Genomic DNA, 67,102 nt, shown 5'->3' on the forward strand with positions numbered 1-67,102 from the left:
GGAGCAAGCATTCACCCGCTGTCAGCCCTCCGGCTGGCTGCCAGCGACCCTGCGCACCAGTCACTCGACCCGGCTCGGGAGTCACCAGTGTCCCAGCCGTTCCCACGCCAGCTCTGTTCCCCACACGTGCATATTACACCTGCAGTAAGAATTCAGAGCAGCGAAGAGCAATAGGGAAAATGACTCTATTAACACAAAATTGTCGGGGCGCCGAGATTGCTCATCACATCCTCTGGCTTCCGCGCTCTCGTTCCAGCCCATCTAGAGGGTTCCTTCCTTCACTTTCTCATGCTTGGTCCTGCTGGGGTCCCATCAGTTTTTTTTTTTTTTTTAAGATTTTTTTTTTTTTTTTTTTATTCATGAGAGACACACAGAGGCAGAGACACAGGCAGAGGGAGAAGCAGGCCCCATGCAGGGAGCCCGACGTGGGACTCGATCCTGGGACTCCAGGATCACGCCCTGGGCCGAAGGCAGGCACTAAACCGCTGAGCCACCTGGGCTGCCCTACTATTCTTCGTCTTATTATTCCATATTTCCCCATTTGCTTGTTAGTAATACTTTCATTATACTCTTAGTGGTCACCCTAACAATTATAAAATTCATCCTTCAGTTATTATGGTCTAATGTAAATTGTTTTTCCTAATTCCTGGCAATTACAAAATCATTCACAATTCTAAAATTCAATTATAAGGCAGCTCCGGTGGTGCAGCGTTTAGCGCTGCCTGCAGCCCAGGGTGTGATCCTGGAGACCCAGGATCAAGTCTGCATCGGGCTCCCTGCGTGGAGCCTGCTTCTCCCTCTGCCTGTGTCTCTGCCTCTGTGTGTGTGTGTGTGTGTGTGTCTCATGAATAAATAAGTAAAAAAATCTTTAAAAAAAATAAAATTCGGGCAGCCCTGGTGGCTCAGCGGTTTAGTGCCGCCTTCAGCCCAGGGCCTGACCCTGGAGACCCCGGATCAAGTCCCACATCGGGCTCCCTGCATGGAGCCTGCTTCTCCCTGCCTGTGTCTCTGCGTCTCTCTCTCGCTCTGTGTGTCTCTCATGAATAAATAAATAAAGTCTTTAAAAAAAAAAAAGAATGCAATGCATGGGTTCACGGCCAATTGGACAAAGCTGAGGGAGGCCTAGTGAGCTGTAATGTCAGTCACTGGAGAATAAAAGATGGGACACAGGAAGAAAATGCATAGAAAACACAGAAAACAGCATGAGAGACACATGGGACATACACGAAGGTTTAACACATGTATAAATGGAGTCCAAGCACGGAAAAGTTGGGAATGGGACAGAATTGTGTCTGAAGAGCAAGGAGACAAGGCTCTCCCCAAACTCCCAAACTAGTGAAAGCTGGACAACACCACTTTTAGAACAGCTACAAACCTCAACACAGATGAGTACAAAGATGCTCCTTATTATAGTAAAGCCACTGGAAAACTAAAAACAAAGAGAAAATCTAAAACAGTCAGAAAAAAGGACATCATTTAGAAAGGCAACAATAACACGTCTGACTGCTCTGTGGAAGCACTGAGATCCAGGAGACAATGGAACGATATGTTTTAAGTGCCAAAAAACAGTGACTGCCAACTTAGAATACTGTATCAATCTACCAGGTGAAAGGAAAAGGCAAAATAAAAACATTTCCCGACACCCCCTACTCAAGACATTGAGAGGTTTTATTGCAGCAAACCTATACCGAAAATAAACTCAGTGACGATCTGCTGGAAAATGATTCCAGATGGAAACGTAGAAATGCAGAGTGAAAGAAGAGGGTACCAGAGATGAAATATGTCAATACATTTAGGGCATGTTGACAACAGAAAGTAATAAAATAGTTCGTTGTGGGGTTTACAACATTTGCAGAATTAAAATGCCCGATCATGATAGCACAAAGGTGCAAGAGGCAATCAGATTTAAAGTGTTGGCAGGTCTTTACATGGTCTAGGAAGTGGTAAAACTGTAAACTTACATTAGGCCCTAATAAGTGAGAGAGAAATTTTATAATTGGATTTTATTTTTTTATTTTTTAAGATTTTATTTATTTGTGAGAGACACAGAGAGAAAGGCAGAGACATAGAGGGAGAAGCAGGTTCCTCACAGGGAGCCTGATGTGGGACTCAATCCCAGGACCCCAGGATCAGGACCTCAGCCAAAGGCAGATGCTCAACTGCTGAGCCACCCAGGCATCCATATAATTGAATTTTATTTTATTTTTTTTAACATTTTATTTATTTATTCATGAGAGACACATACAGAGAGAGAGAGAGAGAGAGAGAGGCAGAGACACAGGCAGAGGGAGAAGCAGGCTCCACGCAGGGAGCCTGATGTGGGACTTGATCCCGGGTCTCCAGGATCAGACCCTGGGCCGAAGGCAGGTGCTAAACCGCTGTGCCACCCAGGGATCCCCCCATTGCATTCTTTATTGTATTTTTAGTTCCAGAATTTCTTTGACTTAAAAAAATATTTCAGAGACACCTGGGTGGCTCAGTGGTTGAGCATCTGCCTTTGGCTCAGGGCATGATCCTGTGGGATCGAGTCCCACATCAGGCTCCCCGTGGGGAGCCTGCTTCTCCCTCTGCCTGTGTCTCTGCCTCTCTCTCTCTATGTCTCATGAATAAATAAAAATGTTTTTAAAAAACTTCATTTCTCTAAGTGAAAATTTCCATCCTGTCATTTGTTGTTCTGAGCATAGTCATCACAGCCATTTTCAAAGCTTGTTTGAGCCCCAATACCTGGATCCTTGTTTCTGCTCTTGGCTCAATGGTTTGATGTCTGGTGACTCTTGACTTATTTTTCAAAAATTTTTAGAGATTTTATTTGTCTATCTGACAGATCAGTGTAGGAGCAGGGAGAGGGGCAGAAGGAGAAGCAGACTCCCCGCTGAGCAGGGAGCCTGACATGGGGCTCCATCCCAGGACCCTGGGATCATGACCCAAGACGAAGGCAGATTCTTCACCAACTGAGCCACCCAGGTGCCTCTGGTGACTCTTGGTTTAAAGTGACTGACATTGAGAATGGAGAAGAACAGAGCTGGCCTGGATGAAGCCATATTTCAACAGAGAGGATCACCCAGCAGGGATAGGTCCCTTCAATGCAGCCAGGGACTGAGCTTTAGACATGATGGGGCTTGTTCTACCTCTGTGTCTTGTCTGCCCATCCTTGTAGGGCTCTGCTCTCCTGGAGTCCGCAAGAGCCCCACCTGCGAGTCAGGTGGGCTTAACAACACCCTCCTCCTTTGAAAGAGAGTCTGACCTCAATTTTGTGTCCCCAGAACCATATTATGGAGCTTTGTTTAGGTTTTCGGCCACTCTGCTCAGCCTCCTGTTCCTGCACAGCACACAAGTTGGCAAGTGCCCCGCTGTCCGCTCTGCTCTCTTTCTCCACAGCGCCTCGACCCCTCCAGTCCTAGAGGCCCTGGACCACGGGAATGCCCGCGTGTTCCTCTCCGGCTTCGTGAGTCTGCCAAAACTGGCTCTGTCTGCTTGCCTGGCTTCTCAGCCTCTCACACTTCTGCTTCATCTCTGCCAACCGGAACAGCTACAATTGTTGGCTGAAAGTAAAATTGAAACCAGATGCAAATGTGAGATTTTGGTAAAGAAAGGGAAGTGCCCGGTACTAGACGTGCAGCAGGAGCTGGGTCCTGGGAGCCGGAGTATGGAGCCTGCGGGGGCAGCTACAGGCCCAGAAACCTCCTCGTGGCTGAGCACTCGCGGTTTCTGTCCACACTCGCCCAGTAAGAGCGGAGGTGAAATTAGGAATCCTGCTCAGAGCCGAGTGTCCCAAGGCTGGTCGCACAGGGCAAGGGGTCAGAGCACCCCACCCAGGGCCTGGTGACAGGGCAGGGAAGGTCCTCTGCTGCCTGGCTCTGGGCAGGAGAAAAAAATCTGAGGTAAGAAGTGGGAACCTCAGGAATGCAGAGCAGCCGGTAAACCGCCAAAGATGCAGCTGGGTGGCCCGACGTCAGCCCGACCCGAAGGTTGAGGCGAAGACGTGCCACTGTGGAAGGAGTCTGTGGTGTGGGGTGTGGATGTGAAGGCTCCGTGCACACCTAACCCGAGTTCCACACTGAGGGTACGGAAAATAGGCAGGGACCGTCTCCAAAGAGATAATGGCTGAGAATGTTCTAGAAATGATTGCAGGCACAAATCCTCCAATTTAAGAGCTCCGAGCCCCAAGGGGGAGGGCGGTGGATGAGAACCGGCCTCACCTGGGCACAGCCACGCTGAAACACGGAGGACCCAAGATAAAGAGCAAACCTTCAGAGGAGACAGGTAGGAGAGCAGCCTCCAGGGGAGCAGCAGGTGGACGGACGCTCGTCCCCCCGGAGAGCCGTCGGAGGCCGGCCCTTCAGGCGCCAGGAGAGAATCGTCACCCGGCGAAACCGTCGTTCCAGAGTGACGGGGGAGAGACGTTTTCCACCGATGATGCCTGCAGCTTTACTGCTCTTCAGGAAGGAGCGGAGCTCTGCAGACTGCGCGTGCGAGCGGGTGCAGAGGCTGGTAACTATGTGGCAGATCCCCGTGCCCGTGATGGTGGCTGGGACCCGTCACCCCCCAAAAAACGTGGGGCTGGCACCCTGGAGAGGAATAAACGGAATCCCCAAGGCAGTTGGAAGCCAAGTTCCTTTCGTTGTTCAGAAGTGCGGGGAGAGCGGTTAGCGGCGGCCTCTGAAGTGCGGGGGTGCCCTGAGATGCCAGGTGCTGGCCAAGGGCAGGAAGGGGGGGCTCGCTTCCAGCCAGGGGGGATGACGGCTCCGCCGAGCAAGATGTGCCTGAAGGATGAGAGCGCAGGCCAACTCCGCGGAGCACGCCTCGGCTGGGGCTGCGGTGGCTGACGCCGGCTTGGCCGGTCCGCCCGGCGCTGGGGTCTGCCAGATGCTGGGGGGTCTGCCCAACATTGGGGGGTCTGCCTGATGCTGGGGTGTCTCCCCAACGCTGGGGTGTCTCCCCGATGCTGGGGTGTCTCCTGACACTGGGGGGTCCGCCCGACACTGGGGGATCCCCGTTGCTGGGTGTGTGTGAGCCTGTTGAGGGCTATTCTCCCCTCCGGGGCCAAAAGGCAAAAGCCCCACCAGCCCACGAATGAACTCAAAGAAGCCTGTTTGTGTCCACTCATGCTTTGGGTAAGACACCACTCGAAACAAACTGTGTTGTGTGAAGGGGGCAGGTAGACGTGGGTGGAGGCGGGTGACAGCTCCTGGGGCGTCCCCACATGCACCGCAGACTGACCGTTAGCCGCCCCCGGGAGGTGGCCTCCTCGTAGACCCCTGGAGCCCTCAGGGAGTCCCACCGTGGGGGACACGGCCTCAGGCTGCTCCCTCCCAGCTCCCCTTCCCGCAGGCAGCAGAGCCAGGCAGTGCTCCCCGCTGCCCGCTCCGCCCGTGGCCGGGTGCTGTGCTGCCTGGGGGGGTCTGGGGGAACCGTGGGGGTAATGAACCTTCAAACTTCCCCACCTGTGGGGGCTCCCGCCAGCCTCACCCGCAGGAACACGATTAAAGCAGCAAGTCAGACTGCACCCTTGAAGATGTGAGAGGATCAGGGCCCCTGGGTGGCCCTGCCAGTGGGGCCCCAGCCGGGCGACAGCCTCCTCATGAAGGGGACCTTCTGGGCCTTGGGACTCCGTACTCCGCTCCTTTCCTCGGCCTAACTCAGAGGCACTGAGCCAGCATCCTTCTAAGTTCTAGGAAGAAGGGATGAAGAGTCGTCGAGGCCGCCGGGTGTGCCAGGGGCTCAGAGGGACCCCGTGCCCACGCCTGGATTCAGGCCTTCCAGCCTCCAGTCGGTAGAGCAGGAGACTTGTTTTTTTAAGATTTTATTTATTTATTCATGAGAGACCCACAGAGAGAGAGAGGCAGAGACACAGGCGGAGGGAGAAGCAGGCTCAACGCAGGGAGCCCGACGCGGGACCTGATCCCCGGACCTGGGATCACGCCCTGGGCTGAAGGCAGATCCTCGCCGCTGAGTCACCCAGGGGCCCCGAGCATGAGATTCTTGATCTCGGGGTTGTGAGTTCCAGCCCTGCGTTGGGTGTAGAGATGACTTCAACAAGTGAACTTTAAAGGGGATCCCTGGGTGGCTCAGCAGTTCAGCGCCTGCCTTTGGCCCAGGGCGTGATCCTGGAGTCCCGGGATCGAGTCCCGCATCGGGCTCCCTGCATGGAGCCTGCTTCTCCCTCTGCCTGTGTCTCTGCCTCTCTCTCTCTCTCTCTCTCTCTCTCTATCATAAATAAATCTTTAAAAAATAAATAAATAAATAAAAAATAAAAAATAAAAAATAAAAAAGGAAACTGCACCTGGCTACACCCTGTAACACTGAAGAATGCCACGGACAAGTGGAATATTTAAAAACCAGCCACAGAAGAAAGAAATGCCTTAGAAAGGACTGAGGGCAGGTGTCTCAGCAATAACAGAGCCCTAAGGACCTCGGGATTCCAGGGAGAACAACTGTCTATCAAGAATCCTGTGGCTGGAAAGCTGTCCTTCAGTAACGGAGGGAAATTAGAGACATTTGCATGTCGCTAAGGACTGGGCGTCCCTCAGCACATTCCCACTGAAGGAAAATAACTGGCGGCCAAGAATGTTATAACCAGCGGAATTCCTATTAGGTGGGTCGTAGAGGACGTATTCAGGAGGCGGGACGCTGGGGGGGTCTGGAATAAGAGAAGGAAGGCTGAGCAGACAGAGACACAAGCAGATCAGTCTCACACAGCCTGACTGGAAAAACTGATGATAAGATGTGTAATGTATGGGGTTTAAAATCATAACATGACAAGACAGGACAGACGTGAGAGACAACATGCACTGCAGATCATCGGAGGTCGTGCCGATGTACCCCAAGGTCCTTGCGTCACCCAGGAGAGGGAAAGATGTTAAATATGTCCCTGCCTCCTTACGGGTGCAGGGGAGAAAGGCAAAGACAAGCTAGCGACAACGCTGGGGCCGCGGAGGTGAGTGCCTCAACACAACAAAAGAGTATTTATTGTGAAAAAAAAAAAAAAAAGAATATTTACTGTGGAAGTAAAATGTGCCGTGGGTCCGAGTGGCCCTTTGGGGAAACCGTCCTTCAGGTGGGAAGCTGGTGCCCCCCGCTTCTGCGTCCATAGGAGCCCAGGATGCGGCAGGAGGAAGCGATGGAGGCCCCTTGACCAGACGTCTCCACTCGCGGTGCGTGGGTCGGAACGTGCCCTGGGGCCACCACGTGGACCACGGACGGCCAGGAAGGATGACCCTGTCTGCTCACGGAAAGGATAAGGGGGGCGTGGGTGGGCATCGGAACCAGACCACCAAGACAGGGGATAGCTGGACCGGGAGGGGGAAGCCGGAGAAAACTCAGGGGACCCGGGAGAGGCGCACAGAACCAAACGATGTGGGCCAAGCACACAATACAAGGAATGAAAAATAAATAACAATGTAGCTGTTATCACAATAAATGTAAATAGACTAAACTCAGCTGGAACAGGCAGAGATGGTCGGGTTAGATATGTTTTAAATTCCAACTCTGGGGGCGCCGCTCAGGTGGTGAAGCGTCTGCCTTGGGCTCAGGTCACCATCCTGGGGTCCTGGGATCGGGTCCCGCGTCGGGCTCCCTGCTCAGCGGGGGAGTCGGCTTCTCCCTCTGCCCCTGCCCTCACTCGTGCCCTCTCACGCGCGTCCGCTCTCTCTCTCAAATCAATAAATAAGACCTTTAAAAAAAAATAAATTCCAGCTCTGTTACTTACGAGACACAGATCTGAAGAGCAGACACATACCAACCTCAGGGAGAAGGATATTTTTAAAAGTCATGTGAGTGTTCATCGAGGCACAGCTAGCGCAGGGAAATTAAAGTCAGACAACGCAGGTTTTAAGACAGGAGCTGTTATTAGGGAAAGTGAGGGTCGTGCACGGTGGCACGTGGTTTAGTCAGGGGGGTAAAGAGACACCTGGCGTGCGGCCCTCCCTGCAGGAGGCAAGCATCCGCCCACAGACCAGCACAGACCTCCCAGCGACTCCCGGGCCAGGGAGAGAAAATGTTAATAAATGATTTATAAGGGGCATGGGCGTGGCAAGACTTCACGTTCAAGTCATTGCTATTCTGTTGGAGCACCTGAGATTTCTACTAGGAATTATCAACATTCCAATAATTCTTTTCAGATGCCCTTAAGGTCTGGGGATGATTAAGACGCCTGGGTGGAAAAAAAAAAAAAAAAAAAAAAAAAAAGACGCCTGGGTGGGTCAGTGGTTGAGCGCCTGCCTTCAGCCCGGGGCATGACACCGGGATCCGGATCAAGTCCCACATCAATCGGGCTCCCTGCATGGGGCCTGCTTCTCCCTCTGCCTGTGTCTCTGCCTCTCTCTCTCTCACTGTGTGCCTATCATAAATAAATAAATAAAGATTTTATTTATTTATTCATAGAGACAGAGAGAGGCAGAGACACAGGCAGAGGGAGAAGCAGGCTCCATGCACCGGGAGCCCGAAGTGGGACTCGATCCCGGATCTCCAGGATCGTGCCCTGGGCCAAAGGCAGGCGCTAAACCGCTGCGCCACCCAGGGATCCCTAAATAAAATCTTTTAAAAAAAAAAAAAAAAAGAAAGAAAAAAAATAAAAAAAGAAAAAAAAAAGAAAGACTGACTTTAGAACACGGTGCTTGCTGTTTACATCCTTGGTCAGACATAATCGTGAGAAAGACCTTGCAGAGAAATCTTAAATTCCAGTTCGTAGTGTCATTGTTTGTAGTGGCGTTAGGACTGTTACTCTGTGGGACGCCGCTCAACCATGAGATAGAGGGGATCCCGCCCCCGTTGGACCTGGAGGGCGCACTGTGCAGGGAGCTGAGCCCCGCAGACTGGGAGGCGCCCAGGTGTGGAGTCTGTAAAACCCGAGCTCGTGGACAGAGCCGGGCGTGGCGGGCGCAGGGGCGGGGAGCGGGGACACACAGTGGGCGTCCGGGGATCCCCGGGCGGGGGTGGCAGCGCAGGGCCGTGTGCTAGGAGGTGGCCAGGACGGCATGTCTTCCCCGTCCTCGCCACGACGAACAGTACCGGACCTGGAGATGACAGGTGCCACCCGAACCCATCGTGGTGGGCATTTTGCAGCATCTCCAAGTATCAACCGTGATGTCATAGCCGGAAACGGACGTGCACATGGCAGGTGGGTCGCGATAAAACGGTGGGGCTGGGGGCTGGGGGAGTGGATAATAAAATTAAAAGCAAGAGAAGCAAGATAGCCCTTGCCACGTTTCGGCTGAGCTGGAACCTTCTTTCAGAAGGCGTCGGCGGCGCGGGCACCAGCGGGTGCAGGTCGGTAAGGGTCCGGGCGCCGGCAAGGCAGCAAGCGCATTGTACTAACAAGCAGACTTAGCATCACTAGTGGGGGAGCTGAGATCCAGCGGAACCCGTGGCTGTCGGGGCAGCCCCCCCCCCGACCGCACTCCTGCCAGGACGAGCGCCCCCCCCTCACTCGCAGGGCCCAGGTAGCAGGAAGAGGAGCCGAGACTCCGCGGGGAGGGAGGAGGTCAGGCGGGGAGGGTGGAGCCCCTGCCATGGGATTCGTGCCCTTAGGAAGGAGCCTGCAGCCCTTCGCCTCGGGAGGACGGGAACCAGACCATGACTGGCCATATCAAGGCACCACTGACTGTCAGGGCTGGTACTGGTGTTGCGACCCTGTAGGGAAGGTATTTGTTAAGTCCTGATGCCCGAGCGGGAGTGCCCCGTGGGACTTCCGGAATGTCTCCTCCGGGACGTCCCTTATGCTCCTAGGAACACGGAGGTGACGGCTGAACTCCAGCAGCCACTGTGGGCCCTCGAGGCTACAGGCCAACCCTAGGGATTGGGAGCGGGGATTCCCTAGGAGCGGCCTGGAGGACCTGGCACCCCATGGCCGTGGAGCCCACACAGCTCTAGGCCACCAGCCCCTAAACCTGGTTAGTGTGAGAGAGAAATGAACAATCTCGCTCCAGCCGGGCCTCCTTGGCTCTGTGTGGGGGGCACCGGGCCTAACCCACACCCGGGCCTGCGCTGGAGAACGCCTCTGCCTGGGCCATGGGGCCAGGGGAGAGAATCTGGAGGTGAACGTGCCCAGGCCTACGCTCCCGCTGGCCCACCAGGCTCCAGATGTGTGTCGGGGGAGCAGAAGGAGGTGCTCGGGGCCAAGAGGAAGTGGCAGAAGGGGAAGCAGCAGGCTGCAGAGAGGAGGCAGGTGGGCTCGGGCGGAGGCAGCCTGCCCGACCGGAGCTGCAGTCTGCGCTGCAGCGAGATGGACGCCAAGGCACGACCCCCCGAGGTGAGTCCAGGGGGCCCAGCGCAGGGGCAGAGCCAGCCCGAAGGCCGGGGAAGCCGGCTGCCAGCACCCCGGGCCCAGGGGATCACAGAGCCTCTGCGGGGCCTGCCGACCACCGTCCCTCCTCTAGTCTGCGCAGCAGGGACCACCGGGCCGGGAGCCTCCCCTCGAGCTGACAGCCGCACCCCACGCTCTGCAGGCAGGAAGCGCCACACCTGCCATGACCTCTGATGGCCGGGGGCCCCACGGCTGCCCCACCGGGTCCCCCAGCCCGCCACAGCTCTGAGACACGATCCCTAGTGGGCCACCCTCTCCCCACCGCGGGCCCCCCAGCCCAGGGACATGGGCTCCCCAGCGCTGCAGTGAGTGAGCGGGTCTGCAGCCAGGGCGGCCGGCCTCCCGGGCCCCCGTGCTGTTCCCAGAGGCCGAGAGAGGAGAGGATGTGCCCGGGCCTCGGTGGTCGGGGAGGTGCTAGGACAGCTCCAAGTCCCAGTGGGGCCGCAGGGCTCTCACCTGCCCTCTGCAGGGGACGTCTGGGTCTGGGGGACGGGCGCCTTTCCCCTGTGGTGCAGCAGGGGAGCGGCCAGTCCCAGGAGGCCCTGGTGCCCCCGCTTCACACCCACTGTCTCTCTTGAGGGTCAGGGAGGGCCTGATGAACCCGCGGAGGGGGTGGTGAGGCGGGGCGGCCCCCCGAGCCTGGCTCTGCCGGTGCAGGAGCACCTTGAGGCCCTGAGGCCTTGCTCTGGTCCCTGTTCTGGCTTCTGAGGCCCCCACCATCCTATAATGTTCTGGCTGAGGGCAGACACAGCCCCTCCAGCCTCCGTCTCCCACCCCGAGGCAGGCCAGGGTGTCCCACGGGAGGGAGGACAGTCCTAGAGCAAAGCCCAGGGGCCTGGACACTAACCACGGATCCCACGGGGCCGGTGCTGACAGCCTGGGTGCACGTGCCTGGCCTAGCTGCCCACGAGGCCTGCAGCGTGGCCCCGGGCCCCGAGGTCCCCTCCCCACCACGGCCCAGGCCTGTGGACATCTGGACGGTGCGTGGCTAGCCAGGTGACCCAGTCACTGCATAGGGGGGCGTGCTGAACTCGGGGGCGCCCGGCTCGTGGTGGCATCGGAGGTCACGGCGGGGAGGGTCCAGCAGCGGCCCAGCCCAGCTGGCTCCCCAGTCTTTCTGGGAGTAGCTGCCCTGGGGGGACGTGCCCCGGCGGGTGACAGAGTCCTGCTGTGCGGGGGGAGCCCCCACACGGTGCCACGGGGTCCTCACTCAGCTCCCCCGACCCCCCGGGACAGCAGCGAAGGGCCCCAAGTCAGCCGCCCCACGCCCTCCCAGCCATGGGAAGGGTGGGGTGCTACCCGGGTCCCAGGAGGGCCTGCAGAGAGCGGGGCCGGGGCCCGGCCCTGGGAAGGGAAGCCGCGACTTACAGGCCCATCCGCTGAAAGCAGAAATGGCTCCGGGCCTCGCCACACGCGTGGCTGAAAGAAGGAAGCGAGATTCAGACACGCAGACGCCCCCGGGGACGGAGACGGAGAGGGGGGAGCAGCCCGAGGGCCAGGTGGGGTCGCAGGCACAGATGGGGACACACGTACACACGCGTGTGCGCACACGTGCACCCATGCACACACATGTACATGCACATGTACATATGCACACACCTGCATGCACACATGTACACGTGCACGCGCAAGGCACAGGTGGGGTCATACCTACACACATGCATGCACATGCACACATGCACACACCTGCGTGCATGCACACACACGCACACATGCACACACAGGGCACAGGTGGGGTCATATGTACACACGTGTGCGCACATGCACACACATGCACACATATGCACACACAATGTACACATGCACACGCCTGCACACACGCACACATGCACACACGCACACACACCCGTATACCAGCCTCAGGCTGCAGGCAGAGGGCCCCACCCGCAGCCGAGGGAAGCCTGGCACTGGCCTCACAGCCCAGGCACCACCTCGGGCAGCAGGCTCTGCGGGGTCCCGGCCCAGGCGGGGCTGGGCTGCGGGTGACGCCCGGTCGCCCCGTCAGGTGCTGAGGCCTCCACAGAGAGCGCCGGGGCCCCTGCCTGGCCGCTCCACACGCCCCACAGCCCGCAGGACAGAGAGGCCAGCGCGGGGGACCCGGGGGCAGGTGAGCAGAGCGGCCACGACGACAGCAGCCAGACTGGTGGGCTGCCCTCGCCTGTTCACGTCCCTGCTCAGGGGGAGCCGAGGGACGGCCCCAGGCCACCCGAGCCCCCCGACATGGGCAGCTTGGGCCCTGCTCCGTCCACCCTGCCCTCGCCCCGCTGCAGGCCTGGTCCCCTCGGGGAGCCGGGGACAGTCTCTGTCAGCACTGGAGGGGCTGCGTCAGCCCACCCCGAAGTAGGGCGCACCCGCGGCGTCCAGGGGCCCCGTGGTGACACCTTCTCCAGTTGCAGGTGCTGGGAATGCTGGCCTCGCTGTGGCTCGGCGCCATGGCTCTTGCCTACGTCCTGTGGCAGGTGCACCTTCCTCCCACCTGCGGCCAGGTGTGCCCCGAGGAAGGGCCCAGCAGGTCCAGGGGCCACGGGGCCAGCCGGGCCTGGGAGCCCCCGAGAGGGGAGGCCCCAAAGCTGCCGCAGGACTCCTGCCGGTGAGTGAGCCTGCGATGCAAGGATGGGGGGCGGGGGCGGCTCTCAGCGCTGCGCCTCTGGGTGCCTCCCGCTGTCCCTCCGCGGGAGGACACGGGCCTCTGGAAGATGCAGCTGCTGGTCCAGCCCTTCCTCGGGCTCAGCTTGGGCCGCCTCCAAGGGCCTGCCCCCCAGTAAATCTCCGCTCGGAGCCACAGCTCCCCAGGCTCCCAGGCTCTCCAAGGCGGTGCCTGGGATTGGCCCTCACCCGCCCTGCTCCCTCCTGGCTGTTGCCGCCCCCCGCCGGCTTGCTGGGCTCAGGCCTGCCCTGTCCAGTCTATTTGCCCCCCCCCACGCACCCTCGGCCTGGGCTCGGGCCCCATGTTGGCAGTGAGCCCCCCCGGTTTGGCCAGCAGGGACGGAACGGGTGATGCGAGGCAGGTTGGTGGCACCTGGGCTCCGCTCAGGCCCCATGTGCCCCTTCTGCAGGCTTGTCCTCGTGGAAAGCATCCCCCAGGACCTGCCCTCTGCAGCCGGCAGCCCGTCTGCCCAGCCCCTGGCCCAGGCCTGGCTGCAGCTGCTGGACGCCGCCCAGGAGAGCATCCACGTGGCCTCCTTCTACTGGTCCCTCACGGGGGCTGACATCGGGGTCAACGACTCGTCGTCCCAGCTGGTATGCCCGGGCCTCCCCACCCCGCTCGGAGGCTGCAGGCCGTCCCGCCCGGCCGGGTGCCAGGGCACAGCTCCCTGCCTCTGCGTGGGGGGGCAGGGTGGCCTCCCGGGAGAGGTCTGGGCTCTTCCTAGCGGGCAGGGAGTCCGCTCACGGCTGGCCCCGCCTCACAGGGGGAGGCCCTTCTGCAGAAGCTGGAGCAGCTGCTGGACAAGAACATCTCCCTGGTGGTGGCTACCAGCAGCCGGTCGCTGGCCAAGAAGTCCACGGACCTGCAGGTCCTGGCGGCCCGAGGTAGGTGCCCGGCCGTCCTGGGCGCCTCTGCCCCGGGGGTAAGCATGTGCCTCCGGACAGGGACAGGGATGAGCAGAGCAGGGCGGCCTGGGGGAGGTGGGGAAAGGCTCCCCGCGCTTCCCTAGTTCCCCGGGACAGAGGGGACCCAGGGCGGCATGCTTGGGTCAGCTTCCCCCGGGGCCGGGGCTGGTTCCAGGGAGCCCGAGGGCCGTATTCCACGGGGCAGAGCCTGGCGTGGCCTTGGGGCGCCCCTGAGCCCCGCTGCTTAGACCTGCGGGTGGGCTCAGGCTGGAAGCTCAGCCGGGGAGCAGCCCTTGGTGACCCGGGCTCCGGAGCCGGGCTGCCCGGGGGGATCTGGGGCCAGTTGGGGCGTCAGGGCCTGCGTTTCCCCGCCCGTCAAGTGGGGACGATGATGGCATGAGCCCAGCAGCACTGCCGTGAGGGTCGTCGGCGCGAGAGTCGGGCTCGGCCCGTGAAGGCGACCCTGACACGAGCCGGTGGACCACGGGGTCCTGAACTCTCGCCAGGTGCGCAGGTGCGCTACGTGCCCATGGAGAAGCTCACCGGCGGTGTTCTGCACTCCAAATTCTGGGTCGTGGACGGGCGGCACATCTACCTGGGCAGTGCCAACATGGACTGGCGGTCCCTGACGCAGGTGAGTGCCGAGCCCCGGGAAGGGAGGCGCACCTGGCCCCGTCCCCACCCGCGCCCCCGGGGGCTGGGCCTGGCGTCCCGTGCACCTCTGGGGCCTTCACCCCGGTGGCACTGGTTACGGAGTCACGCTCGGCTGTCGCGCCCGCCCCGTGGAACGTCACGTCAACCCCGTAGACGGATGTCCCAGTGTCTTTATCCGGGGAAACCTGCCGACCGCACAGCACCATCCCTTTAGGAGAAGCAACGCGATAAAAACCAGCTCAAGGACGGTGGCGGGAAAGGCAGCCGCGTCTGTCGCCAGACAGGGACGCAAAGAAGGAAATTTCTGGCTTTCTGGGGCTTTTATGCATTTTCTATCTTTTCACAAACACGTGTCTCTGTGCTCATTGGAAGGCAATGTTGAAGGCCGGCGGGGCACCCCGGGCCCCCACCTCCCAGCTCCGCCGAGCACCCTGTCTGCTGGGACTCCTGCGGGCCGGCGCGGTGGGGGGGGGCGGGGGGCTACGCTCTGCCTGGGGGGCGGGGGGGGTCACACAGCCGCTGCCCCGTCCCTGCAGGTGAAGGAGCTCGGCGTCATCATCTACAACTGCAGCCACCTGGCCCTCGACCTGGAGAAGACCTTCCAGACCTACTGGGTGCTGGGGGCGCCAAAGGCTGTCCTCCCCAAAGCCTGGCCTCACAACTTCTGGTCCCACATCAACCGCTTCCAGCCCCTCCGGGGCCGCTTCGACGGGGTGCCCACCACGGCCTACCTCTCCGTAAGAGGGGCTGAGGGGCCGTCATGCCCCTGCTCTCCCGGCTGCCCGGGCCCTCGGGGAACCCGTCCTGCCGTCGTGCCCGCCGGGGCCTCCGGGCAGCGGCTGGGGAGCCAGTGCCCAGGACGGGGCCGTGGTCCCCTGGCGAGCGGCAGGCTGGCGTGGGCAGGCCCAGCTCCAGGGGAGGACGCGGCCATGGCCATCGGGGGGACGGGGCTGGCAGGGCATCCTGCGGCCCGGGGCGGGGAGTCTCCTAGCGCGCTGCCCGGTGGGGCCGAGGTGGCTTCAGCTGGGGGCCAGGAAGTCGGGGAGGGCCGGCTCATCGAGTGGCTCTGTCCCTCCGCGGGGAAGGAAGGGCCAAGCGTCTCCGCGGCTGCCCCGCTGGCTGGTCTGGGCCCGGCACCGAGGGGGGTGCTCCTCCACCAGGCCCCGCTGAGCCCCCTCGTTCCGGGAAGTCCGACCAACCAGGAGTGGGGGTGGGGAGCGGGGGGGGGGCCAGTTTAGGCCCCCTCCTCCCTGCCCTCCTCTCCAGGTGGCGTCTCTTGCCTTCCCCCGGCTCCCAAACGCTGGAGGGTGGGCGCCCGGTAGGGCCGCAGTCGGGGGGCGCTCAGTGCCCTCAGTGACCGCTGCCCGTGCACAGGCGTCGCCGCCGGTGCTGTGCCCGCACGGCCGCACCAGGGACCTGGAAGCGCTGCTGGCAGTGATGGGGGGCGCCCAGGACTTCATCTACGCCTCGGTCATGGAGTACTTCCCCACCACGCGCTTCGTCCACCCCGCCAGGTGCGTGTGGGGCGGCCCGCCCTGCTGCTGGGGCCCGGGGCGTCCCCTGTCCCGCCGAGTCCCCGCCCCCCGCGGCTGCAGCCCCGGGGACCCTGAGCCTCCGTCCCGCAGGTACTGGCCGGTGCTGGACACGGCGCTGCGGGCGGCGGCCTTCAACAGGGGTGTGCGCGTGCGCCTGCTGGTCAGCTGCTGGCCCCACACGGACCCCAGCATGTTCCCCAGCCTGCGGTCCCTGCAGGCCTTCAGCAACCCCGCGGCCGGCGTCTCGGTGGATGTGGTGAGGACCTGCTCCCAGGGCCGGCTGGGGGAGGGCGCGCCCCGCTTTCCCACACGCTCCCCCCTCTCTGTTCCCCCAAGAAAGTCTTCATCGTGCCCGTGAGGAATCACACCAACATCCCGTTCAGCAGAGTGAACCACAGCAAGTTCGTGGTCACAGAGAAGGCGGCCTACGTAGGTGAGCAGCCGCGGGTGGCGGGCTCAGGCCCACGGCCCCGGACCCTGGAGTCTGGGAGGGGGCCCAGCAAGTGCTCACAACCCGAAGCCTCACAAACCCGCAGGACGGGGACGTGAGCCCCGAGTGGAGGCCAGGCCGGGGTGCGGAAGGGGACGCTGCCCTCACAGGCCGCAGGGACCCCTCACGGCCCAGGGCAGCCGAGGGGGATTGGGATCTCCAGCGGGGCTCTAGGGACCAGGCCAGCAGCGCAGCCCCCACCCGGGCCCACGGGGAGGGCGGCAAGGCCTGAGCACTGGGTTTTCAGGCCCTCCGTCCCAGGATGGTGCGGATGGAGCCCCACGCGTGGCGAGCTCAGCGGCCCCCTGAGACCAAGGGGCTGCCCCGGCCGCAGCGTCCGAGCGCCGAGTGGCCGCTGTGCCCCCTCTGTCCCCAGAGGACGACGGGGCCGCACGGCTGCCCTGCAGAGGGGCCGCGTGAGCCCAGTCATCCAGGGACTCTCTCCCATCTCCGCCCCCAGGCACCTCCAACTGGTCGGAAGATTACTTCAGCAGCACCTCGGGGGTGAGCCTGGTGGTCAGCCAGAGGCCGCCCGGCGCCCGGCCAGGGGTGCGCACTGTGCAGGAGCAGCTGCGCCGCCTGTTTGAACGGGACTGGGATTCCCAGTACGCCGTGGGCCTGGACGGGCAAGCCCAGGGCCAGGACTGTGCTTGGCAGGGCTGAGGTCCAGCTCCGCGCGGCGCCCCGGCCCCACGGCTCCCGGTGGACGCTGCTTCCCCCCGCACCTCCGCACCCGTCCTCGTCATGGCTCCGAGCGGCCCATCCTCCCAGCCCTGCTCGGGGCCAGGACTTCCCGACCCCTGGCAGGTGGAGACTGCTTCCTCGCCCTCAGCTCTCCGCACCAGCCTCTCTTAAACCCCACCTCCTCGGAGAGCCCTCCGGGACGCTCCTCCCTGACCCACAGAGCCACCGTCCCCACCCACAAAGGGGGGCCTCAGAATACAGACGCACCTCCCTGCCTCTCTGTGTGAGTCCCGCGTGGGCTGCAGGCCCCCAGCCCCAGCTTGGAGCTCAGCACCCCGACCGTGTGCGGGGCCCGTGTCCGCACGGCTGCCGGGCGCGGCTGCTCTGCCTGTCTGACAGTGCCCAGTGGCCACCCGCAGGAACCGGGGCAGGGGCAGGGGCAGGGGCAGGGACCCAGCCCGGTGGGGACGCGTCCTGGAGAGGGGAGGGTGTGCAGGGCTGCTGCACGGCCCCTGGGACCTCGTGGTGGGCCTGGTGGGTAGTGGCCAGCACTGTGGGCACGGGATACCGCGCCCAGAGGGGAGGCAGCACAGGGGTCCTGATGGGGGCCCACCTCGGGGAGCCTCCTCCTCCTCCTCCTGCGGCAGTGCCGGGGAACAAACCCAGATGGGGCAGCGGAGTGAGGCTCCCGGGTGTCCCACCGCCGCCCAGCTACCCAGCGTCCCTCTCCGCGGCTGGGGCGCTCTCCCGGCAGACCCCAGCGCGGCCTGCCCCACCCCTGCCAGGCCCGGGGCTCCTGCTCACCCGCCCCGAGGAGAATGGCTGCTCCCAGCTGTGGGGCAGCAGCAAGAGCTGGGCAGTGAGCACCCCGCCCGCGGCTGGAGGGGAGGGTCACCCGAGGTAGGGGGTGGGGCAGGGATCCCCTGGAGAACGGGCAGTTCATGAACGAGGGCAGGAAGGAAGCCGCGGGGTTTGTCATGCGAGGCTGTGGGTGTCCTGCGAACACCGGTGGGGGTCAGCCTCCTCCTCCTCCGAAGCTCCAGTCGAGGCCTGAGCTCCCGGGCCTTGGTGCCCGAGGCAGGGGCCATAGTCTTCCCACGCGGCGTCCGTTCCCTGCATGACTTTTCCACACGTGATGGCGTTGCCACACATCGCGGCCGACGACAGCGCACGTTACGACCTCCCGGCCCCTCCGGACCCCTTCTCTGGGGCCTGTGCTCAGCGCCCCGCAGGCTGCAGTGGGGGTGTGAGTGGGGCTGGGGTCTCATCACCTGTCCCACCAGCTCCGTTCGGCCCTCGCAGGCCGGGTGACCCAGGGCTGCTTGTCCTGCTGGGCCCGCCTCTGTGCCCTGGCACAGGGGCTTCTCTGAAGGACCAGCCACGGCCGAGGAGCTTGCTTCATCAGCCAGCGAGGACGCCGCGACAGACATCCGTCACATAATCACAGAAGGACGCATGTCACCTTTGTGCAAGCAAAGACGGGCTGTGCCCGCTCCCGAGGGGACGGGATCACACGGCGTGGGCTCCAGGGGGCAGGGGCAGGAGGGCCACGTTAGAGTCTGTCCACCGCGGCCACAGAAGGAGCCACGTGGAGGCATCCTGGGGGGGTGGGGGGGCTCTTGAGCCTCATCAAGCTAGGTCTCCCGCTGTGGAGCAGGCCTCCCGGGCTGCCGCTGAGGTGTGATGGCCCCTGGGCTGCTGGGTGGCCTCCACACCTGTCGTCGCAGCGTGGCCGGGAGCCCGGAGCCCTGCGAGCTCGGGGCTGACCCGCCCGGGACAAGGCGGCGGTGAGGCCAGGACCAGAGCGCCAACCCCCCAGGCAGCCCTGGAGAGCAGGGGGGGTCTGCGCGTATCTGCTCCTATGGGGCTCCCGTGCGGGACACGGGCAGCGGCCACGGCGGCCCCCGGGCCTTGGCTTGGGCCAGTGCCGCTCACGCACAGACGGGACCGGGAGGCTGTGGACGCCTTGCAGGGCTGCGTGCATCGCTGGCACCGTCCCGGGACCCTCGCAGGTCTGGGCAGGGCAGCAGGCTGAGCTCGGGGACCTTCTTCACCAGCGAGGATGCTGACGTGTAAGGGGCCGGCCGCAGCCTGTCGGCTCACCCGGGAGCAGAGAGAACGGGGGGACAGGGAGGGGCACCCCAGGGTGTGGGACAGCAGGACCCAGGTGTCCCACTCTGCTGTCCCTTGGGCCGCTGGCCAGCCCTGAGCCCCAGCGTAGGGGGCTCCCGCAGGGCAGGTGGGCTCCGAAGCTTTGGTCAGAAGCCAGGGGTCGAGAGAGGCCAGGGCCGCAGAGACAGGCTTCTGATCCAGCAGACGGGCCAGAACCCGGGGTCCACGCGGATTCCGATCCTGCCTCTGCAGGGCAGGTGCCTGGGTGGCTCCAAGTCCCCGTCCCAGCCCGCTGCCAGCACCCAACCCGCTGCCAGCACCCTGCCCCGGCCCCGGCTCACGGCAGGCTCTCTCGGCTATGCCCACAGTGCGCCCACTACCCGCCCGGCCCACCACGAGGTCCCAGGGGCCGTGCAGCAGCCCTGCTCTTCTAGGGCAGCCCGTAGAGATGAGTTCGGGGGGAGCACAAGCAGGGGTGTTCCGACCCGGAACAAAAGACCTCGCAGTCGGTGTGGTGGGATGCATCTTGTCCTTTATTGCCCGTCCAGGGGACAGCCGAGGAGGCTCCGCCCGCAGCCTGGCTGCATTGTGTACACTGCGGGGGGGTGGGGGCTCGGGGACCACGCGCGGGGCTGCACGGGCACTGGGATGCGCCAGACTTTAGCAACCCGACGTCTGCACCCGCGGACATTAGCAAGCCTCCGTCGAGGGGCTCTGCAGGGATGGGTCTCTGGAAGCGTGGGTAATGGAGACAGCACCCCAGCAGCCGGCATGGCCCCCGCCCCCCCGGCCCCACGTGGGAGGGGTCCGGCGGCTGGCGTGGGGCCTACTCTGGGAGCGGGGTGGACGCGGGGTCGGGACTGCGAGCGGCGGGGCCTCCCCGGAGGACTCCGCCAGCCGGTGCTCACTTGCTGGCGGGCCTGGGCGCGGACGGCTGGCGGGCGGCCCCGTGGGGCTCCAGCAGGATGAGCTCGGTTCTCGCCGCCGAGGCCACCATGCTCCCCGGGGCCCGCTCCCCGGCGCCCCGCTCTTCGGGGGAGAAGCTTTCTTGGGCGTCATAGAAGGTACCTGCCTCGTCTTGGGGAGTTTGCTCGGTCGGACTCGCCTCTTCTTCTGCACTTTTGCTTTTCTTGGCAGGGGAGGAAGAGAACCCCAACTTGGGGAATCGGAACCAGCCCCCCTTCTCCTGGGAGGGAGGCGGCCGCGCCGCGGGCTGGGTCTGCACCGGGGCCGCGCTCGGGGCTTCCACGAAGGCATCGGGGCTCGCCTCGGCCACGGAGGAAGAGAAGCCGACGCTCGGGAGCCAGAATCGGAACAAACCCGAGGCCCGTTTACCTTCCGGCCTTGCCCTGGGAGCCCTGCCCTCCCCTCCCAGGCCGGCGGCCGCCTCCTGGCCCTCCTCAGACGGGAATTCCAGAATTTCCGCGGGCTCCTCGTCGGAACAGCTGTCAGCAGGGCCGAGGCCAGAGTGAAGGTCGGATGAGCACTCTGGGGGTCCTGACAGGTCTACACTGGTGGAGATGATTTCAAATGGCTCTCCGGTGTCGGGCTGGAGGTCTCCAGAGACGGGGTCAGCTCCCGGGACCACTGGTTCAGGGGCCTCCGGAAGGCGCCCCCTCGGCCCGGAGTCGGCGGTCACCACGTGCACCCGCGCCCGAGCCGGGGCCTCTGGGACCCTCCCCTTCAGCAAGGAGAACCCATAAGAGGGTGTTTGGGTCTCAGACGCGGGGACCTCTGACTCCCGCACGATCTGGGTGGGAAAAGCCTCGGGCCCTGAGAGCTCAGTGTACACGGCCGTCACTGTGCTGTGCACGGTGACCTGGCGGCTCTCGGCCTCCGCGCCCTGGATGTGCACCCGGACCTTGCAGATGGGGGCGGCCTCCGAGGGGCCTCGGGCCTCGGCGGCTGTCGGGCTGCCGGGGGCCCGCACACCAGGGTCTTGCTCGTGCAGGGCCGTGTCAGGCCCGCTCTGCGCGCAGGGCAGCTCTCTGAGGCTGGGCACGAAAACATCAGCCTCCGAGCCGGGGGCCGGGAAGCTGAACCGCGGCACGGTTAAGGTGGGGAACTGCACGCTTAGCACAGAGTCTTCCCAGACTTGACCCACGTTGACCACGGAGACCTGAGACAGCACATCGGTGCTGGAAGCCCTCAGTCTGAGGGGGCCCTCCGGCTGGGAAGGCGGCTCCTCGGCACCCCCCGCCCCCCTGACCGGGCCCTGGCCTGCTGGCCCAGGAACAGGGGGCCGGCCTGCATCTCCCCGAGGGGCGCAGGGCTCTGCGGGTGCCCCGTGCACCTGGAGGGGCAGGGAGCCTGCGCCGGGCCGGACCCTGGCCTCGGAGGCCAATACCCCTGCCGCAGGGGCGTGAAGGTCCAGGTGCCTCTGTAGAACATCCGAGTAGGAGGGAGCCGGGCTGCCAGCAGCCGCCCCGTCTGCACCGGCCTCCAGGGGCTGCGGGGACTTAGGGGCGTCCACCTCTGACCCGGGTACACGGTCGTCCTGACCCTGCACTGCAGCCGGTGCCTCTCCTTCCCCTGGAGCGCTGGCAGCAGATGTGGGGCTCTGGGCCCCCAGTCCCGCAGACCCGGCTCTCTCCTTGGAGGGGCGTCTGAAGCCGGGCAGGCGGAGCGAGGGCATCCTAAACCAGCTCTCCCTGGACCCCGCCGGCGCCCCTCCTGCGGCCGTGGCCCGCTCCGGGCTCCCCACTGTCGGGGATAGCAGAAGGGGGTCTTCTGCTGAGGGGGCTGTCCCCTCCCCACAAAGCTGGCTTGTTGAGCTGTCCCCGAGCCCGGATTCCTTGGCGCTGCCTCCGAAAGACAGGCCGTGTTTGGAAACAGGAAGGTCACCCGTAGACAGGCTCCCCTCCACTGTGGCACCGCCGGGTCTGAGGTCAGAACTGGGAACACGGGCCGGTGGCAGGTGGAGGTTCACGTCCGCCCCTTCTGGGGGACCCGCGGCGGCGCCAGCACCCCCAATTCCACCCTCCCCGCTGGCCGTGTGGGCCCGGTCGGGGTCTCCCGGTAGCAGGCCGGCCCCTCCCGTGGAAGCCTTCACTCCAGGAGGGGCGACCGTCTGCAGGACCAGGGCCTGCGTTCTCACCCCTCCAGCCTCTCCCTCCTTCCCAAGAGCCACATCCCCATGCGCTTCTGTGGGTGGAACACGAACCCCAGGCGGGGCACCCAGAGCACCTGCATCTATAACCACGCTGACGCCAGGGTCGGCTTTGGACTCCGCCCCCTTCTTTGGGGACCAGCTGAAAGAGGGGAGCTTCAGCCTTGGTGCTTTTACGGGACTGCCTCTCCCCTTGCGCTCTGTACTGTCACCTGGGGCTTCCACGAGGGGCTCTGCTGAGGTGCCCGCGGTGGCGGCAGAGACAACTGCAGGTGGCAATTGGCTGCCTGGCATTGGGAACGCCGTGGCTTCCGTGGAGGAGGAGTCCGGCCCCTGCACAGGGAGGGGAGGAGACGTGGGGGACGCAAACTCTGCACCTCCAGGCTCCACTCCTCCAGGGTCCGATTTGGGGAGTGACACCCGGAACTTCGGTCGATGAAACTTCGGGAAAGTTACCCGGCCTAAAGATTCAGTAAGTGCAGTGTCCACTGGGGCCGTGGGCCCTTCAGACTGGGACAGGAGAAGGCTCTCTCTGCAGGTGAGGTCAACATCACCGGCCGCGCTGGGCGGCTCAGATGCCGCTTGAGACACAGACGGGGTTTCACAAGGCAGCTCGGGGGAGATGGGGCCTCTGGGGACAGTGACCTGGAACTTCGTAAGAGTGACACCATCACAAGGAGCAAGGCTCGAGATCTCGACCTCAGATTCCCGGACAGAGGTTATGGAGCTTTTAGCTGTTTTACCAGTTGGAGAGAAGACGCTGGGCATTTTAAAAAGAGATTTTTTACTTTTACTTTTTTCGTCACTTTTTCCACCTGACAAAGAAATATCACTTTCCACGAGGAAACTGTGATGATCATGATGACTGATGGAGATTCCCTTGTCTCCCAGGGACAGGTCGGCCTCCAGCTTGGCGCCGGGCACCTGGGTGTCCACCTCCACGCTGGGCAGGGTCACGTCCACGTCGGGGCCGCTCACCTCGGCTTTGGGGCCCTTCAGGTCCAGTTTGGGCGCCTTGATGTCCACCTGCGGCGCCTTGATGTCCACTTTGGGCATCTTGAGGCTGGGCATCTGTACCTTGGGCAGGTGGCCCTTGAGTCCGGCTGCGGCCGAGGGCTCCTGGGGCTCCCCCTCGGGCACTTGGCCCTCAGGGAGCTTCAGGCCCGCCGCGGGGGTTGTGAGCTCTAGGTCGGCAGGTGGGAGCTCAACGGTCACATCAGTGGTCTTGACGTCGGCCTCTACGGAGGGCACGGACACTTCGGCCTGGATCTTGGGCACGGACACGTCCACGGACGCCTCCAAGGACTTGCTCGGCGTCGACGCGCCAAAGGACGGCATCTTGAACTTTGGCAGTTTGAACTTGCTGTCTCTGGCGGCCACCCCCTTGTCTCCCAGGGACACGTCGGCCTCCAGCTTGGCGCCGGGCACCTGGGTGTCCACCTCCACGCTGGGCAGGGTCACGTCCACGTCGGGGGCGCTCACCTCGGCTTTGGGGCCCTTCACGTCCAGTTTGGGCGCCTTGATGTCCACCTGCGGTGCCTTGATGTCCACCTGGGGCGCCTTGATGTCCACCTGCGGGGCCGTGATGTCCACTTTGGGCATCTTGAGGCTGGGCATGTGGACCTTGGGCAGCTGTCCCTTGATCTTGACTCCTTCTGCTTTGCCCTTGAGCCCGGACACAGACACCTCTCCCTCGGGCAGGGACACCTCCAGCTCTCCCCCAGGGAGGTCCACATCGGCAGTGGGCAGTTGGACGGCAGCCTCGGGAGCTCGCATCTCCCCTCCCACGGAGGGCAGGGTGGCCTCCACTCCGACCTTGGGCACGGACACGTCCACGGAAGTTCCCAAATCCTTGCTCGGCGTCGACGCGCCAAAGGACGGCATCTTGAACTTTGGCATTTTGAACTTGCTGTCTCTGGCGGCCACCCCCTTGTCTCCCAGGGACACGTCGGCCTCCAGCTTGGCGCCGGGCACCTGGGTGTCCACCTCCACGCTGGGCAGGGTCACGTCCACGTCGGGGCCGCTCACCTCGGCTTTGGGGCCCTTCAGGTCCAGTTTGGGCGCCTTGATGTCCACCTGCGGCGCCTTGATGTCCACTTTGGGCATCTTGAGGCTGGGCATCTGTACCTTGGGCAGGTGGCCCTTGAGTCCGGCTGCGGCCGAGGGCTCCTGGGGCTCCCCCTCGGGCACTTGGCCCTCAGGGAGCTTCAGGCCCGCCGCGGGGGTTGTGAGCTCTAGGTCGGCAGGTGGGAGCTCAACGGTCACATCAGTGGTCTTGACGTCGGCCTCTACGGAGGGCACGGACACTTCGGCCTGGATCTTGGGCACGGACACGTCCACGGACGCCTCCAAGGACTTGCTCGGCGTCGACGCGCCAAAGGACGGCATCTTGAACTTTGGCATTTTGAACTTGCTGTCTCTGGCGGCCACCCCCTTGTCTCCCAGGGACAGGTCGGCCTCCAGCTTGGCGCCGGGCACCTGGGTGTCCACCTCCACGCTGGGCAGGGTCACGTCCACGTCGGGGGCGCTCACCTCGGCTTTGGGGCCCTTCACGTCCAGTTTGGGCGCCTTGATGTCCACCTGCGGCGCCTTGATGTCCACCTGGGGCGCCTTGATGTCCACCTGCGGGGCCGTGATGTCCACTTTGGGCATCTTGAGGCTGGGCATGTGGACCTTGGGCAGCTGTCCCTTGATCTTGACTCCTTCTGCTTTGCCCTTGAGCCCGGACACAGACACCTCTCCCTCGGGCAGGGACACCTCCAGCTCTCCCCCAGGGAGGTCCACATCGGCAGTGGGCAGTTGGACGGCAGCCTCGGGAGCTCGCATCTCCCCTCCCACGGAGGGCAGGGTGGCCTCCACTCCGACCTTGGGCACGGACACGTCCACGGAAGTTCCCAAATCCTTGCTCGGCGTCGACGCGCCAAAGGACGGCATCTTGAACTTTGGCATTTTGAACTTGCTGTCTCTGGCGGCCACCCCCTTGTCTCCCAGGGACAGGTCGGCCTCCAGCTTGGCGCCGGGCACCTGGGTGTCCACCTCCACGCTGGGCAGGGTCACGTCCACGTCGGGGCCGCTCACCTCGGCTTTGGGGCCCTTCAGGTCCAGTTTGGGCGCCTTGATGTCCACCTGCGGCGCCTTGATGTCCACTTTGGGCATCTTGAGGCTGGGCATCTGTACCTTGGGCAGGTGGCCCTTGAGTCCGGCTGCGGCCGAGGGCTCCTGGGGCTCCCCCTCGGGCACTTGGCCCTCAGGGAGCTTCAGGCCCGCCGCGGGGGTTGTGAGCTCTAGGTCGGCAGGTGGGAGCTCAACGGTCACATCAGTGGTCTTGACGTCGGCCTCTACGGAGGGCACGGACACTTCGGCCTGGATCTTGGGCACGGACACGTCCACGGACGCCTCCAAGGACTTGCTCGGCGTCGACGCGCCAAAGGACGGCATCTTGAACTTTGGCATTTTGAACTTGCTGTCTCTGGCGGCCACCCCCTTGTCTCCCAGGGACAGGTCGGCCTCCAGCTTGGCGCCGGGCACCTGGGTGTCCACCTCCACGCTGGGCAGGGTCACGTCCACGTCGGGGGCGCTCACCTCGGCTTTGGGGCCCTTCACGTCCAGTTTGGGCGCCTTGATGTCCACCTGCGGCGCCTTGATGTCCACCTGGGGCGCCTTGATGTCCACCTGCGGGGCCGTGATGTCCACTTTGGGCATCTTGAGGCTGGGCATGTGGACCTTGGGCAGCTGTCCCTTGATCTTGACTCCTTCTGCTTTGCCCTTGAGCCCGGACACAGACACCTCTCCCTCGGGCAGGGACACCTCCAGCTCTCCCCCAGGGAGGTCCACATCGGCAGTGGGCAGTTGGACGGCAGCCTCGGGAGCTCGCATCTCCCCTCCCACGGAGGGCAGGGTGGCCTCCACTCCGACCTTGGGCACGGACACGTCCACGGAAGTTCCCAAATCCTTGCTCGGCGTCGACGCGCCAAAGGACGGCATCTTGAACTTTGGCATTTTGAACTTGCTGTCTCTGGCGGCCACCCCCTTGTCTCCCAGGGACAGGTCGGCCTCCAGCTTGGCGCCGGGCACCTGGGTGTCCACCTCCACGCTGGGCAGGGTCACGTCCACGTCGGGGCCGCTCACCTCGGCTTTCGGGCCCTTCAGGTCCAGTTTGGGCGCCTTGATGTCCACCTGCGGCGCCTTGATGTCCACTTTGGGCATCTTGAGGCTGGGCATCTGTACCTTGGGCAGGTGGCCCTTGAGTCCGGCTGCGGCCGAGGGCTCCTGGGGCTCCCCCTCGGCCACTTGGCCCTCAGAGAGCTTCAGGCCCGCCGCGGGGGTTGTGAGCTCTAGGTCGGCAGGTGGGAGCTCAACGGTCACATCAGTGGTCTTGACGTCGGCCTCTACGGAGGGCACGGACACTTCGGCCTGGATCTTGGGCACGGACACGTCCACGGACGCCTCCAAGGACTTGCTCGGCGTCGACGCGCCAAAGGACGGCATCTTGAACTTTGGCAGTTTGAACTTGCTGTCTCTGGCGGCCACCCCCTTGTCTCCCAGGGACAGGTCGGCCTCCAGCTTGGCGCCGGGCACCTGGGTGTCCACCTCCACGCTGGGCAGGGACACGTCCACGTCGGGGGCGCTCACCTCGGCTTTGGGGCCCTTCAGGTCCAGTTTGGGCGCCTTGATGTCCACCTGCGGCGCCTTGATGTCCACTTTGGGCATCTTGAGGCTGGGCATCTGTACCTTGGGCAGGTGGCCCTTGAGTCCGGCTGCGGCCGAGGGCTCCTGGGGCTCCCCCTCGGGCACTTGGCCCTCAGGGAGCTTCAGGCCCGCCGCGGGGGTTGTGAGCTCTAGGTCTTCAGGTGGGAGCTCAACGGTCACATCAGTGGTCTTGACGTCGGCCTCTACGGAGGGCACGGACACTTCGGCCTGGATCTTGGGCACGGACACGTCCACGGACGCCTCCAAGGACTTGCTCGGCGTCGACGCGCCAAAGGACGGCATCTTGAACTTTGGCATTTTGAACTTGCTGTCTCTGGCGGCCACCCCCTTGTCTCCCAGGGACAGGTCGGCCTCCAGCTTGGCGCCGGGCACCTGGGTGTCCACCTCCACGCTGGGCAGGGTCACGTCCACGTCGGGGGCGCTCACCTCGGCTTTGGGGCCCTTCACGTCCAGTTTGGGCGCCTTGATGTCCACCTGCGGCGCCTTGATGTCCACCTGGGGCGCCTTGATGTCCACCTGCGGGGCCGTGATGTCCACTTTGGGCATCTTGAGGCTGGGCATGTGGACCTTGGGCAGCTGTCCCTTGATCTTGACTCCTTCTGCTTTGCCCTTGAGCCCGGACACAGACACCTCTCCCTCGGGCAGGGACACCTCCAGCTCTCCCCCAGGGAGGTCCACATCGGCAGTGGGCAGTTGGACGGCAGCCTCGGGAGCTCGCATCTCCCCTCCCACGGAGGGCAGGGTGGCCTCCACTCCGACCTTGGGCACGGACACGTCCACGGAAGTTCCCAAATCCTTGCTCGGCGTCGACGCGCCAAAGGACGGCATCTTGAACTTTGGCATTTTGAACTTGCTGTCTCTGGCGGCCACCCCCTTGTCTCCCAGGGACAGGTCGGCCTCCAGCTTGGCGCCGGGCACCTGGGTGTCCACCTCCACGCTGGGCAGGGTCACGTCCACGTCGGGGCCGCTCACCTCGGCTTTGGGGCCCTTCAGGTCCAGTTTGGGCGCCTTGATGTCCACCTGTGGCGCCTTGATGTCCACTTTGGGCATCTTGAGGCTGGGCATCTGTACCTTGGGCAGGTGGCCCTTGAGTCCGGCTGCGGCCGAGGGCTCCTGGGGCTCCCCCTCGGGCACTTGGCCCTCAGGGAGCTTCAGGCCCGCCGCGGGGGTTGTGAGCTCTAGGTCGGCAGGTGGGAGCTCAACGGTCACATCAGTGGTCTTGACGTCGGCCTCTACGGAGGGCACGGACACTTCGGCCTGGATCTTGGGCACGGACACGTCCACGGACGCCTCCAAGGACTTGCTCGGCGTCGACGCGCCAAAGGACGGCATCTTGAACTTTGGCATTTTGAACTTGCTGTCTCTGGCGGCCACCCCCTTGTCTCCCAGGGACAGGTCGGCCTCCAGCTTGGCGCCGGGCACCTGGGTGTCCACCTCCACGCTGGGCAGGGTCACGTCCACGTCGGGGGCGCTCACCTCGGCTTTGGGGCCCTTCACGTCCAGTTTGGGCGCCTTGATGTCCACCTGCGGCGCCTTGATGTCCACCTGGGGCGCCTTGATGTCCACCTGCGGGGCCGTGATGTCCACTTTGGGCATCTTGAGGCTGGGCATGTGGACCTTGGGCAGCTGTCCCTTGATCTTGACTCCTTCTGCTTTGCCCTTGAGCCCGGACACAGACACCTCTCCCTCGGGCAGGGACACCTCCAGCTCTCCCCCAGGGAGGTCCACATCGGCAGTGGGCAGTTGGACGGCAGCCTCGGGAGCTCGCATCTCCCCTCCCACGGAGGGCAGGGTGGCCTCCACTCCGACCTTGGGCACGGACACGTCCACGGAAGTTCCCAAATCCTTGCTCGGCGTCGACGCGCCAAAGGACGGCATCTTGAACTTTGGCATTTTGAACTTGCTGTCTCTGGCGGCCACCCCCTTGTCTCCCAGGGACAGGTCGGCCTCCAGCTTGGCGCCGGGCACCTGGGTGTCCACCTCCACGCTGGGCAGGGTCACGTCCACGTCGGGGCCGCTCACCTCGGCTTTGGGGCCCTTCAGGTCCAGTTTGGGCGCCTTGATGTCCACCTGCGGCGCCTTGATGTCCACTTTGGGCATCTTGAGGCTGGGCATCTGTACCTTGGGCAGGTGGCCCTTGAGTCCGGCTGCGGCCGAGGGCTCCTGGGGCTCCCCCTCGGGCACTTGGCCCTCAGGGAGCTTCAGGCCCGCCGCGGGGGTTGTGAGCTCTAGGTCGGCAGGTGGGAGCTCAACGGTCACATCAGTGGTCTTGACGTCGGCCTCTACGGAGGGCACGGACACTTCGGCCTGGATCTTGGGCACGGACACGTCCACGGACGCCTCCAAGGACTTGCTCGGCGTCGACGCGCCAAAGGACGGCATCTTGAACTTTGGCATTTTGAACTTGCTGTCTCTGGCGGCCACCCCCTTGTCTCCCAGGGACAGGTCGGCCTCCAGCTTGGCGCCGGGCACCTGGGTGTCCACCTCCACGCTGGGCAGGGTCACGTCCACGTCGGGGGCGCTCACCTCGGCTTTGGGGCCCTTCACGTCCAGTTTGGGCGCCTTGATGTCCACCTGCGGCGCCTTGATGTCCACCTGGGGCGCCTTGATGTCCACCTGCGGGGCCGTGATGTCCACTTTGGGCATCTTGAGGCTGGGCATGTGGACCTTGGGCAGCTGTCCCTTGATCTTGACTCCTTCTGCTTTGCCCTTGAGCCCGGACACAGACACCTCTCCCTCGGGCAGGGACACCTCCAGCTCTCCCCCAGGGAGGTCCACATCGGCAGTGGGCAGTTGGACGGCAGCCTCGGGAGCTCGCATCTCCCCTCCCACGGAGGGCAGGGTGGCCTCCACTCCGACCTTGGGCACGGACACGTCCACGGAAGTTCCCAAATCCTTGCTCGGCGTCGACGCGCCAAAGGACGGCATCTTGAACTTTGGCATTTTGAACTTGCTGTCTCTGGCGGCCACCCCCTTGTCTCCCAGGGACAGGTCGGCCTCCAGCTTGGCGCCGGGCACCTGGGTGTCCACCTCCACGCTGGGCAGGGTCACGTCCACGTCGGGGCCGCTCACCTCGGCTTTCGGGCCCTTCAGGTCCAGTTTGGGCGCCTTGATGTCCACCTGCGGCGCCTTGATGTCCACTTTGGGCATCTTGAGGCTGGGCATCTGTACCTTGGGCAGGTGGCCCTTGAGTCCGGCTGCGGCCGAGGGCTCCTGGGGCTCCCCCTCGGCCACTTGGCCCTCAGAGAGCTTCAGGCCCGCCGCGGGGGTTGTGAGCTCTAGGTCGGCAGGTGGGAGCTCAACGGTCACATCAGTGGTCTTGACGTCGGCCTCTACGGAGGGCACGGACACTTCGGCCTGGATCTTGGGCACGGACACGTCCACGGACGCCTCCAAGGACTTGCTCGGCGTCGACGCGCCAAAGGACGGCATCTTGAACTTTGGCAGTTTGAACTTGCTGTCTCTGGCGGCCACCCCCTTGTCTTCCAGGGACAGGTCGGCCTCCAGCTTGGCGCCGGGCACCTGGGTGTCCACCTCCACGCTGGGCAGGGACACGTCCACGTCGGGGGCGCTCACCTCGGCTTTGGGGCCCTTCAGGTCCAGTTTGGGCGCCTTGATGTCCACCTGCGGCGCCTTGATGTCCACTTTGGGCATCTTGAGGCTGGGCATCTGTACCTTGGGCAGGTGGCCCTTGAGTCCGGCTGCGGCCGAGGGCTCCTGGGGCTCCCCCTCGGGCACTTGGCCCTCAGGGAGCTTCAGGCCCGCCGCGGGGGTTGTGAGCTCTAGGTCTTCAGGTGGGAGCTCAACGGTCACATCAGTGGTCTTGACGTCGGCCTCTACGGAGGGCACGGACACTTCGGCCTGGATCTTGGGCACGGACACGTCCACGGACGCCTCCAAGGACTTGCTCGGCGTCGACGCGCCAAAGGACGGCATCTTGAACTTTGGCATTTTGAACTTGCTGTCTCTGGCGGCCACCCCCTTGTCTCCCAGGGACAGGTCGGCCTCCAGCTTGGCGCCGGGCACCTGGGTGTCCACCTCCACGCTGGGCAGGGTCACGTCCACGTCGGGGGCGCTCACCTCGGCTTTGGGGCCCTTCACGTCCAGTTTGGGCGCCTTGATGTCCACCTGCGGCGCCTTGATGTCCACCTGGGGCGCCTTGATGTCCACCTGCGGGGCCGTGATGTCCACTTTGGGCATCTTGAGGCTGGGCATGTGGACCTTGGGCAGCTGTCCCTTGATCTTGACTCCTTCTGCTTTGCCCTTGAGCCCGGACACAGACACCTCTCCCTCGGGCAGGGACACCTCCAGCTCTCCCCCAGGGAGGTCCACATCGGCAGTGGGCAGTTGGACGGCAGCCTCGGGAGCTCGCATCTCCCCTCCCACGGAGGGCAGGGTGGCCTCCACTCCGACCTTGGGCACGGACACGTCCACGGAAGTTCCCAAATCCTTGCTCGGCGTCGACGCGCCAAAGGACGGCATCTTGAACTTTGGCATTTTGAACTTGCTGTCTCTGGCGGCCACCCCCTTGTCTCCCAGGGACAGGTCGGCCTCCAGCTTGGCGCCGGGCACCTGGGTGTCCACCTCCACGCTGGGCAGGGTCACGTCCACGTCGGGGCCGCTCACCTCGGCTTTCGGGCCCTTCAGGTCCAGTTTGGGCGCCTTGATGTCCACCTGCGGCGCCTTGATGTCCACTTTGGGCATCTTGAGGCTGGGCATCTGTACCTTGGGCAGGTGGCCCTTGAGTCCGGCTGCGGCCGAGGGCTCCTGGGGCTCCCCCTCGGGCACTTGGCCCTCAGGGAGCTTCAGGCCCGCCGCGGGGGTTGTGAGCTCTAGGTCGGCAGGTGGGAGCTCAACGGTCACATCAGTGGTCTTGACGTCGGCCTCTACGGAGGGCACGGACACTTCGGCCTGGATCTTGGGCACGGACACGTCCACGGACGCCTCCAAGGACTTGCTCGGCGTCGACGCGCCAAAGGACGGCATCTTGAACTTTGGCATTTTGAACTTGCTGTCTCTGGCGGCCACCCCCTTGTCTCCCAGGGACAGGTCGGCCTCCAGCTTGGCGCCGGGCACCTGGGTGTCCACCTCCACGCTGGGCAGGGTCACGTCCACGTCGGGGGCGCTCACCTCGGCTTTGGGGCCCTTCACGTCCAGTTTGGGCGCCTTGATGTCCACCTGCGGCGCCTTGATGTCCACCTGGGGCGCCTTGATGTCCACCTGCGGGGCCGTGATGTCCACTTTGGGCATCTTGAGGCTGGGCATGTGGACCTTGGGCAGCTGTCCCTTGATCTTGACTCCTTCTGCTTTGCCCTTGAGCCCGGACACAGACACCTCTCCCTCGGGCAGGGACACCTCCAGCTCTCCCCCAGGGAGGTCCACATCGGCAGTGGGCAGTTGGACGGCAGCCTCGGGAGCTCGCATCTCCCCTCCCACGGAGGGCAGGGTGGCCTCCACTCCGACCTTGGGCACGGACACGTCCACGGAAGTTCCCAAATCCTTGCTCGGCGTCGACGCGCCAAAGGACGGCATCTTGAACTTTGGCAGTTTGAACTTGCTGTCTCTGGCGGCCACCCCCTTGTCTCCCAGGGACAGGTCGGCCTCCAGCTTGGCGCCGGGCACCTGGGTGTCCACCTCCACGCTGGGCAGGGTCACGTCCACGTCGGGGCCGCTCACCTCGGCTTTGGGGCCCTTCAGGTCCAGTTTGGGCGCCTTGATGTCCACCTGCGGCGCCTTGATGTCCACTTTGGGCATCTTGAGGCTGGGCATCTGTACCTTGGGCAGGTGGCCCTTGAGTCCGGCTGCGGCCGAGGGCTCCTGGGGCTCCCCCTCGGGCACTTGGCCCTCAGGGAGCTTCAGGCCCGCCGCGGGGGTTGTGAGCTCTAGGTCGGCAGGTGGGAGCTCAACGGTCACATCAGTGGTCTTGACGTCGGCCTCTACGGAGGGCACGGACACTTCGGCCTGGATCTTGGGCACGGACACGTCCACGGACGCCTCCAAGGACTTGCTCGGCGTCGACGCGCCAAAGGACGGCATCTTGAACTTTGGCATTTTGAACTTGCTGTCTCTGGCGGCCACCCCCTTGTCTCCCAGGGACAGGTCGGCCTCCAGCTTGGCGCCGGGCACCTGGGTGTCCACCTCCACGCTGGGCAGGGTCACGTCCACGTCGGGGGCGCTCACCTCGGCTTTGGGGCCCTTCACGTCCAGTTTGGGCGCCTTGATGTCCACCTGCGGCGCCTTGATGTCCACCTGGGGCGCCTTGATGTCCACCTGCGGGGCCGTGATGTCCACTTTGGGCATCTTGAGGCTGGGCATGTGGACCTTGGGCAGCTGTCCCTTGATCTTGACTCCTTCTGCTTTGCCCTTGAGCCCGGACACAGACACCTCTCCCTCGGGCAGGGACACCTCCAGCTCTCCCCCAGGGAGGTCCACATCGGCAGTGGGCAGTTGGACGGCAGCCTCGGGAGCTCGCATCTCCCCTCCCACGGAGGGCAGGGTGGCCTCCACTCCGACCTTGGGCACGGACACGTCCACGGAAGTTCCCAAATCCTTGCTCGGCGTCGACGCGCCAAAGGACGGCATCTTGAACTTTGGCATTTTGAACTTGCTGTCTCTGGCGGCCACCCCCTTGTCTCCCAGGGACAGGTCGGCCTCCAGCTTGGCGCCGGGCACCTGGGTGTCCACCTCCACGCTGGGCAGGGTCACGTCCACGTCGGGGCCGCTCACCTCGGCTTTCGGGCCCTTCAGGTCCAGTTTGGGCGCCTTGATGTCCACCTGCGGCGCCTTGATGTCCACTTTGGGCATCTTGAGGCTGGGCATCTGTACCTTGGGCAGGTGGCCCTTGAGTCCGGCTGCGGCCGAGGGCTCCTGGGGCTCCCCCTCGGGCACTTGGCCCTCAGGGAGCTTCAGGCCCGCCGCGGGGGTTGTGAGCTCTAGGTCGGCAGGTGGGAGCTCAACGGTCACATCAGTGGTCTTGACGTCGGCCTCTACGGAGGGCACGGACACTTCGGCCTGGATCTTGGGCACGGACACGTCCACGGACGCCTCCAAGGACTTGCTCGGCGTCGACGCGCCAAAGGACGGCATCTTGAACTTTGGCATTTTGAACTTGCTGTCTCTGGCGGCCACCCCCTTGTCTCCCAGGGACAGGTCGGCCTCCAGCTTGGCGCCGGGCACCTGGGTGTCCACCTCCACGCTGGGCAGGGTCACGTCCACGTCGGGGGCGCTCACCTCGGCTTTGGGGCCCTTCACGTCCAGTTTGGGCGCCTTGATGTCCACCTGCGGCGCCTTGATGTCCACCTGGGGCGCCTTGATGTCCACCTGCGGGGCCGTGATGTCCACTTTGGGCATCTTGAGGCTGGGCATGTGGACCTTGGGCAGCTGTCCCTTGATCTTGACTCCTTCTGCTTTGCCCTTGAGCCCGGACACAGACACCTCTCCCTCGGGCAGGGACACCTCCAGCTCTCCCCCAGGGAGGTCCACATCGGCAGTGGGCAGTTGGACGGCAGCCTCGGGAGCTCGCATCTCCCCTCCCACGGAGGGCAGGGTGGCCTCCACTCCGACCTTGGGCACGGACACGTCCACGGAAGTTCCCAAATCCTTGCTCGGCGTCGACGCGCCAAAGGACGGCATCTTGAACTTTGGCAGTTTGAACTTGCTGTCTCTGGCGGCCACCCCCTTGTCTCCCAGGGACAGGTCGGCCTCCAGCTTGGCGCCGGGCACCTGGGTGTCCACCTCCACGCTGGGCAGGGTCACGTCCACGTCGGGGCCGCTCACCTCGGCTTTGGGGCCCTTCAGGTCCAGTTTGGGCGCCTTGATGTCCACCTGCGGCGCCTTGATGTCCACTTTGGGCATCTTGAGGCTGGGCATCTGTACCTTGGGCAGGTGGCCCTTGAGTCCGGCTGCGGCCGAGGGCTCCTGGGGCTCCCCCTCGGGCACTTGGCCCTCAGGGAGCTTCAGGCCCGCCGCGGGGGTTGTGAGCTCTAGGTCGGCAGGTGGGAGCTCAACGGTCACATCAGTGGTCTTGACGTCGGCCTCTACGGAGGGCACGGACACTTCGGCCTGGATCTTGGGCACGGACACGTCCACGGACGCCTCCAAGGACTTGCTCGGCGTCGACGCGCCAAAGGACGGCATCTTGAACTTTGGCAGTTTGAACTTGCTGTCTCTGGCGGCCACCCCCTTGTCTCCCAGGGACAGGTCGGCCTGCTTCCTTTGTCCGTCGGATCTTAGGTCCTCACCCACTGTTGGGTGTATCCCTGGGGTGTCAGGTTTTCTTTCCTCATCCTCTATCCGTGTTGTTCTTTCCTCAGTGTGCAGCGTGGACACTGTAATGGTGCTTCTTCCTTTTCCGTCCAGTTCCAGCTCTGGTTTTTCTCCTGCTGGTTTCCCATCCTTCCTGGGTGACCACCCAAAAGAGGGAATTTTGAACCTGAGCGTTGTAGTCCGGTCCTCCTTCCCATCTCTGTCCTTTTCTCCTTCTTTCTGGTGTCCATCCCCGTGAGCTGCTGCGGCTCCCTCAGCTCCTCCCTCTCGTTCCAGCAGGTGTACTGAGGGTCTCCTGGGTGCAGGTGCCTCGGGTTCCTGCCGCCCCTCCTCTGTGAAGAGGGCCTTCTCTGCCAGGGTCCCTGCCTGCCCGTGCACCTGTCCCTGCACTGCTGTGGCATCCTCTGTATCTTGTATTCTTTCCTTGGCAAATTTAAACCGCGGTGTTTTTAAGGTGGTGGGGATTTGGATTTGGAATTCTGGTTGGCGGCCCTGTGTGTCTCCTTTGCTCTGCAGAGCCGATCTGGCAATCCCAATTTCTATGCCGTGGTGTACCCCACCTTGTCGTGGGGCTGAGCCCGGCCCCGGCCTTCCTTCGGACACAGCGTCCTCCTGGTCCTTCGCCTCCTTTGTCTTCCTCCGGTGCCTGGATGCCTCGCTCGCGCCTTCCCCCAGGGCTCCCTGGCTGGGCAGAGCCAGTGGCCCCTCTGGCACCTCTGCCGTCCTGTCCTCTCTCCTGCTGTCCATGGTGGCCTCACTGGCCTTTTGGCTGTCCTCGTGGGATCCGGCCTCCTCCACAGCGCCGGCCGCGAGTGGTCCGACTTGGCCTGCCGTGCCCGGTCGCCCCTCCAGCGTGGGAGCCTTCCCTGAGCGCACCCTGAATCTCAGGTTCAGGAAGCTCCTCCTCCGCTGGTCGTCGGGGTCTGCCTTCTGCTCCCGCTCCTCTGCTGGCAGCTGTGCCTCCGTGTCTGTGCTTGTGGGGGACACTTCGGGGGCACCTCCCCGCCCATAGGCCTCGGAGGAGCTGTGTGACCTCCGCGGGCCTGGCCTGCGCTTGCTCGTTATTGATTGGAATTTGGGCCAGGAGAGCCTCTCCTTCTGGGGACGCCTGCCTCTGCCCTCCCTGGGCTTGGCGAGCAGTCTCTCCCGGTCTCCACTCCCCTCCAGGGTCTGCGGGGGGGTCTCTCTGCACCCATCGGCAACATCTTTGTCCTGAAACACAAGGACAGTGAAGTTGGCGCTGCTGGAACAAGACATCTGAGCCCTGGGCTCAGAGCACAGAGGACGGTTTGGTGGCGCCCCCCAGCCCCAGTCCCGGGGGCGGGGAGGCCCGACGGGGCCCAGCCTCCGCGCCCGTGCTGCCTCACCTGCCCCTCGCTGCCCTCCGGGCCAAGCTGAGCCCCGCTCGAGGCCCCTTCCTCGTCCTCTGCGGCAGGATGTTTCCGTTTGATTTGGAACTGAACCTTGTAGGGCTCTGAGTACTGGAGAATTTTGAGAGCGTCTTCATATTTAATGTTGTCAAAGAATATGGTCGCGCTGAGCAGCTGATCGCCTAGAGAAAGACAGGGTGGGTCCTGGGCGTCAGCTCCCGGTCCCGCCATGACCTGGACAGATGCGACTCCAGGGGCACGTGAGACAGGCCCCCCTGACAGGGAGCCCACCCCGGCCTCCAGGGGCCCTGCTGGGAAGGAGGCCACCCCGCGGCCCCGGCGAGGAAGCCCTGCACGGCCGGTGGCCGCCGCCTGGACTTGTCTGGGCAGCGTCAACAGGGGCACCCCGAGGTATAGGTATGGCCCATTTCCCCCCAGGTCCCTCCCGTCCCGTCGGGGACCCCGAGTTGGGGGTGGTCAGCACACCTTCTCTTAGGCTGAAGAGCTTGGCAGCTGAGGAGTCCTTCAGCACTTGCTTAACAAAAATGCCCTGGTCCCCGCCACCTGTGACGCTGTAGCCGCTGGCCCCAGCTTCCACCTCGGTCTGCAGCGTCACCTCTGTTGCCTCCTGCGTGGACCGGAGCAGAAGCAGGTCAGGGCTATCGTGAGCTTCTTCCTATGCCATCGTGGGCATCGGTGTGGGGCCCTACCTCCCATGAGCACGGGGACCCCAGAGTCCCGCCCATCATCCGGGGGACACAGGGCACGAGTGGGAGCCCCCAGACAGGGCCCAGGCCGCTGCGTCCACGCGCTGGAGGAGAGCCAGCTGCCGGCCACGTCCCGTGGGAGCGGCACCCCTCCTGCCAGCACTAGGGAGCCGAGTCCGGGCCCAGGAGGCTCGGTGAGCAAACAGGGGGGCCTTCAGCGGCCAAAGGCTTGTTCATTCTTCACACGCACTCCGAGCGTCAAAGGCACGCAAGGAGGCTGGTGTTCAAACACAGGAGGGTCACGAGGGCAAGTCTGACGCAGCAGACAGTGCGACCAGCGCTTTGGGTCCAGCAGAGCTTTAGAACTGAGGGAGCCACCGATGACAGCACATGCTGCCTCGGGGCAGGGCACCCTCCTCACCGGGAGGCCCCAGAATCTAGCACCTTCCACGCTTTGTGTAGGAAGCGGGCAGCACTTTGCCCATTGTAGAGCCGAGAACACTGAGGTCTGTGTGCCTGGGTCTGCCCGGCCAGGGGTCTGGCCTCCAGGGGCCCCTGCAGAGACCCCAGCTCCCTGACCCTCAGGCACTGCCTCACCCACCTGCCTACGACTCATCCTGGAGAACGTCCGTGAGTCCCCTGAGTCTCGCTTCCACCAGGATCTCCGTCCTCCAGAGCCCGAGGAAGCCCGCCTGCTTGGTGTGTCCTGCGGCCACAGATGCCAGAGGTCACCCCCTACCCGGCCCAGGGAAGGACTCGGGAGGCCAGGAGGCCCCAGAGCAGTGCTGCGTGCACAGGGCGCTGGTCTCATGGGAAGGGGGCTCGGTGACTCTCGGTCCTGCTGCTTCCTGCAGGGCCCGGCCTCGGGCCCCGCACCCACGCCCAGGGAAACCCCACAGGAACTGGGGTTTTGTGTGCAGGGTAAGAAGGAAACACGGCAAGAACAAGTCCTTTAGTAAATTCACCTGCTCCCATGCCCGCCCCCCCGCCCCCGGGCCTCGTCTCCAGAGACACGCGAGTGCGCACACATCCAGAGCACTGAGCCTCTCTCCCACACGCGTGCACTACCTCAGCTGCGTCTTGGCCCACTGATCGGAGGGGTCCTGGGGGACGGAGGGGTCAGAGAGGATGGCGGGAGGGGTATAACTGTGGCCCAGTGGGCAGCAGGCAGGGCAGCGTGGCTGCACAAATGGGGGGGTGATGAAGGAGGCGCGGCTGCCCATGGCCCCAGCTGCCTGTCCCTCAGCCTGGGGGTCCCTGTCCAGCAGCCTTACCGGGAGTCCAAAGCTGGCACCCTCAGCGGCGTATTCATACACAGGTGAGGACCCCTGTGGGCGTGGCCGAATGATCTCGTCCACGGGTCCTTCCGTCACCTGGTGGGAGACAAAAACCAGGTAACCCTCAGCCACCTGGGCTCTGCCCGGGGCCCAGGAGAGGCTGGGGGCTGAGTGGCGAGGGCGTGCATGCTCCCGGGGCCTCGCTTACAGACTGGTCCTCTTCCGTTTCTGCATCTGGCTCCTCGGGCTGCAGCTGCCGGCCAGACACTGCAAAGAGAGAGGCTGAGTCAGTGGAGCCTTGTAGGTGGGGAGACCAGATGGTGGACCCCGGCGGGACGGGGGACGGGGCCCGGGCGAGGCCGTGCACTGTGTTTGTGCCCGCATTGCCCCATCCTGGACCCTGGGTCTGAGAGCACATGCAGGGGTGGGGAGGTTGTGACGTGAGGCCAGATGGCAGTGAGCCCGCACAAAGTGGACTTCACAGATGGAGGCCAAGGAAGTCGCTAACAAACCCAGGGTAACAACGATGACAGCCCTGGGGCGGCCAGAGTCCGCGGCGGCTGCGGAATCTCACCCGGTGTCCAGCACTCAGCCAAAAGTTACACGACACGCCAAGAGCCTGTGATGCATACCAGGGAACAGAACTCCCGGGAGCTCTCTGAATGCCCACGGAGGGGGCTGCGCACACTTCACGGCAACTGCTGTAGGTGGAAAATACCACCGCTCAGTGAAGGGAGGTTGTCGTCGAGGAAGAGCAACTGTAACAGGCTCCATGGATATTCTGGAGTCGACGGGACGCCTGGGCGGCTCAGCGGTTGAGCATCTGCCTTCAGCCCAGGGCGTGATCCCAGGTCCCGGGATCGAGTCCCCCGTCGAGGGAGCCTGCTTCTCCCTCTGCCTGTGTCTCTGCCTCTCTGTGTGTCTCATGAATAAATAATTAAAATCTTTAAAAAAAAAAAAAAAAACAGGCACAAGGTTGTAGGAAGCAGGGGTTGGGCAACTTTTCTCTAGAAGCCCAGACAGTGACTAGTCTAGGCTTTGCAGGCCACGTGAGCCGGGGCAGAGGAGCCACGTGAGCACGGCAACAGCCTCAACTCCCCAGACCGGCAGGCGGGGTTAGTGCACAGGCCAGTCTGTCCACTCCCCAGATGGGAGGCGCTCATCCCGGGGCCGTCTCGTTGGAATCGCAGCATATACAGATGCGGCCCATATGTGACCACCATGGGAGGGGGCGGGGGCCAGCGCACACGCTGGATTGAAGTTTCTGTACTTTGCCAGAAGGAAGTCAACATTACTAGGGCTATGCGTGGACACAGGCGTGGACCGTAAACAGGCTCACGAGTCTGGGGCGACGGAAACGTCCCAGAACGGATCGTGGTGATGGTCGCACAACTCCATAAAGTCACTAAAAACGATTGAATTGTACATTCACAACTGGGGGGAGGGTTTATGGCGTGTAAGTTATCCCTCCACTGCGCCGTGAAAGAAAAACATAATCTGGGCAGCCCGGGTGGCGCAGCGGTTTAGCGCCGCCTTCAGCTCGGGGCGTGATCCTGGAGGCCCGGGATCGAGTCCCACGTCCCACATCGGGCTCCCTGCATGGGGCCTGCTCCTCCCTCTGCCTGTGTCTCTGCCTCTCTCTCTGTCTCTCTCTCTCTTTCTCTCTCTGTGTCTGTCATGAATAAATAAAATTTAAAAATCTTTAAAAAAAAAAAGAAAAACATAATCGCACAAAATGAAAACGACAAAATGTGAAATTTACCACATGTAGACGTGAAGCAAATGACAACTGTAGCTTGAAGGATGGGGATGGGGAACGGAAGTTCCTGGTGAGTTCTAAGGTTCTCACGTTATACACGAGGCCAGTGCACTGCGACGGGTACAGAATACACCATATGAGCCACAAAGGAGGCATTACCGAAGACGCGGCGCTAATAAGCCAGGAGTGGAAATGACATGGAATCCTAAAACTACGTTATCTATAAATACCTACAATGCGTGTGTGGGTATATATATAACATATATTACTGCGCAGTTATATATGCGTAAATGTATTTAGTCAATCCCAAAATATAGTAAGGAAGAAGGGGGAACAGAGCAAGGATAAAATAGGAAGCCATTAGCAAGACGGTGGGATTTCAACCAACCACACGGACAATCACATTAACTATAAAGGGACTTAATAATTCTAACCAAAAGGTAGAGATTGTCAGAGGAGATTTAAAATAGCAAGACCTGGGACGCCTGGGTGGCTCAGCGGTTTAGCACCTGCCTTCGGCCCGGGGCGGGATCCCGGGGTCCCCAGATCGAGACCCACGTCGGGCTCCCTGCGTGGAGCCTGCTTCTCCCTCTGCTTGTGTCTCTGCCTCTCTCTCTCTCTGTGTCTTATGAATAAATAAATAAAATCTTATTTATTTAAAAAAAAAAGAAAGACCTATCCATATGCTATTTACAAGCACTGGGTTATAAACATGAAGCTTTAGATCGGCTAAAAAGTGAAAGGAAAGAAAAACATACACGATGCACTTACTATCCTCACATGTCATAGCAATGAAAAGTATAGGGGCCCCGGGTGGCTCAGTCGGTCAAGCGTCTGACTCTTGGTTTCGGCTTCGGTCACAATCTCAGGTTCCGCGTTGAGCACAGTCTGCTTCGGTTTCTCTCTCCCTCTCCCTCTGCCCCTTCCCACTACTCACTCTCTCGCTCTCAAATAAACAAATCTTTTTAAAAAGGGAATAATTCGGGGATCCCTCGGTGGCTCAGCGGTTTAGCGCCTGCCTTCGGCCCAGGGTGTGATCTTGGAGTCGCGGGATCAAGTCCCACGTCAGGTTCCTTGCATGGAGCTTGCTTCTCCCTCTGCCTGTGTCTCCACCTCTCTGTGTGTGTGTCTATCATGAATAAATAAATAAATCTTAAAAAAAAAAGGGAATAATTCTTAAAAAAAAAAAAAAAAAACCAATGAACTTAATGTCTGTATCCACCTAATAACAGAGGGTATAAACACAGAAGAGAAAACTGGCAACCCTGACAGGACACTTAAATCCACAATTTGGACAGGAGATCCTAGTCCTCCTCTGGGTACAAAACAGGACACGTGGGATCCCTGGGTGGCGCAGTGGTTTGGCGCCTGCCTTTGGCCCAAGGCGCGATCCTGGAGACCCAGGATCGAATCCCACATCGGGCTCCCGGTGCATGGAGCCTGCTTCTCCCTCTGCCTGTGTCTCTGCCTCTCTCTCTCTCTCTCTCTCTCTCTCTCTCTGTGACTATCATAAATAAATAAAATTAAAAAAAAAAACAAAAAACAGGACACATAACAACAGGTGAACCACCTGTGAACTGGTGAGACCACACTGGCACTAAGAGACCACTCCACCTTCGGACAACAAAATACACCTCCCTCCTATGTGCACGTGGGACATTCACCAAGATAGACTATGTGCCGAAATGACTATGTGTCATTGAAAATGTCTCAGTAAGTTTAGGGGCAAAGGGGGGCCGGGGAGCACAGTGGTTTGAGCATCCGACTTTTCGTTTCAGCTCAGGTCGCGATCCCCCCTCCGTGCTCAACAGGGAGTCTGCTTGAGAGTCTCTCCTTCCCTCTGGCTCTCTCCCAGGCGAGGCCGTGCACTCCATTTCTTTCCCTCAAAAATAAATCTTTTAAAAAAAACTGAAATAAATAAAATGTTTCACTAAGTTTAAGAGAATTTGAATCACGCCCAGTGGAATCAACACAGTCTGATATAAATATAAAAGATCAATGAAACAGAATAGAAAGTCCAGAATTGGTCGATTGATTTTTGACAAAGCGGCCAGGTTATTTCAATAGGGAAATCACAGTCTTTGCAACAATGGTGCTGGGACAACTGGATGTGTGTTTGGAAAACAAAACAAAACAAAAAACAAAACAAAAAACCTGGACTCTTACATAAGACATAAAAATGAATTCAAAATGAATCATAGAGCTAAATGTAAAACCTAAAACTATAAACCTTGCAGAGGAAAACACAGGACATTCTGTGCCACCCTGGGGAGGCGATGTTTTCTTAGAACAGCAAAGGTGTGACTCACAAAAGAAAATGCGATAAATTATATTTCATCATAATTAAGTACGTCCGGTCTTGAAAGGCATTCTTAAGGAAATGCAAAGGCAACGTGTAGATCTGACAAAGGACTCGCATCCAGATAAACTCTGACAAATCAATACAAAAACACCAAACAAAAACAACCCCACCTCAGTTAAATATGGGCGAAAGCTCTGAACAGACCCTTGACAAAAGAAGCTGCACCGATGCCCACGAGAAAAGACGATCAACTTCCTTAGCCAGGCAGGAAAACGCCAATTAAAACCAACAGAACAGAACAAAGACCCCAGAACCAAACTCACAGATGCAAAGCTGCGGGAAATGGACGGTCTTTTCCGTCGCCCGTGTGGGGCCGTTGGCTATCCCCGGGAAAAACGTTAATCTCAACATTATGGCAGCCCCAGAAAGTAGTGATTCCGCGTGGGCTGTAGAACCCGAGCAGAAGGTCTCACGGCAAAGCTTCCAGCAGATAAATAGGAATGACTTTGGGGGAAGGGAAACAAATCCTAAGCAGCACAGGGAAGACGCTGGGCCCACGGGGTATGGCTGAGAAAGCGGTCTAGGTCACGGCGAAGAGCCTCCGCTCCCCAGAAGACCCCACGAGGGAGCCAGCCGTCAGGCCACGGACCGGGCAGAGATGTGCAACGCGCTGGCCGAACCAAGGCCTCCTCCCCAGAACGCACGGAGAATTCTTGCAGACCAGAAGGAAAAGACAGACAACCCAGTAGAAAAACGGGCAAGACTGGAGGGCGCAGTCGGTCAAGCACCGACTCTTGATTTTGGCTCAGCTCACGATCTCGGGGTCATGGGATCGATCCCTTCCTCAGGCTCCGCGCTCAGCGGGGAGTCTCCTTGGGATTCTTTCTCCCTCTGCCCTTCCCCCCACTCCTGCCTGCTCTCTCTCTCTCTCTCTCTCTCTCTCTCTCTTTCTCGCACGGCCAGCTCAGCTGCAGGCACAGACCCTCGGGGAGCGGAGGGGCTGCGCCTCGTCCCGGGGACACGTGTGTGGCCACCTGGGGAAAATGCCTCAAGCCGCACACTTACAACTTGCACTCCTTCTCGAGAGAGACTTTAAAAAATTCTCCATGAAACTGAAATGAGGAAATGGCAGACTTCATGGCCACAGGTTTGAACCTTCAGACGGGCAGGACCCACGTGCAGAGGAGCGCCGTGCCAACGCCGCACAAGGAGAAGCGGACTCTCCATGGTTGTGTCGTGGTTGAACAATGAAAGCAGTATTCACGGCCTTTCCAGCAACACGACTCCAGCCCCCCACCCCCGGGACCGTACTACGCATTCCAGGAAGAGACAGCGCTGGGGACACCCTGGCATGCCTGCCTGGGCCTGGGGACACCCCTTCTCCAGACGCCCACACTGCTGGGGACCAGGGGGACAAGCCCCCCTGCCAACCACACAGGCGCCCGCCCACCCCCGCCAGCCCCGTGGGGTGGGCACCCCGCTTCGGGGACCGGGCAGGTCCTTGTCCCTGTGGAGCACATGGGGGCCCAGTCCCTGCAGGAGCGTGGGTTGGGCTACTGCACTCTGGCCAAGCTGCTGTGTGGCCCTGAGCAAGGCCGTCCCTCCTCCGGGCCCTGATTTCCCCGTGGGCGTCTGAGGGCTGCTGCGTGTGCCCAGGAGAACCAGAGGGCCTGCCAGGGCGGGGGCACAGGGTGGGGACACAGAGTGGGGACAGCCCTGCCTCCGACTCCCGGCCTCGCCTCTTCTCCACGAGCCTGCTGCCCCCGCACAGCAGCTGACGCCGACGGCGGCTGACCCTACTCTCCGGCCTCAGTTTACCACCCAGGCCCCCCCAGGCCCTTACCCCCAACCCTGGGGTGGGGGGTCGCCGTGTGTTAGCAACAAGGAATGAGAATGCCCAGCCTGGAAGAGGGAGCCGCTTGCCCAGGGCGGCCACCTGGGGCGGGGCGCAGGGGCCCGGCTGAGTCCCAGGGAGGCGGCACTCACACCACGGCCAGCCCAGCACACAGGGGACCCACAGGGGCGAGAGGAGGGTGTGCCCCGGGGAGGGGCCAGGGGCTTGGGGAGCCTGCCAAGCTCACCGCCGCCCAGCGCCTCCGCGGCCGCAGCCCTTTCTGTGAGTCAGACAACAAAACAAGATCCCGGTGGCCGCCCTCTCCCGGCAGGCGACCCGGAGAGGCGGGCTGGGGGGGGGGGGGAGGGAGTCCCACAGGCCTGGGACAGGACCCCCAGGCAGGGCCTCCAGCCGGCGGCCAGGCGGGGGGAGGGGGCCCACCGCAGGGAAGGCTCCCGGGCAGGGCAGGGATCCCCGGCCCTGAGAAGCTGCACCCCCAGATCGACCCCGGGGTGTCTCACGGGCGCGAGGGCCAGGGCGTAGGGAGCGGCGGTGTGGAGGTGGGCGCACGCCTGCTCGGGGATCCTGGGGACCCAGGCAGGCCCAGAAGCCCGCTGCCCTGCTCCTGCGGGCCAGCTGCAGTGCTCGTACCCGCACCCGCACCCGCAGCCGCTGGGCGGTGAGGAGCAGGCCCTGGAGGGGCGGGCCCAGCCCGAGGCCACCGGCTGGAAGGTGGGGCTGCGGGGTTAAGCCCCGGGTCCCTGGGCGCCCCTCAGAGCCGCCAGCTGGCCCCAGCCTGGCCCAGGGTCACACAAACAGGAAGGAGGAAATCCTGCCTGCTGCGGGGCAGAGCTGCCAGGGGCCTGCCGGCCTCGGACCTGCACCCCGGGGCGGGAGGCCGAGGCACCCCAGAATCCCCCAGAGCATCGTCCTGCCGGGCCCTGCGACCAGAGGGCCCCCCTCAGCCGTGAGTGCAGGGGCAGCGTCCTGTCAGCCTGACCCGGGCCCTGCCCCCTATGGCCCCACAGATGGGCTCTGTGGGGACTCGGCTCAGCAGCCACATCGAATAATGACTACTAATACTTCGGGGCGAGCCAGGGACTCTCAGGCAGCCCTCCGCCAAGTGGGGGTTCTCAGCGGCAAGTGTGCTTAACCAAAGCCCAGTTTGCATGGAAACTGGCCGCCCTCCAGAGGGGCCAGGGACGGTGGGCGCATTTGCATGTCACCAGGGCAGTGGTGGGCCTGGGAACGAGGACACTGGCAGGTAGGGGAGCTGCAACCCGGACCGGCCGTGGCCTCAGAGATCCAGCAGGGCGTGTGTGCCCGCGCCTGGGACCCTCCCCGAGCACAGCGCACAGTCCCCCAGCCACCCAGGGTGCCGCGGGGCAGGACCCCACGAGGCAGGCTCACCCTCGGGCCTGGAGCCCAGTGGCCACACAGGCGCACGGCACGCTCAGGCCTCACCCCAGCCTGGAACTGCGCGAGGAAAGTGCTGGGCTGGGCTGACTGGTCATGAGACCTGCAGCCTTCCCACAGCAACAGCCGGCAGCGAGGCCCTCCCAAGGTAACTGCGCGGGGAGGCCAGCTCGGCTCCGCTTCTGCCCCCAAGGCCCTCTCCTGGCCCTCGCCTGGGCGGCTGGGCCTGGGAGTGAGGGCTGGCACCCCCCGCAGCCACACCCCTCCCGCTGCTGCCCGGCTGCAGCCAGGACTTTCCAGGACTTTCGGGTCACCCTGCAGCGCCCCCAGACCGTGCACAGCCCCCCCACCGCTGCCTGGGCCCAGACCTTCCAAACTGCGCTGCAGACCAGCAGCCTCCCCAGCCCCGGCACCTCGCTCTTCCACCCCGGCCAACTCTCAGACCAAGCCTGGCCACTGCCCCCCTTCCTCTCTGGTCCCCAGCACTCAGAGCCCTGCACACAGTAGGTGCATAATAAGTGCCAGTGCAGAGAGGAGATGGGGAAAGAAAGAGGAGGCGCGGGGCAGCTCTCCTGGGAAGGGGCAAGTCCACGGGCCTGAGGGTGCCGCCGGGCTGTGGGGCTGGGAGGGTCCTTCTGAACCTGGAGAAACCGAGGCAGGCACCCCGGCCTCCGACTCCAGAGGGCCCAGCAGCCAGGACGGGAGTGGGCCTGAGCCTGTTTCTCTCTCTGAGCTGAAAGGCCGGTACCCTGGAGGTCCTGCCCACCGCTGCCCACCTGCCCCGCTGCAGGGGAGCCTGCACTCGCTGGAAGCGCCCGCCCCAAACTCCTGGGGTCTCCAGTGCACCAAACAAGGATGGTGGACGTCACCTGAGGAATCCTCCCCGGCCACATGGTCCCACCTTGGGGACCTGCCCTGGGATGGCGATGGCTGTGTTGGTGCCCTCGGCCACCACGACCTGGTGGCCCGTCCCACCAACGTGGGCTTGGGATGAGGCAGGGCAGGGGCTCTGGGAGATGACAGCCCGCAGCCCGCAGCCCGAGCCCCCACCCGGCCCCCACAGGCCTACTGGGTGGTGAGGGGTGCAGGTACCCTAGGGCTGAACCCCGGGAAGGGGGCTGGAGGCTGGGAGCAGGGGGCAGGGGGCAGGGACAGGGGCAGGGGCAGGTACAGAAGACAGCCGCAGTGGCTTACCCAGGTCGACGTGCTCCCAACTTGCCCAGAGTGAAGATCCCAGCTGGCGCTCCCTCCGCTGCCCTCCTGGGTCCCTCCCCTCCAGAGCCCCGGCTCCGCTGCCCCGCCCTGGCCTCCTCCTCGCTGGCCTGGAGCCCCACCAGGGGGCTGGGCGGCCCCCTCACAGGCCCGGAGCCGGGCCAGGCCCCTCCCCCAGGGTGCCCCCCCCCCCCAGCCCAAGCAGCTGACTGGGAAAGGAAACGCCCGCCTGGGGATGTCTGAGTCACTACCACCCGCCAGCGCAGTCCAGTCCGGTCCTGCTGTGTAGACAGGTAGGCAGCCGCAGATGTCAGATAGGATTCCCCCACCCCCGCCAGGCTGTTCGTTGGCCCCGTGCCTCAGTTTCCCTGTACGTGCAGGGACAGAGGCTGGAAGCTGGCCAGGCTGGGGGCACAGAGAAGGGGAGGCACAGCCCGAGGGGTACCCAGGCCCTTCCAAGAGAGCCCCACGCGGGGTGCTAACGCCTGCTCCACCTGCGACGTCGGGGCGACACGGCGCGTCAGGCTGTACCGAGACCCCTGCCCAGGGCACAGCCAGCCCCTTCCCCGGCAGAGACCACCGAGGCCGGAGCAGGACGAGCCCGAGCTCGCCGCGGCCCGGGCCAGTGAGTGACCTTAGGTCTGCCCGTGCCCCTCGGCGTGCACCCCGCCACCCTTGCAGCCCCTCAGCCAAAGCTCCGCAGCAGCCTCCACCCAAAGCGGGGGCCTCCGACGAGCTGGGCGCCGCCGGGCCCTGGACCCCGCGTGTATGACCCGCGCCCGCGTCACCGGGGCCTGAGGGGGAGCTGAGACGCAGCCTCTCTGAGCCTGAAGACCCCAGCTCTGCCCTCCCCGAAGCGCCAACTGCCTGGCCTACCACCTCCTGTCACCTCCCGGGACCCCCAGGACCCAGCCCCCAGCCCAGGGGCCCAGGGGGCGGGTGGGAGGACGCAGTCTGGCTCCCCGGCCCCTCCAGCTCCCGGAGCCCTGGCAGGCCTGGGCAGGACCGCGCAGCCTGTGCCATCAGCAGATCTCTTGCTGGATCCCGAAGCCGCCCCGCCCTGCCCCAGGGCCCTGCGGGGTGGGGCTCAGCTGGCTGCTGGCACCTGCACCCAACAAGCAGGTCAGAGCAGGCCCGCCCAGCTGAGGGACCCAGCCTGGGGTTCCAGGGCAGTGAGGGGTCAGGCCCAGCCCTGGGGAGGTGGTGGTGGGATGGCTTCACCCCCACCCCTGCCCGCCACTCCAGGCCCGATCGGCAAGGCAGCCACTAACTGGGGGCTCTGGGGACAGCCGAGGGCAGCGAGCCCCCCATGGGGACACGGAGGGGGTGACAGTAAGGGAAGGCACCTGGCCGCTCAGGGGGATCCCAGGTACACAGAAGGCTCTAGCCCGTCCCGGGGCCAGGGGTGCTCCTGGGTCAGGGTGGGCGAGAGGCCCAGGGTGGGCCCCCAGTCCAAGAAGGAGGTGCCGTACCCAGGCCTCTCCCAGCCTCCCCCTCTCTAAAAATTTAACGGTCACAAATGACTCTATTTACAGTGAGCCGGGAAAGCTGGCCAGGCCGGCTGGCGGTGACCTCACCCCTCCCACAGCCCCAGACAGTTCTCACCTGGGAACTCGCTGCCTGGCACCCCACGGCTCTCTCATCACCCCCAGGCCAGGGCTGAGCCCAGCCGGAAGGAGGCTGCTGCGGGTTCAGAACGGGCCACGCACTCCTCTCTCCAGCCCGGGACCCCAAGCCCACAAAGCCACTCGTCCCCCTCCTCGGGAACCCCACTGCCCCCCAGCCATCTGGCCCTGGAGCACATGGGCCCCCACCTCGGCAGCCAGAGGGAGATGTGGCCAGGTCGCCCCACGCTGCGTGGCCTGCAGGCTGGGCCCGCCCCCGCCCCCTGACACCCTGTGCTCTGCTCCCCCCGCCCCCACATTGCCACCCCTCACCCCCCACCCCTGCCGCACCCAGGCTCCCTGCAGACTCCCAGTGAGCACATGCAGCTTGCTCTGCCCAAAGCGCTTTCCCAGCTCGGACCCTGGACTCCCTCCCCACAGGCAGCTGCCCGCAGCCCTTGGCAAGCGCTGTGTCCGGGTGAGGCCCCTGCAGACGGGAGGTGGGTGCCAGCAGGACCTGCAGATGTGGGGGCCAGCCGGGGGCACCGGTCAGGCAGGGACTCAGGCTGGAGGCTCAGGGCTCTGGGTCCAGGCCACCGTGACCTTGTAGGGCCAAGCGTCAGGGGGCCGCCCTCCATACCTTGCCCCTGTGCTGGTGTCCAGTCCCACAGGGGTCATACCTGGCTCTCCTGCAGGTAAGGGGCCCCGAGTAGGGCCCCGCCCCCTTGCCTCAGCAACCAAGGACCCCACCCGCCTGGTCCCCGGCCCCAGGTGGTGCTGGGCCAGCTGAAGGGTGTCTGCTGACCTGCCACACCAAGGGTCCTGAGATCCAGGCCGTCCAGCACACGCCTGCCAATGCCCACCTCACAGGCAGTCCTCGCTCAAAGCCCCCTGCACCCTGGGCTGCTGCTCAGTGTCACCACAGGAATTTGGGGGCTGGCAAGAGCTGGGCAGGGGCTGGGCAGGCCCACGGGCAGCTGATAGTGAATCAGCTGGGGAGGTGGCCAGGGCCAAGCACGGCATTCTCAGGAGATGTGTCACAGAGGAGCCCCCGGGGGCTGGTGCCACCCAGGAGTAAGGCCTGCCGGGGAGGGAGCTGCTCCTCCAGGGGTCCCGCACGTGGCCTAGTGCCCTGTGGGAGTGGGAGGCCATCCTCTGCCCCACCCAGGAGGGACCTCGAGCATGCATGGGAGACAGAGGTGCAGGGCCAGTGGGGGCGGGGGATGCAGAGCGCCCATACCTGATGCAGGCAGCCCATGGTCTGACCCCCACCAGGGGCTTGACCCCCAAACAAAGGGGACATGACCTGGCCCAGCGGGCCTGAGCCCCGGGCCTCCCGCCCAGCAGACAGCAGTGCCCACCAGTGCGGGGGCAGCCCCTCCAGCAGAAGCGGGTGTTGGCAGGGCAGGGAGGCCCGCACAAGGGCCCCATGGGCTCCTGTCCCCAGCCCCTCCTTTCTGAACCTCCACTGTCCCTTCAGCACCGGGCGCCCGCATCCGGGGCTGTGTCCAGGCAGGCGCGCCGAAGGGCCCTTCTCAGGACTCCTGCCCCGGACCCCAGCGTCCACCCCGCAGGCAGGGGCGGCTGGCTGGGAGCCAGTCACCTGAGGGGGTTCCTCTCGACAACGGGGAGGGGGGCCCATGGCACCCCCCCACCCACACGGGTCAGCGCAGGGCGGGAAGCGGGGTGGGAAGAGGGGGCTAGTGGGCTGGGCGTGGGCGGGGCCACCACTTGCCGCCCCCCTGCCCCAGCTCCTGGGACCTTTCCATTAGAGAAAGTGTCTCTAACTATTAAATATTTACCCCAGTGACCTGGACCCTTGGCTCCCAGCGGCCGCGGCTTCCAAAAAAAGATAAACAAAGGGAAGCCTGGAGGTAGAAGCAGGAGCTGGGCGGGGCCCGGCCCATGGGGAGGCTCCGGGGAGGTCGGGCACACACGGGGTCCCACCGTGGACCCAGCTAAGAGCCCCCCAGCTCTCCCCACTTCCCCGCTGGGCCCCTCTGCCTCTCCATTTCCCCTTCCTCTGCCCGGCCTCACCTCTTCCCATGGGGACTGCCCCGAACCCGTGTGGAGCCCCGAGCGCCCTGGGAACAAACCCCCCCAACCGCTGGCCCCTGCCCTCTCTACCCTTCTTCACCCCTACGCCTATCCCCAGACCCACCCTGTAAATCTGCTTGTTGTCCCCCGGCCAAGGCTTTCCAGGCCACACGCACGTTCCTCCAGGAAGCCCTCTCTGACTCCTCAGTGCAGCCGAGAGGTGCCTGACTCACCTTAGCCGAATAAACAATGGTACAGTGTTCCCTGATGTGTGACCGCCCAGGTCCCGGGGCCCCTGCCAGAGCCCGGGGTGCTCGGTCGCCTCCTCCTGCCTCCACCCAGAGGGCTGTGCTGGGGAGATCTGGGCTTTCATGCCTGGAGCGAGTGGCAGGGCCACCTGCTGGGTCCTTCCCCCTCACACCGACACTTCCTCACCCCCCGGGCAGGCCAGCCCCAGGCTCAACCTGAAACAGAAGCCTTCAGCAAAGGGCAGTCATGGGAGAAAGGACTCAGCGAGGGCTGGAGCCTGAGGGTGAGACAGGGTTGGGCCCAGCAATCCTGGGGGCTTCCTGGAAGAGGCAGCTTCTAGCAAGTCCAGGGTAGAAGAGCTCAACCAGATGGAGAGAAGGCCCCGCACTCACCACTCCTGGCACACGGGGAGGCAGGGGCTCCTGGGCCCTCCCCCCCCCCCCACTCTCCTGAGACCCTGGAGCAGCGGCAGAATGTCCAGCTTGAGTTTTCCTACAGGGAGAAGAGCTGGGGTGCTGTCAGGGACACATCTGCCAGCAGCACCTGCGGCGGCTGGGAGAATCCGCCTCACTAAAGCACAGGGAGGGGGGGGAGGCCCAGCCCAAGATGACCTTCACTCCTCCTCCTTGCTGCCGGCTCCTGCAACGGACACTCTGGGCAGGAGGGGGCACTCCAGAGCCCTGCCTGGTGGGGCGGCCAGGCCAGCACCTGCCGGACATCACCGCCCTCGGCCTGCGGTTTGGCCACTCCAGCCGCTGTAGAAGCCAGAAGGCTCGACCTCGACCTCGGTGCAAGGCCCTACCTCACTGCTCCAAGACTCAGCGTCCCTGTCTGCAAAATGGGGACACATCCCTGTGCCACTGGACAACCCAGGGCAAGCTGCCAGCACGGACACTGGAGACACTTGCCACCCACGCCGGCACTTGGCCTCTCCGCCCGGCCTCTGCTGTGGGCGGCCGTGCTCACTCCCGTTCACAGGTGCTAGTCGCAGCCCACAGACCCCTGCAGCCCCAAGCCCAGGGCCCTGCAGAGGCCACCAGCCCCGTTCAGAGGAGGGAGGCCACTGCAGGGAGGCCCCACATTGCGATGCGCCTGGGAAGGGCCCCAGACTTACCACGGCCCCCCACAAGAAGAGACCAGGCAGACTCTCCTTCATGGTGGGCCCTCCCTGGACCTCGTGGGGGCTTATCAGAGTGGGGATGGGAGGGGGGACTCAGGCCAAGTCAGGGGCCTCAGGGGCAGGGCAGGGGCCCGGGGCAGGAGCCGGGGGCTCCCTGTCAGTCCAGCTGCCCAGGACCCAGCTCTGCCTTGGGAAGAAACTGGCTGCCTCTGAGGGATGGTGGGGAGGCGCAGCCGCCAGGCCCAGCCTCCCAGTGCGGGTGGGGCAGGGCCTGGGGACCCGAACGCTGGACGGAACCCCCAGGGGCTCTGATGCACTAGGTCTCCTACCCACGCCCCGTGAGAGCCCCTGACATTCCCTACGGGCTGCCCCACAGGCCGGCCCCAGGTCAAAGCAGAGAATAAGGGTCTCAACGGGGGAGGGCTGTCCCGACCAGGCCGTCTCGAGGCAGACGGGTGGAGGGGGTGGCCTTGCACCCTGTATCCCGGGCGCCTCTGGGCAGCCTGGGAGTGAGGGTGTAGGCCGGTGGGAGATGCTGGAGGCAGAGCAATGGCCCCACGTCCCTCTGCCCCTCTCCTTTCCCTGTGATACAGCAGATCCCCAGGGATGCGGGCCAGGGCCGCCACGGTCAGGAGGAGGGGGCTGGGGACCCACAGCATCTATCATCCTCCCAAGCAAGGCTTGTTCAGGGAACATCCCTGGGCCGAGGGAGGCCCTGACAGGAGGCCAGCTGGTGTTCAGCAGACAGACGGGCAACAGAAGGGACCATGGGGACTCCCGCTGCGGCTGCAGGGGCGTGCCCAGGCCAAGGGGCAGCCCTCCCCCTCTGCATCAGCAGCACCATCATCATCTTCCTCCTCTGCGTTCCTCAAGGAGTGGGGTCCGGTCTGCGCCACTGCAGCAAGGCCCAACCCTCCTTGCTGGCAACCGGCCAGATGCCCTGGGCGTGGCTGCCGCATCCCTGACCCACAGCTGGGATAACTGCCCCTGCCTCACCCCACCTGCCCCCCAAGACTCTGAGGCACGCAGACGCGGGAACCAGACCTCGAGCGGGGACAGACAGATGACAAAGCACCTGCTTCCCATTCTGCGGGCAGAGGCGAGGGCAACACCCACCTTCCCTGCCCGGCACCGAACCGGGGACTCCGTGGCCCCTCACCCAGCCGCAGCCCTCGGGGCCAGCCCTGCCTGCCCCGCCGCGCCAGGGAGCCAGCCACACTGTGGACCCACCCAGCCCTAAGTCCGTGGTCCTCCGGCCCCAGAGCAGGGCCCCGGGCAAGCCTGGCTGCAGGTCCCCGTGCCAGGTGACCCACGGCCCCCGCGCCCCACTCACACGTGCCGCCTCGCCGAGCGGCGCCTCTAGGGACACGGGGCAGTGACAGGGAGGGAAAGCCAGGCAGGGAGAGTGACAGAGGCGGGAGCGACAGAGGGAGTGGCAGGGATGAGTCAGCGACCCCGAGACGGTGAGCGGCAGAGGTGGGAGAGCGAGGCAGGGCCAGGTGAGAGGCGCGTGCGGGGGGCAGCAGGCGGGAGGAGGCGCACCGCTGCCGGGGGCTCCGGGCCAGGAGGGCAGCACCGCGTGGAAACAGTCGCACATCGCGGCGCCGGGCGGTGCGGGCCGGCGGGCCCGGCGCGTCCGGTCGCGGGTCTGGGCTCGGCGCGCGGGCGGCCGGGGAGCCGGGAGGGCGCTGCCGCGGGCGGCCGGCCTCGACTGCGGACCCCGCCGGCGCCCGGGACCCGCCGCCGCCCCGCCCCGCCCCCTCCAGCCCATTGGCTGCCGCGCCCCGGCCCCGCCCCCGGCCCCGCCCCCGGCCCCGCCCCCTCCGCCCCCCGCCCAGACCGCGCGCCTCGGGCCGCTGCCGGGCAGGGGTCCCCGCGGGGGCGGGGCCCGGGGTCACGGGGGCAGAGGGAGCCCGAGGGGCGACGGGCCGGAGAGCCGACCTCCCGGCCCCGCCCAGGGGCTCGCAGTCTAGACGCTGCTCTGCCCGGGAGCGCGCCGCCGCGGTTGGGGTGCGCGGGGGGGTCCCAAGGGGCCGTCCAAGCTGGGACCCCAGGAGTGTGCGGGAAGAGTGTTCCCTCGAGGCCACAGAGGGCCCAGGCCGAGAATTAGGTGCAGCGGGGCGGGGGGCAGCGAGACCGGGCGGTGGGAGCTGAGGAAAGACCCTCCCCGGGGCGGCGGCGGGGGGCAGGGTGCGTGGGCCCTGCTGGAAGTCGGGAGCCCTGCAAGAGGGAGGGTGGGGCTGGGCCCGGGCAGCAATATGAGGAGGGAGACAAGGCCACAAGGCCCCGGATGCTCCAGAGGGCCTTGGTAAGGACTGGAGTGGGGATGGCTGGGGCCGCTGAGCTCCAGCCTGGGTGTTGTGCAGAACACCACACTCCTTGGGGAACCGGCAGGGAGTGGGAAGGCCCAGGAGAATTCCGTTAACACCAAAGTAGGAGTTCGCTGAGGCCCAGCCTGGCGTAGACCTGAGGAAGGGCACCTTGGAGGTGTGGGTCCCACTGGGGCTGCGGGCGGGGAGCCTGGGCCAGAACAGACCCAGGAACGCATCGCTGTGCCAAGGAGGACCACGCCTGGGCGCCACCTAGGCATGGTGCCCGTGGTGCTGGGACGGACAGGTGGACACACACACATACCTGCTCCTGGAGCAGAGAGAGACGGGGAGCCACTCAGACACAGGGACGCACCTGAGACACACCCAAGACACACAGGTAGACGAGATGACGCACATGTTCACACCAATACACAGATGGGCTTGGATATGTCTCCGTGCACGGAGAGGCGCACACACAGTCCCACCCATGCTGACACAAGTGCACCCGTTGGACCCAAGAGCCCAGGTATGCACAACCGGACACAGACACACACATGCACACACAGGTGCACTCTCCTCCTGGGCCTCCTTGGGGATGCCGGCAGGGCCCAGGTGAGCCTGCCCAGCAGGATGACTCATGTGTGCCAGTTCCCGTTAGCTGGGCTGCAGCCAGGCAGCCTGCCAGCAGCAGGTCCCACAGACATGCACATCACTGCTGGGAAGAGGCTCTGCAGCCTCTCCTCCACGGGGCCCATGGACAACGGGGCACAGCTCTGTCCTTCAGGTGGGGACAATGGGGTGTGGGGTTTTCCCCATGGGCTGGGCAGCATTGCCCTGGAGCCACAGACCCTGCACCCTCCTCCTTCCCTGGAGTCCTGCCCTGCTCTGTTCTTCTGGGAGTCAGCTGCTCATGGGTGCAGGGAGGGAGCACTTTTTGTGTCCCTGGGTGTGTCCCACATCTGTCCAGATCTGTTGGGATCCCAGCCTGCCCATCCGTGTATGTGAGTCTGGCATTGGGGGCCAGGGAAGAAGGGGCACTTGTCCAAGCGGGGACCTTGGGACACAGACCCAGTTCTGTGTCCCCCCGCCCCATTACATGAGTGACCTTGGCAAAGTGTGTGTCCAAATGAAGCGGTCTCTTTCCATGTGACATATCCTGATCGTCTAGCATGATGCACGTGGGGCTCTGAAGGGCAGAGGGGGATGGGTGGGGAGGCCAGGGAGCCGCCCCACCTAAGCAGAGGTCAGGAGGAGGGGTCTCACATGGCTGCTGACGGAGCAGCCCCCAGCGGGCCCGTGTGCAGCTGGGCGGTCCCTGGGACCCTGACTGGCCAGGGCCTGGGGGGGACCAGGGCAGGGACCCTCCCTGCAGCCACTTCTGCACCCGTCTTTGGTGACGCCTCGGTGGGCTTGCACTGCCCTGCTGGAGCCTCGCTTACCCTGCAGCAAGCGAGTTGGCTCAGCACTGACCCAGGGCCCTAGATCCAGGGCACTCCTGCCCCAGAGGCTGCCCCTCCCGTCTCCTGCAGAAGGCTGGCATCACCTGTTCTGCTCACCCCTGCACACTCCCCGGGGGACCCTGTGGGCCTCATTTCATCTCTAGGAGGGCCTGGCCCCTGTGTAGAGGAAGACGGCCCCTAAGTCGGCCCTCTCCGCCCTGGGCCAGCTAGACTGGGCCCTGCCTCCTGTGTCCACTCCCTCCTCCCACATACGGGGGCCTCAGAAGCCCCAGCCTGGCCCCAGGATCACAGGGTGGGCCCAGGGAGAAAGCTGCTCAGGTGGAGCCTGTGAAGCGCATCCAGGCCTCCCCACTCCCCGCCCGGCCCTCCCGCGAGCCGAAGCCTGGCAGTGAGCCTGCCGCAGAGCCCTGAGCTGCCAGAGCTGCTGTCGTCATGCCCCGAGACAGCCCGGTCCCCGTGGCCCCTCCGGGCACAGATGCCTGCTGGGGAAGGTGACAACAGTTGGACGGCTGAGGAGTCACTGTTCCCCCACAAGCACGGAGCCCTGGGCCCAGCCCGCCCACCCCTGGCCCCCACACGGCCCCCACCACTGAGCGCCGGGAGGGCCGTGGCGGTCGTGCAGTGCCCGGGCTCTCTCCCGTTGGCAGGCACAGGCTTCACCGCCTCCCTGGGACCACCGCGCCGGGGACCCCACGGCCCTCGTGATGCTCGGGGGTCTCCCGAGGCGGACTGCCTGGGAACTGGTGGGGCCAGGGTGACGGGTGGTGGCTGCCGACTCCACAGGCCGGGGTTCCCCAGCAGAGTCCCCCACCCCCACCCCGCACCGGCTGGTCGCTCTCGGGCCTCTCCGGGCGGGCAGGGATGCCCGGAGCATCAATGATTCATGTCTCCATGCGGCAGCCGCAGCACCATAAGCAAAAATAGCTCTGCCATTGTACCGGCTGCGGCCTGGCCCAGCGCAGAGTCACAACGCAGGACCCCATCAGCCGCCATCTGCCCCCCACCGATCCTCACACAGCAGGCGGAGGGGTTTGCGGCAGCTTCAGGTCTCCTGACCCCTGGCTTCTGACTGCCTCAGTCTCCCCCGAACTGGGTGCCTGCTCCACGCCTGGGGGCAGCGGCCTCCTTGACGTACCCCAATGATCTGGGGCTGAGAACCCCAGAGGAGCAGGATACCTAGATGCTTCTGAGGGCTAAGGACACCTCCTCATCCCTCACCAGGCAATGGCCAGGGGGTGCCAGGCTACTGTGGGGCTCTGGGCCAAGTGGAGGCCGGCCCCTTCCTCCTGTTCAGAGGCTGGGACGTGGAGGCTCAGCTTGGCGGCAGAGAAGCTGTCCCCACCCATGTTGGGCAGGCTGGGGACCAGGGATGGACCAAGGTGTCCCAGGAGGAGTCGGGTGGGGGCATATGGACTCTTCCTCCTGACTACACTGCCTGCACCCCCTCCACGGCCCCTCAGGGTGTCCTGCATGTGTCCCCTGAACTCCTGCCTGGATGGCGCCATGCTCCCCACTGGCTAGTCTCCCCCAGCAGGTGAAGCCTTTTAAATTTGAACAGCTATGTGCCCCGCTGCCCCAGCTGGAGGCCTGGCCCTCGGCTGGTGGCCCCTCTCCTGCCCAGTCTGCCCAGTTGCTGGCTGGAGGAGCCAGGGGCCGCCTGTCGGCTATGTGGGTTACCCTCCTTCACCTGCAGCCAGGGCTGAGCACCCTATGTTGGGTCACCTCTGCCACTTCCTCTGAGTCTGGGCTCCCCCAAGGCAGCACCTTCCTAGTAGCCAAGGGCCACTGGCTTCTACTGGCTTCACATGGCCGCTAACAAATAACCACACAGTGGCTTAAACACACATTCAGTCCCTGCGGTGCTGGGTGCTGGGTGCTGGTAGGGCTGTTTTCCTTCTGGGGTTTCAGGGGAGGTGTACTTCCTCGCCCTTTTCAGGTTCTAGGGGCTGCCCCATCCCCTGCTTCCTAGCCCTGCATCACCCTGACCTCTGCTTCTGTCTGTCCGTCTCCTCAGACTCTGACCCTCCTGCCTCCTCCTTGTAAGGGCATCGGGCCCAACAGCATGACCCAGGACTTACTTCTCAAAAGCCTTAATGCAATCATGTCTGTAAAGTCCCCTGTAAGGTGTTGCAGCCACGGGTTCTGGGGATCGGGGCGTGGACATCTCTGGGTGGCCTTGTTCAGCTGCCACAGCTGTAATGCAGACCAGCCCACCCGCACCCTGAGGGTCACAAGGCCATCCTCACTCTCCACTGCGGCCCAGACAGGGCGTGGGAGACTGCTGAGCTCAGAAGACCTGGTTCCAGCCCAGCAACACCCCCTCTGGGCCCGGGCCTCAGTTTCCCCACCTGCGCACGAGTGCAACACTTCTCATACCCCTTTCCAGCTCCCTGGACTATGAGGGCAGCAAGGACGATGGATGAGGAGGTCCAAGCAGTGGGCACACAGCAGAACTGCCTGGGACCCACAGTGTCCCTGGGGTGACATCCAGGCAGGAGAGCCGGCATCTGGTCACCTTCCCGCAGGGTCACCCAGGTGTCTGCCGGAGCTGGGTGCTCGCACACTGCCTGATGCACCCCTCGGGAAACAGGGCGGGGGGCCGGACTCTGCTGTCCCGCGGCCGGGGATGATCTCATCTGCTAATTTTCAAAATTAAAATGGTCAGTAGCGGGGAGGGCAGGTGACTCATGCCAGCGGGACAGGGCCCAGGGAGGTCGCGGGGCGGAGACGTGGGAGCACGGAGGGGGGCGGGGGAGCGGGCCGTGCATCCGGGCAGGATGGAGTCCAGTGCACGCATCAGGCTGGATTTCCCGGGCCTGGGGGCGGGCGCGCAGGGAAGGGTCTGGAAGGGCCTGGAAGGGCCGGCAGGGAGGCCCCGGGCGGGTGGCGGCGGCAGGTCCCCCCCAGCTGGCAGCAGCGCGCCCCGGGGCTCGCGGGGGCGGCGGGCGGCTCGGGGCAGCCCCTCCGCAGAGGCCGCGCGGGGGCGGGGCCTGAGGGCGGGGGCGGGGCCGCGGGCGGGGGCGGGGCCTGAGGGCGGGGGCGGGGCCGCGGGCGGGGGCGGGGCACACGCAGCACGCGGCGGGCGGGCGGGGCCGGCGCGCTGACGTCACGACGGCCGCCGCGGCGGGGTTGGCGCGCTCCGTTGCCGGGCAACGGGCAGGCGTGGGGACCGCGGCTCGCGCAGGCCGCGGCGGGAGCGGGCGGCCCGGCCCCCGGCTGCCGTCTGCCCCGCCCGGGGCGCCCCCGCCCCCGCCCCCGCCCCCGCCCCCGCCCCGCCCGTGCGGCCCCCGAGGCCCCCGCGCGGCGCTGCGGTGCACCTCCCCGGCTCCCCGGCGCGTGGACGCGGGCCCGGCGGCGCGGCCATGCAGGGCCAGCGGCAGCGGGGGGCAGGCCCTGGCCGCTCGCGCCCTCCCGGCCGGTGTCCCCGCGACCCCGCGGAGGGGCTGAGGACCGGCCCCCGCCCCCCGGGCGGCCCGGAGCCCGCGGAGCACGGCAGCGCCTGGGGCGAGTTCGAAGGCTTTCAGGAGGCCCCGGCCAAGGCTGGACAGTTCGCGGCAAACTCGGAGGCCCCGGAGAGCCCCCCGCATCCAGGGCGCCAGGCTGGGGGGACGGGAGCCGCGGGCAGCTCGCCTCGAGAGGTATCTGCGGGCCGACCCGGGCTCCCGGGAGGGCTCGGCTCTGCGTCTCCCCCGGGCCGTCCCTGCTGCCCTCCTGACGGGGCGGGGGTCCTCAGGGGCGGGGGCCCTGTGCCCGCTGCTCCCGCCCCCCCGGGCGCCCAGTCCGCCGCCCACTTTGCCCGCCGCAGTTCAGGGCACACTGGAAAGAGCTTTTCGTCCGAATTGTCACTCTGCTTCCTTAGAAAGCCTCCCCGAGAGTCCCTTCCAGCCTGCGGCCCATGCCGGGCTGGGCCCCTTGGCCCCTGGCTCTGCCCCTCCCGACCTCACAGCAGTTCCACCTGTCTTGTGACTGCACCTGATCCCTCCGTTTCTCCGTTTCTCCGCTTCTCTTCCTCCACCATCTGCCCCCAAGGGCTCCCCCCTCCCCCAGCACCAGGAGAACAAAAGCAGTCAGATGGGGAAGGGCCGGGAACAGGTTTCTCTGGTTCTAGGGGTGAGCTGTTTGCTTCCTGAGCCAGGCGGTGACCCCTGGACCTCGGCGGGGCGCCCTCTTCATCAGTCCACCCTGCTAGGACGCTTGTCTCGGAAACAGGACTTGTCAGGGAACAGTCTGAGGATAATGGGAGCTTTGCAGGAGACACTAGGGGAATAAGGAAGCCGCCCCCCGCTGCCGTGGATGCAGCTCTGCACACACGCACACCTCCAGCGCTCTCGGGGGCCCCCAGGACCTCAGCTTGCACAGCCGCCCTCACCTCCACCTGCCCAGTGCTCACCCGCCCTCACCTCCAGCCCCCCGGTTTGCACTCCTGCACTTGCTGTCAGACTTTACACAGCCCTCATTCCAGCACTTCACACTAACTCCCACCTTCCGACCTCAGGTCTCCGTCAGGGAACGGCCACCCTTACTGTCGTGTGGCTAGATTTCCCAGACAGTTGACACGGGCGCCTCTTTCTCGTGAGTCACTGACGAGGCTTATGAGTATTGTGCCCTAACCCACTTTGCCTGCGCGTCTCATCGGGAGTGTGCATGGCGGAGACTTGTAGGAGCGAGCGTGTCCCGCCGTGGCAGCAGTAACGATGTGGTTGTTCACACGCTTCGTTTGCACCAAGACTGCGTGTTGGGTACAAGGTGACGTAGTGTGTGTGTTTCTCTCTTTCAGCTCGCGCTCAGCTACGCGGACGTTTTCAGGTTTGCATTTCAAGAAGTCCCGGTCCCGCAGGCCGCTGAGGGCATCTCCCCCTTAGACCACGTCTTAGACGCAAGCGGCGAAGGGAAGCCTGGCTGTGAACCTGTACACACACTGTGGTAATGAACTTACACGGGAACTGACATTTCTTTTTTTTTTTTTTTTTTTTTTTAAAGATTTTTTATTTATTTATTCATGATAGTCACAGAGAGAGAGAGAGAGAGGCAGAGACACAGGCAGAGGGAGAAGCAGGCTCCATGCACTGGGAGCCCGATGTGGGACTCGATCCCGGGTCTCCAGGATCGCGCCCTGGGCCAAAGGCAGGCGCCAAACCGCTGCGCCACCCAGGGATCCCGGGAACTGACATTTCTTACGGCGAATCTGAGTTTATACTTTTGGTTGATAAGTGGACCTTTCCAGAGAGCCTGTCTCTCCTGAAGTCCCCACAGCCTTGGAGTCAGGGGGTCCTCACACAGGGACTGGGTGCCACGGAGTGATGCCCACGGTCTGGCCATGGTCACCTGCTGAGAGCCGCGTTCGCCTGGAGCAAGGCAGACCGGGGGCGCCAGCTCCTTGTGTCTTAATGCGAGTGCTGGGGCTGTGGAAGGGCCTGGGGGCCTGGGCTGCGGCACAGCGCTGCCCCGGGGGACCTGACCCGCTGATCCTCAGCCACAGAGAAGACACGCCAATGCCCCGCAGGGACAGTCTGCACCCACAGGGTCATCCAGCCTGAGCGCTCCGGGTGCTGCCAGCAAGGCTGGCGGTCCCCGGGACTAGTCCTATGGCCTGTCACAAACACAGCTGTTCCAGATGGCCATGTTCTCAGACACGCTTTCACTGGGCACCCGGGGAACCCACGTTTAGCTCACTGGATCCTGTGTAGTGGTCGAAAAGCCCGAGGTCCTCTGGGTCCAGGCCACAGGAGGAGGAGAGGGCTGGTGTGAGCTGGCTTCCCTGGCCCCTGTGCTTGACCTCTTTGTCAGGGAGTTCTGCAGACTGGCCCTTCTGGGCTCTGGCTTCGGCCCCAGTCAGGGCCACCGCTGGGGTCCAAGCCAGTGCCTGCCCCAGGAAACCCCCAGCAGGGACCTGGGGACAGGCCTGAAGCCCAGGAGGCTGTCACCACCTTAGCCCAGAGGACCATGTGCCCTCCAGATGTGGCGCTTCCCCGAGGTGTGGTCCAGGCCAGCAGGCAGGTGGAAGGGCCTTCGGGGGCAGCATGAGCCTCAGACACCCAGAGACAGGGGCCCCCGGTGTCAGGTCTGGCGGGGCCAGACGGGACACTGCTGTTACTCTGGGGTGTAAATGCGTGAGGACGGCTTGGAAAGGAAGCAGGTGCTTAGCGTGACTGCCCTACTGTGGTCCGTGGGCACCCCTCTCTTCCCTCGGAGGCACTGGGCTGGCAACTGTGGCCGCTGCGTGACGGACACCCAGCGGTCATCCTCTCGGCACCCCTCCAGCCCGAGTTGATGAGCATCTCTGGTACCCAAGATCATCAGGAACAAAAGTCGTACCAGGCCTCCAGGAGCTTGTGCCCTTGGAGGAGCCGTTCAGCCATGACCATGAGCCTGGCAGTGCCAGGGGCAGAGGGTGGCGGTGCCACAAGTGCTGGGGTGTTCGCTGTCCCGGAGGAGGCGTGCTCTGTTCTCGCGGCCTCCGAGGGCAGGTACCCTCCGGCTGCTGTTCTGAAGGCTTCTCCGTCACCTCTTAACTAACGTATGTCTCTTCCAGTTCTGAATCTAGAGAACTCTGGAGAGCCCTTCAGAACACAACTGGCATGTCGGCCTCTCGATGCCTCTGGAGCAAGTCCCGTTGCCAGGAAAACTTCTTTCTTGTTCTTGGGATAGATGCTGCTCAGAAGGTGATTCAGGTGTACACGGGGCTCCTGGGGGTGCAGCTGGACTCCGCAGCGACTTTGCCGGCCACCCTGCGGCCGCAGGGAGCTGTCTACACAGCATGAGGGTAGGGGGGCCTTGCTGCCAGAAAACAGAGGTGGGGGAGAAAATGCACAGGTTTCTGGGGAGGGGGGTGATGAGGCAACACAGGCAGGGAAGGGGCGAGACGGGTCAGCTCATCAGAGTCAGGCCCCTGCTCTGTGCCAGGCTGACAGATGTCCAAGTGCAGGCCAGTCCCCAGCACCCAGTGGAGGAGGTGTCCTGGCAGGACATTGGCAGACTGCAGGGATGGACACAGCATTGGCGGGGGCAGTGGGGGTGGTGGCAGGAGTGGTCTCTGCTCAGGGGCTGCAGGGGTGAGGGGGCACAGGAGTGGCCTCTGCTCAGAGGCTACAGGGGTGGGGAGGCAGGAGTGGCCTCTGCTCAGGGGCTGCAGGGGTGGGGAGGCAGGAGTGGCCTCTGCTCAGGGGCTGCAGGGGGGGTGCGGGGAGGGGCACAGGTTCAGCAGAGCCACAAGTGCAGGCAGAGGTGGGTCCTAGCGCCTGAGGTGGAGCCAGCGGAGCTGGAGCAGAGGGGTGAGGGGTGGCCGAGGAGGGGCCACCGTGACATCAGAGACCCCACCAGTCGTATCCAGAACAGTCTCTGCGATCCAGTTGGCAAAGACCCTCCTGTGTCCCAAGTATTAAGGACATATTCAGACACGGGACACAAGAACGGGCTGGCGGCCTCGTGAACGGGGCCCTGGGACTGGCTGCTGCGTTGGCCTCGGGCCAGAGGGACCGCGAGCAGTGGGGGCCCGGGGGCCCCGTGAGCCCACCCGCGCGTTGCCTTTGTGCAAGGAGCACAGCCGGGAGGACGGGGAAGGGACAGGCTGCAGGGTGCGGCCGGGCTGGGGGTGCAGGGCTCACCCTGGAGCGGGGAGGACTTGAGGCAGAGGGCGCTGGGGTCTGGCGGGAGGGGGGACAGTGGGACCAGCCCTGGTGCGGTTTCCCAGTGGCTGCGCAGAGGGGCGGGGGCGGGGAAAACCGGGGAAAGCGGCCCTTTAGCTTCCTTCCCGCTGGGTGACGGCTCGCCTCACTAGGACCTTTCCGGAGACCTGGGTCACATTCCCGAATGCTCCGACCTCAAAGAGCCTGAAGAAGCGGGCGCGCCCTCCCGTCTGCAGCCCTGCAGAGCCCTGATCCAGACCAAGGTGAGCCGCCGCCCCCCGGGACAGGCGCGTGGGCCTCCGTGGTGGCACCTCCGACCTGAGGCTCATGGGCTCGGGACAAACGGGCACTGCCGCTGTCCGGGGGCAGCCGAGCACCTGGAGGGGAGCCGCCGTCACAGGACTGCTGGGCGGCAGCAGGGGCTGCAGGGAAGCCGAGGGGCCGGCGCACCTGAGGCTCAAGGGAGGGGCGCGCGGCCAGGGGCCCCTCCCACCCCCCTCTGAGGGCCGGCACAGCCTTTCCTGGGGCTGGGGCGGCCTGCACACTCGGGCCAGGCATTGCAGGGCCTGTTCCCCCAGGGCCCCGGGGCACAGGTGGGGTTCCCTCTGCCCGCACCCCTGCCCCGGAGAACACTGGCACCCAGGGGCGCCCACCGCAGGGTCTGCCCTGATGGTGCTTGGTGTGGAGAGCGTGTGCCGGGGAGGGGCCGGGCTGCTGCTGCGGCCGCTGGGAACACACAGGGCAGCAGGGCAGACGGAGCACAGGAGAGGCCCTTTGTCGTCCGGTCACACAGGCCGGGGCCCTCTCCAGGGATGCCCAAGCACGCTGCTCCATCTGCTCTTTGGGAACCCCAACAGGTGGGAGAGAGAAGCTTCTAGACGTGCAAGCAGGGGCCCCTTAGAGCAGCCAGTCTAGAAACGTCCACAGCGGCATCACTCAGAGTAGCCCACACGTCCCAGCAGCTGGTAGGCGGAAATCCGTGGATGCTGCGGACGAGAGCAGGACAGGCCAGGCCCCCAGCACCGGGGCCCTGTGACCCCACCTAGGCCCTCAGGCCAGCGTCCTAGCATCACTTGGGACCAGGAGGCCTGCGTGGCCCTGGGCCCGGGGACACAGCCCGCCGTCCTCCCAGCGTGGTGCCCCGTGCGCCGGGGGAAGCCGCGGAGCTAGCTGTGCGCTGCATCCCGCACACGTCCGGGGTGACGGCCCGAGGACAGCAGCTTGAGGGGGGGGGGGGGAGCCCCACGGGGCCGGGGGGCGGCGGCCGCTGGCGTCTGCGGGCCCTGACCGCGCCCTGCCCTTCCGTCAGCTCTCGGGGCCGTCCGGCGGCGGCCAGGGGAGCCTGCTTGCCTGCAGCCTCTTTCTGAGGACGCCCTTACGCAGAAGCGGGCAGTACGTCCCAATCCCGTGGAAAAAGAAGATTTTCAATCCACGTAACCTGAAGATCACCTTGTTTAATAGTGACGTCTGCTGAAACAGGAGCACTTGGTATTTTTATGAGGAATTTTATGTTTTCTTACTGGCTCAGCGGGGTAGCTGGAGCCCGGGACCGCGCCGTGGGCATGTTTCCTGGGACGCCCGGGGCAAACCTGTCCTGCGCCAACGGGCAGGGGTCTGACCGCTTTAGAAGACTGTGTCCTCGGGCAGAGCCGTCTCCACAGGAAGGGGCCGCCCAGGGTCCCAGGAGCTCCGCCCCCCCGACACGGACCACGGTGGCATGAGGGGCCTGGCTGCCAGCGTGGCACCGCCCGGGGCACACCAGGCTGGACCGTCACGGAAGGCAGCCGTTTGCAGCTCAGGAAGTCCCACGTGCATTGCTGTCACCTGGGGCAGGGCACCTGGTGGGTCAGAGCGAAGCGTGAGCACCTGCCTGCGGCTCTGCCCAGCCCGCAGCCTGGTCTGCGTCCGGACGTCCCCCCGACTCTGCGCAAGCTTCGCTGGTTCTGGCTGAGGCACGGGTTTTTGTAAAATTTTATTAAATAAAGTGGCCTGGATAAGCCCACGTTGTTGGCGACTCGTCTGCCGTCGAGGGACCGTGCCAGCAGTCCCGTTCCAGCCCGCCCCTGCCCGGGAGCCCGCCCGGCCCTCCGGGGGCGGCCTGGGGACCTGAGGCTGGCGGAGTGCCTGGCGCACGTCGCTGTCCTACCCGGGCCACGGTGCAGCTGGGAGGAAGCAGCTCCGCCAAGCCAGGGGTCAGACCCAGAGTGGCCAGCAGAGGGCACCGGCCTCAGCCCCCTCTGCCAGACCCGCCTGGTTTTGAGGCTCTCGTTGAAGGGTGACCAGATGATTTAGTGCCGGGTGTTTGGGAAACGTGCCCTAAGTCTTCACTTTCAGGCACAGAGAGATGGACACTTGGAAACTGCTTTTCTTCTACGCTTTCCCCAAAGGGCAGCATCCCCCCTGGGGACCCCTGGGGCCCCGCCAGCAGACCCGCTGCGCATCGTGTCCCAGTCTTTCCTTAAAGTCAGACGTGAACTCAAAATAGGCCATTCCATGGTCTGCTTCCTCCCACCAGTCACCCTGACCCGGCGCTGAACTCCCCCAGCTGCCCTCCCTGACCTCTCCTGACCCCCAGCCGGCCCAGCACCCCCCACCCTGCCCCCCAAGCCCCAGGCCAGGCCTGCCCCTCACTCCGCGTCCACGCAGACGTCAAGTGTGGTTCTGATTCTGCGTCCTGATGTCTGGCCAGTCTGCTCAAGGAGGGCTTCTGAGCCGGGCGGGTGAGTGCCGACAGGTGCCCCGGCCAGAACGTGCCCCATCAGCTGCCAGGGCAGCTCCAGAATAATCACAGAGCCGCGGATCCCAAGGAACCTACATTGATTAAATTCAGTGCCCCAGGGGCGGAGCGGGGGACCCCAGGGCGGCTCCATGCCCCTGGCAGGTCCAGAGTGGGGCCCGGAGAAGCACGAGACCCCCCGGGGGAAGCTCAAGGTCCTGCTGCTCGCTCCAGGGGCCCCGCAGGGCAGCTGGACCCTCGCCCCGGGCGCTCCCAGCCACGGCCTGGCCGCTGCCCTGCTCTCGGGCCTGTCATCCATCCGACGGGGGGACCTCCGTGGGGCGGCCCCTCCTTGGGCCCAGCGCCCCGCCAGCGGCTGCGGTCTTCCTGAGACCCCAGCCCCCAGGTCAGCTGGCCCGGCTGCCTCCCACGGCCTCATACTTGCACCAACGTGCCAGCAGGTGCCGGGAGAGCGCGCCCGTGCAGACGGTGGCCCCGGGCGGGCCCCATGCTCGGTGCTCCCGGGAGGACGCGCCGGTGCGGGGAGAGGAGGCCGCACGCCTCCCTGGGCGAGCTGGCTCCTGGGGCGGGCGGCAGCAGGCCTCCCCAAGGAGCGCTGGGCTGCAGTTTATACCTTCTGGGGCCTTTTTCCCAAAGACTACAAAAGTACAAGAACAAAATTAGCAAC

The 67,102-nt window shown here is 64.2% G+C and overlaps 3 protein-coding genes across 4 annotated transcripts; 2 read left to right on the forward strand and 1 right to left on the reverse strand.

Moving 5' to 3' along the window:
- The first annotated feature begins 9,895 nt into the window (after positions 1–9,895).
- PLD4 (phospholipase D family member 4) lies at positions 9,896–17,494 on the forward strand. Of its 2 annotated transcripts, none has more exons than XM_077910820.1 (10): positions 9,896–10,249; positions 12,694–12,893; positions 13,360–13,543; positions 13,714–13,834; positions 14,362–14,489; positions 15,046–15,246; positions 15,884–16,023; positions 16,135–16,300; positions 16,381–16,477; positions 16,995–17,494. In XM_077910820.1, the coding sequence occupies exons 1-10, from the start codon at positions 9,908–9,910 to the stop codon at positions 17,195–17,197; spliced, it is 1,782 nt and encodes a 593-aa protein (XP_077766946.1). In that variant the 5' UTR covers positions 9,896–9,907; the 3' UTR covers positions 17,198–17,494. The 2 variants fall into 2 exon arrangements, with proteins under 2 accessions (XP_077766946.1, XP_077766947.1); XM_077910821.1 differs by having other exon boundaries at positions 12,700–12,893.
- A 2,351-nt stretch (positions 17,495–19,845) lies between these two features.
- On the reverse strand, positions 19,846–39,557 carry AHNAK2 (AHNAK nucleoprotein 2). Its single transcript, XM_077910822.1, has 9 exons — positions 39,401–39,557; positions 38,977–39,035; positions 38,766–38,864; positions 38,093–38,197; positions 37,271–37,412; positions 36,782–36,966; positions 27,687–36,626; positions 24,033–27,644; positions 19,846–23,990 (listed from the first exon to the last, which is right to left on the reverse strand). The coding sequence occupies exons 1-9, from the start codon at positions 39,540–39,542 to the stop codon at positions 20,235–20,237; spliced, it is 17,040 nt and encodes a 5,679-aa protein (XP_077766948.1). The 5' UTR covers positions 39,543–39,557; the 3' UTR covers positions 19,846–20,234.
- A 19,863-nt stretch (positions 39,558–59,420) lies between these two features.
- CLBA1 (clathrin binding box of aftiphilin containing 1) lies at positions 59,421–65,697 on the forward strand. Its single transcript, XM_077910823.1, has 5 exons — positions 59,421–59,711; positions 60,851–60,996; positions 62,606–62,735; positions 63,851–63,961; positions 65,008–65,697. The coding sequence occupies exons 1-5, from the start codon at positions 59,436–59,438 to the stop codon at positions 65,170–65,172; spliced, it is 828 nt and encodes a 275-aa protein (XP_077766949.1). The 5' UTR covers positions 59,421–59,435; the 3' UTR covers positions 65,173–65,697.
- Positions 65,698–67,102: the final 1,405 nt, after the last annotated feature.

This window comes from Canis aureus, chromosome 9 (genome assembly GCF_053574225.1).
Source record: "Canis aureus isolate CA01 chromosome 9, VMU_Caureus_v.1.0, whole genome shotgun sequence".
NCBI lineage: Eukaryota > Metazoa > Chordata > Mammalia > Carnivora > Canidae > Canis > Canis aureus.

What these genes read in the sequence shown, in the direction of transcription:
- CLBA1 (XM_077910823.1), top strand. Translation starts at nt 59,436, where the DNA reads ATGCAGGGCCAGCGGCAGCGGGGGGCAGGCCCTGGCCGCTCGCGCCCT. An exon ending in CGGGCAGCTCGCCTCGAGAG is followed by an intron (nt 59,712 to 60,850) that starts GTATCTGCGGGC and finishes TCTCTCTTTCAG; the next exon opens with CTCGCGCTCAGCTACGCGGA. An exon ending in GAGCCCTGATCCAGACCAAG is followed by an intron (nt 63,962 to 65,007) that starts GTGAGCCGCCGC and finishes CCCTTCCGTCAG; the next exon opens with CTCTCGGGGCCGTCCGGCGG.
- PLD4 (XM_077910820.1), top strand. Translation starts at nt 9,908, where the DNA reads ATGAACAATCTCGCTCCAGCCGGGCCTCCTTGGCTCTGTGTGGGGGGC. An exon ending in ACTGGCGGTCCCTGACGCAG is followed by an intron (nt 14,490 to 15,045) that starts GTGAGTGCCGAG and finishes CCGTCCCTGCAG; the next exon opens with GTGAAGGAGCTCGGCGTCAT. An exon ending in CCGGCGTCTCGGTGGATGTG is followed by an intron (nt 16,301 to 16,380) that starts GTGAGGACCTGC and finishes TGTTCCCCCAAG; the next exon opens with AAAGTCTTCATCGTGCCCGT.
- AHNAK2 (XM_077910822.1), bottom strand. Translation starts at nt 39,542, where the DNA reads ATGGAGCCTGTTACAGTTGCTCTTCCTCGACGACAACCTCCCTTCACT. An exon ending in CCCGGGAGTTCTGTTCCCTG is followed by an intron (nt 39,036 to 39,400) that starts GTATGCATCACA and finishes CTCTCTTTGCAG; the next exon opens with TGTCTGGCCGGCAGCTGCAG. An exon ending in CCAGGATGAGTCGTAGGCAG is followed by an intron (nt 37,413 to 38,092) that starts GTGGGTGAGGCA and finishes CGGTCCACGCAG; the next exon opens with GAGGCAACAGAGGTGACGCT.